A 72089-nucleotide genomic window follows, 5' to 3' on the forward strand; every position below is an offset into this window, starting at 1 on the left:
AGAGTTAATAACTGTTTATGCTTTCTGTTCATTGGATGAACCGATGGACTGATCATACTATTGATTCTGCTACAGTAAATTCTGAAAATAATTAAATTATTAATTATTGATCATAATTCGTTATGAATAATAATTAATTATATTTATACGTGGGCGTATAAACGCTACATTTTATGGTGGAGAATGCGGGCAGTTTAACCTAAATTGTAAGCATATACGAAGTAATTATCTTTTCATAGTATGCGGATGAGAGATCCGAACCTCTGAGAGTCTGTGTGTGTGACGTATGGAGAGCGCGTCGTGCGCGTGCCCTGTTTGAATGTCTGCCTGCTGCTCGAGCTGTTACTCTAGTCTAGTCTGGTTTGCCTGCCTATTTTTTTTTTATTTTAAACTGCAGTAAAATAACCCAAGATATAAAATCTCACACAATGATAAGGTAAGGATTGAGCGTGTCCCTCAATTTCTGAAATACTTGTAGCTTAAGACGTCTGCGTGTTCCAGAGTCTTTCAAATAGCTATAATGTTATGTGTGTTTGTATCAGCCAGAGAGCTTAACGAAATTAAAACTGCAGTAATTAAAATAACCATGTAAAGGACGGATGAGCGTGTTCCTCGTCTAACGTTAACGTTAACTTAGTCCTTATTTATCTGATTGTCACTCAGTGCGTGTTCCACTGCAAGGACGAATATTCTCCTCACAGATTAGTCTTTATTTCTCAGGTTGTCCGTGCGTGTCCCACGGCAATCCCCGTGATAAACTATAAGCTTATCTGTGTCAGTTCAATTAATTCTCGTGTAACGTAAACACTGCGTATGTCCGAGTGTAGTTGAATAGGAATTATTTAAAGTTGTGTTCAAGTAAAGCTTGACGTTGAAACTTAACCAACAGTTAGAAACCCTGTTGTTTTTGTGTGCTCAGATAACATTGCACAGAGACGATCCGCCGAGATCGCTATTGTTCCATCTATTACAGCACAAAGCTGTCCTTTAAAGTTAATCACTCTTAAACAACTGAGTGAAGCCCCACGTCGTAAAAACAGCTACGAGTGGTGTCCTTTAGTTGTATTTTTGAAATACGCCGACATTTCACGTAATATGATCGACGTGTATATTCTTTGAACATTGTTGAAATGTGCCGACATTTCATGTAACATGCATTACTGTTTACAAACTGCAATTCACATGTTTGCCCACTAGCGTTGTTTTGTCGCCATAGTTACAATTGTGACACGGAAGTCTTAACCAACGCTTCCGGGGGAACTCTGACCCTCGCATGATCAGAGCCACAGCAAAGCCCTGACCACAGTGTAAACAAACCCTTTGGTGGCTAAGCTAGCTGCTAACCCTTGGCTAAGCTAACCTAACCTAGGCAGTTGTTTACAGTGAGGCCTATATGCTAAAGCCTTAAGCATTATTTACGTTTGTCATTTGTATTAACATCAGTGGTTAAATACAGTGTCTGTTTGAACAACGTTAAAGTGATTTAACCATTTAAACACCTTGATTTTTACACCTGTTGGTCTTTTCTTCTTTCTTATTTTACCTGTCTAATATTTTAATTACCCATATTTTCCGTGAAAACTAAGGAAATTTCGTTTACCTGCATTTTACTTGAAAAAGAAAATACTGGTTTATGATTATTAATTGTCAAATTCTAATTTGATTTAAAAAGGGAAATATTAAATTAAAATTGAAAATCTATTTTTCTAAACAGGTAATTTCTAATGATTTCTAGATTTATTTTTAATAAATCTAATTTCATAATTTTCATAATTTCTAAATTACTCTTTTAGATTTAATCACTTCAGGTGAATAAGTTTTGAACTTTGAAAGTTAAGTAAACTTATTCAACCCACATTTCCCTATTACAAATATTGTTAGACTCCTACTTGCTCATTTATTGTTATTGCGTTGTAACCTCCTTCTCAAGTTGTGGTTATAAACTTAACCATTCTATTTTACTCATTTACCTCTTTATTTAATTTCCCTTTTTCTTATTTTGTCCATTATCCTTATTACTTTCTTTCATTTTATTCTAGCTTGGGAGTGAAACACCTGAGCCTCAATAGGAGACATTGGTATCTCACTACGAGTTTCAAATAAATCAGAGATAACCCTCTCTTTACAAAGTTTTATTTTTGAATGTTTAGTTGTTTGGCAACTATCAATTCTATACTCGTAGTTCGACACAAAGGCTTCAGAGCCATTTGTGGATCCAATCTCCTTCCCTCCTTTCCTTCTTACATCCTTCCTGTTCTGCCCTGCTTTCCCATCCTTCACATTTGTAGGAAACAAACCTGGAAGAACCATCAATCGAGTCTAAAGAAAGAGAAAGATAATTTTTCCAAAGAAAACAATTATTAGGTATTTGATTTGTAATCAAACCCTCTCTTGTTCTTCATACTCTCTCTGTCTTTGTAAACACAATTTACAATTTAACATCTTATCCAAGATCAATTAACAGAGACAAGTGTTGAGCAACCGTCGCCTTCATAGCATCCCAGCTGTAAGCGGTCCAACTGACGGTGTGTGGTGTCAATCCTGTAAAACTCGGAAAAAGGTATCAGCATTATTATTGTATTATTTTTCCTTGTAAACATAAACAATAATATTGTTTACCTTTCTGGAAACAGATTCTCACCGATAGGAAGCATTTACGAGAAAAATAATATTTCTCCTACTTAAGAATTTTCTTTCTTGTTTTATTGAAATTGGTTTTAACCTCTCTCTCTTTTCCCCTTACTCAGTTGAGTGACACATCACGAGTTTAAACCAGCTTTTCATTGATAGAAAATATTTATAAAAAATATTTCTCCCATTGAAAAAAAAAAAATCCTTTCAATTGAGATTTGTTTAACCTTTTTCTCTCTTTCCCTCACTTAGTTGAGTGACAAAGTTTCCACGTCACTAGCCTACCTATCTACACTGAGACCAACACTTAGACATTACAACACTTCACTATTGTTGTACAGTCACTGGAACGACACTTAGCTGTTCAACCACACATAGGCTTACACCCCACACAGATCTGTGTCAGTCTCTTCACCCCAGCGTGCCAACATGTCGTGGACAACAAACCCCACTGACGTGGACGCCTGGCTCAGAGGCATTAGAGACTGCCTCACACCAAAGACAATTGAACTGTTATTATTTTTAATAATAATCATAATTCTGAGAAGATTCCTGACACATGATTCAAGCCAGAACCACAACCACGTGGAACTAACCAAGATTACCTGTTCCCTAAGCAATGCCTTCACAGCCCAGCTGAAGCTAAGCGACAAGCACATCACCCACCTGCAGGAGGAGCTGATTCGTGCCCAGAGCCGCATGGACAAGCTGGAAGTGAAAGTCCAGGACGACTTCAAGCATCAGACCACTGAGTTCCTGAGAGAGCTGATGCACACTCAACTCTGCACTGACCAGCTCAAAATGAAAGCTCAAGTCGAACTCGAAGTGCCCGACAAAGTGAAGCAAGAAACAAAGAAGCAAGTTGACAAGCTCCAAGAAGCCCTTGCAGTCACTGAACGTGACAAACAAGAATTAAAGACTGTCCAGATGCACCTGGTAAACCAACTCCAGGCTGCTGAACATCAGCTAGAGAAAGCTAAAGCTGACATTAAAGACAAGAACTCTAAAATCACTGCTCTGAAAGACCACCTGGAAAGGTGCAGTGCTGAAATCGACCATCTGACCCAACAGCGAGATGACGTCAACGACGAGCTCTACGCGGTCAAAGATGAACTCCGGCATGTTTTCAAACAGAAACCAGAGCCAAGAAGGGAGAGACCTCCCTCAGCATCACCACTGCTGAGCAGAACAGAGTCCTCCATCCAAGAACTGCCATACAACAGAACAGGTGAATGGCCGCAACCCAAAACATCACCAGCCTTCACCACAGAACTGTTCACTGCCAACAAACAAAGAGAGCTCATCCAGGCAGACTCCAAAGCTGCACAGGGAATGACCTGTAAAGATCTCAACCAGCTGGTTAAGAATATCACTCAGTTCAACCCGAACTCCACGGAGGGCCAAGACATTGAAGCCTACATCCGAGATATCAACTTCCACCTAGAGGTGAGACCTCATGTGACTGACAGAGACAGGTTATACCTCCTCAGATCCAAATCCAGTCCAGAGGTACGAAGCTTCCTAGACCGACAACCTGCTCATGTAAAGTCAAACTACCAGCTACTATGTGAGACACTGATAAAAGAATTCACAGGCCCAGAGTCGGAACACGGTGTGTTAATCGCCTTGGAAACCAAACAAGGTCGACACGAGACTCCTCAAGCCTACTACCACCGTTTTCGACAAGCCTTCTTTGGTGCACATAACTCACCTGAACATGAAGAGGATGTGAACTTCAAAACCCTCTTCCTGAGGAACCTGCACCCTGGATTGAGTCATCATCTTGGTCTCGTGGCCTGCGCAGACACAATGACAATTCAACAGCTGCGTGACCTGACACACAAGGCCCACATCAAACAGAAGATGTCCTCAAAGAAAGGTTTGAAAACATCCACAATTTCAAACTCCTTCAGCCAAGACACAAGCCTTGCACTGGAAGACAACCAGTGGCATGACAACACCACAGTTCTTCGTAAGAAGCACAGAGAACGTGACTCCCATGCTGATGACAGCTACCACACCAACCGCATGGAAAAGACATGGAACCAGCCACGCTTCTCAGGAAACCCACCTCGGCACCACTCAGTTAAGCACAGCACTGAGTATGCCCAAGAACAAGACAGTTTACCCTCAAAAGACATGGAGCAACTAATGAGGCAACTGGAAGTGTTCCTAGAAAACAGGCTGAACACGGATGACCAACAAGATGAGTCAAATTTGCTATGACTAGCGATGGAACGGAAGACCCACGACTCATCTGATACACCTTCATAATGAAGATGACAACCACTTGTTCTACAACAACACAGAACAAAGTGGTCTCTCACAGTCAACCACTGACAAACACCCAGAGGTACCAGAAAACACCATCCTGGTTACCCATCTCTCATAAAGAAACCACCAAACGAGCTCCAACTCAAGAACCACGTGTGTGCTACAGCAACAACAGTAAGCACAGAAGGTCAGAAAGTCTGTCACAACCAGAAGGCATCATCGGAGGAATGCAACAACGGAGACTAAGTTTCGCACTACAACTTCACGCAGCCATGCCAAACTACCTCCCCATGTCTGCCAGAAAACTTCCTGCCTTACTGGTTTGACTCCCAGCAGATCACAGAAGACCCCTTTTCCAAGGCAAAGAGGCAACAAGCTCATCAAAGCCAAGCCATCAAGCAAAGGGGGGAGCAAAACAGACTGAAACAGATCTGACCACACATACAGGCATACATACATATGCATGCATACATACATACATACATGCATACATACTGTACATGCATACACTACACAACACCCCTAACATACTCACTAACATATAGAAGTTAACCACCTCTACCGTGCAAAACACGCAACAAACATGTTTTCTCCCACAGGTAGAAACTAACTTCAGACACTAGCTTAACAACGTAGCTACACTTACCATAGGAAACATGGTAACTACCCATCCAACAAGTACACCTGAGAACACCTCTCATTACATCGTGATACCTGACACCTTAGCTGCGCAACAGTAGTTATAAGTCATACCAGGAACACTCAACTGCTTTGTTTTGTTTTACCTCTTCCTTCCTTTCCTTCTTCTTTTATTAGGTAAAATGCCTGTCCACCCTATAAGGGTCAAGGTCGCAATAATAGGATTGACACACCACGCCTAATATTTGTAAATCACCTTAAAACGAATGTGAGCCAGAGAACTCCCTGCATCATTCGCATCACAAATTGAAAGGTAAATTGGTCTAAACCTAGAACAATTTAGAAGAGAATAAAACAAACAAATCAAATTTAGTCACAAAATTGATTAATCACCATCCCAAAACAAATTAGGACAACGGTCCTAAAATTGAACTAAACTTTATTCAACGTGATTAACTATATTTAGAGAGTGAACCTGTTTATGCCTAGGTAATCTAATGCCCTGCACCAGTTAAGTGACTAGTCATGGAGGTGCTGTCTTGTTGTTTGCTGTGTGCGTTTGCTTCCTCTACCCATTTCTCCAGCGTTCACCGATGTCTTCTACTCAACACATCGTCGAACGAAGGGGGGATATGTAACGAAAATGAGGAGAAACCAACCACAGACTAATTTTCTTCCAGAAAATTAATTCGAACTCTCTACTTCCGGCCGAACCAAAAGAGAAGATTTGTTCAGAACGTCTCATGATCGTCATCATTCAGGCTATTTAAAAGAGCCTCCCCCCAGCACTAACACATAACTGGTCAATGGCTAGCTTTGTGGCCAACTACGGACTGGTTAAGATAAAGACAGTGTCTGCACATTCCAGAGTCAAATCACCAAGGCCAGAGCCATAAGTCACCCATCCTGGTGCCAGAGAGTCTGCAAAAGACCCTTCTAATGACCAAACTGTGTATTTATATAACTTTAATAACCTGCCTAAAACGATAGAAGGGTTAAATTAATGTTTGATGGTTCGTTCAGGTCATGTCTAAGTGCATATGGAATCGTGAGATTTCATCCTTTCACTCTTAAACCCACTCTTTCCTCACTCTCTTCCTTTCTGCAACTCGTATGAATGCGTGTGTGTGTGTGTGTGTGTGTGTGTGTGTGTGTGTGTGTGTGTGTGTGTGTGTGTGTTTGTGTTAGAGATTAGCTTTATGTGTTAGTATGTAATCAATAAAGTATCGTTTGTATTTGAAAAGAGATTACTTGTGTATGTGCTTATAAATTTATTGTCTTGAACTTCGATCAAAGTTACCTATGCTTTTACCCTTGATTATTTCTTAATTTATTGTTAGCTGGGGATTCTTCGTTCTTGGCCAGGAAGATATTATATTTCCTAGAGTTAATAACTGTTTATGCTTTCTGTTCATTGGATGAACCGATGGACTGATCATACTATTGATTCTGCTACAGTAAATTCTGAAAATAATTAAATTATTAATTATTGATCATAATTCGTTATGAATAATAATTAATTATATTTATACGTGGGCGTATAAACGCTACAATGTATTGAGGTCCTAGGCCATTGAATGATTTATATACCAGTAATAATACTTTAAAATCAATACTAAATCTAACTGGGAGCCAGTGTAAAGACCTGAGGACTGGTGTGATGTGTTCATATTTTCTGGTTCTGCTCAGAATCCTGGCGGCAGCGTTCTGTATGAGCTGCAACTGTCTTATGGTCTTTTTGGGAAGGCCAGTGAGGAGTCCATTACAGTAATCCACCCTGCTGGTGATGAAAGCATGCACAAGTTTCTCTAAGTCTTGTCTGGAAACAAAGCATCTAATTCTTGCAATATTTTTCAGATGATAGTATGCTGATTACCTAGTAATCCAGAGTTCTCGCGAGAGCACAAATTGAATTTGCTCAGCGAGTTACTCTGGCTTCGAGCAATGGAGCTTATTAAATATGGCCCTCAATCTGAGCTGCACCAATCACAGCGGGTTATCTGATATAGGCGGGCCAGAGGCGAGCTAAACAGATGACGACAGCGCTGTGACGTCGAAGTCATTAGTAAACATAGCAGTTGTTTGAAACGGCTTTGGCCACCACAATGAACGAGTTAGACTTGGCTTTTTCCCTAAAAGAGAAACAGAAGACGACGCTCGAATCGTTCCTTTGCAAGGAGGACGTTTTTGCTGTTTTGCCCATAGACAGTATGGTTTTGCCGACCGGATACTTAGATTAGCTTAGAATTCTAGTTAGCTCCGTTGCTAGCGTATGGGGTTTATTGTTGTGATTGGTCGTAGTGTTATCCAATTGCGTGCAGTGAGATTTTCAAATGCATGCTTGGTGCCGTCCCTCGAACTGGCCGATTTTCATTGACCGATCCCAGACCATTAATCTTTTAGATTTAGGTCTGGATTTCCAGGTTACATCTTCTTTACTGTGAAAGAATTAATTTTTCATTACCATTTCTTCAAACTTCAAAAAATGGTTGTTTAAGCCATTAATGGCTTTTAGGATGTCAGCATTTGAAACTATTTCCTCTTCTTTGGTACAGACCTTCTTGGGATTTGGGCTTTTTGTGGGAGTATCAGGAAGAGGTGTACATAAACCGGAGAACAAACTTTCAGCCTCTATATCCATTATCAAGCCTTCCTTTCTCACTTTCTTGACATCTCTCTTTGACATCTTAGCACACTTGTCCTGGCTAATTGGCAAAACTTTAGTTTACAGCGAACTGCGCGCGTGTCCCAGTTTACCACAACTTTGGCTAACAACGAACAGTTCGTAAGCTAATCGCTATTTCACAAACTTTGACCAGCTAAAGTCCTTTTATTCGAGCGAAAGAACTTACTGGATGCAAGAGCAACGTTCCACTCCTTCGTCTACCGATGATACAGTCTCAATAAGTCAAGTTAAATCATTGGCACTCGGTCAGAGTCTTGGAGCTCAGAATAAGACGTCTGCACAGGTCGCCATCTTGGACCATCTCATCCTTCAGTCAGAAGATCTGGCTGCGCTCGAGCCTCTGTGACGTAACAGCTAGCAGACTACGGTGCGCCGTTTGTGACCAAGAGCAGAACGCGCGAAGTGAGAGAATACGAGCGACATTTCAGGTAATGACATTCAAACAGAACTTTTATTGACAACGCGAACCCATGTCTGATATTTAGAAGCATGATATATGGATGTTAACTCGGTTCCCGTCGCTTAGTAGCGTGTAATGTGAAGGATTTGTACGTCGCATTTGATGCGCTTTTGGGGCCTCCGTGCCGCCGTCGTTTTCAGTACTCACGCGAAGACCCGCCTTTCCCGTGTTTCCATTGGACGAGCGCAGTAAACTGGCCTTCTGACTGGACGAAACTGACGCCAGTCAGCAACAGTCACGGAAACAGGAAGTAGAAATTAAACAGTTTCATGTCTGAGAGCATAGTTCGAATTACGGGGGGTATGGGGGGGTCCGACCCCCCTAGATGAGACTTGGACCCTCCCAAAAGGGATGAAAATAATAGTTTGGGGGGTACTGGATTTTTTAAAATAAAATATAATGTTAGCCTATCCAAAATTGTATGTATTTAAATGCAGTATTACCATCACATTACAACAATTCAGGAAATAATCGAATGAAATACGATTTTCAAACCCTCACTCCCCATTGGGCTGTACCATTTCTCTGGTACGTTCAGACTGTGTTCTTTGCTATGGTTCTTTGACATCACTTCACTAGCTGTCAAAACGAACGTACCGGGTACGGGCGCAGGCGCTGGTGTGTCAGCGAAAAATTAAGAGTGGCTGAATCAACGTTAATCTCTGCCTATGGTTTTGACTGCCATGTATATCATCATGCGTTGTGCTATGTGATAAATGTTATGAGCAGCTCGTCATCTAAACAGGTTTCAGAACTGTATATGGTGGAAATAAATATTGACGAACTAAAACAAATGCACAGTGTAGGCTGCAAATGCCTGATATACGAATGGGTTTACAAGCGGTGGCCATACATTTGTCTAATATTTCACTGCCTTTGTAACATAGTGATAGCCAACCTTTGAAAGCATTGAGTAGCAAGATCGCTGTGGTTTAACTGGAGGTCTGCATCCACTCAGCGGCCACGACCATCGCTGCTGCTTTAGGCCTACAATCACACATAATTCGAACACTGTCTGAGAGTAACCAAACATAACCAAAAGAACGAATTAAAGTTTAATATTACTGATTAACGCTTTTACACCATTTTCACAAAGCTTAGTTAGCTTTTAGCTAAGAAGAACACGTACATGTTAAACTCTTAATAACGACACTATTGCGCGCGCACGCTAGTCGTATAGCACAGTGAATGATAATGAATGCAGTTTTACAACAAGTTTCTGTTGTATTATCAATATTTCATTATTTGGAGTGCTTATGTATGAAGATGTTTATAGCTTATTATAAGAGAAGCTATATTAAAGAGACTGGATTCGGATAGCTTACTGAACACACAATATGAAAAAAGAGTTTACACTTTAAAGTCGTTCTGCTTTATATGTTTAGAATGTGTATCTAACTGTGTATTTGACCGTGTGCCTGTATGAATCCAGATGATGAAGATTAAAAGCAGTGTTCAAGCAGCTTCAGTTCAGTGATGATTGTGTTTTACAGTCATTTCATTTACAAGATCAACAGAGTTCAACTGGGTAATATGAGCTGCTCATTTATGTGTTGTGTAATTATTTATAGGGGTGTAACAATGTATCGTGTCACAATATATCGTAATACAAAAATGTATCATGGATAGTGACTATGTATTGTGTATAATTTACCTACATTAAACTATGATATATAATGTTGAATATAATGTATAATTCTGTATTTTCAGCTTCAGAATCACGGGCCGTATTCAGATCAGATGGTGGACCTGTGCTAACTACACTATCTAGTTAATTGTTCTTCATGCGCACAGTAACTGACATTTAAAACTGTTAAAAGAAAAGGCTGAACAAACTATTGCATAGATACTGTATAATACACTACGCATCAATATGTCTTTCCTGTGTGCTTTGAACTTTTCATTGTGAAGCGCTGTGACTCCATGTTGCTTCGAGAGCATCATTCACTCGGGATGCGCATAAGCGCTGTGTGCCGCACTGTATTGGAGCCTTTCATATCATAATACGTTTGCACAATGAAAGATTATTAATAGCCTTTCTTGTTCTGTCCTATTTATCATATGTTGCTGCTTCATTAAAAATATGTCTTAATTCAGGGTTCCCACACCTTGGTTAACTTCAAATTCAAGGACCTTTCAAGGACTTTCCAGGTCCAATACCCTCAAATTCAAGGACTTAATGTGAGAACACATCTGTGTTCAACAACAAACGTTGAGGTTCCAATCTTAGTAGTTTGTAGTAGTAGTAGTAGTAGTAGAAGTATATTCATGGTGTATGTGTGTGTTGTGAACAGTAGACCTGCATCAGCTGGACCGGTCTTCCCCAGCTCATCTACTCTAGACCTCAAACTCCAACCAACCCTGTATGAGTTCATGAAGCTTAGAAGAGTTAAAGGAACAGTTCAATTATCCCATAATTTACTTCTCCTCAAGCCATCCTAGATGTATCTGACTGTATTCTTTTAGCCGAGCACAGTCGGAGTCATATTAAAAAATATCCTGACTCTTCCCAGCTTTGTAATGGCACTGAATAGTGTCCGAGTTTTTGAAGCTCCAAAAAGCGCATCGATCCTTCATAAAAGTTATCCATACGACTCTAGTGGGTTAATAAAGGCATTAAAGGCGAAGCGATGAGGTTCTGCAAGTTTTGGGTCTAAATGTTTATTAGGGACCGTTTATTTCTGTATAAAAAATAAAGCTATTAGACAACATATTTAATGCTATTTTTCAAATAAAGAAGTATGTAAATTGGAAATAGAGCAGAAGCATTGAATGGAAGCAGAGTAGTTTTGTTTCCTGGTCCAAGTGTTTGGGTGCTTTCACATCTGTAGTTCGGTTCATTTGGTCCGGACCAAGGGCGAAAAATTATACTTTGTAGCATTTTTCAGCCGTTTTGGTTCCTTTTCACACCACACTGATCGCTCTGGTCCGAATCAGTTTATGAATTGATAAAACGAACCAAAATGCAGTCACGTGACAACATCCACATCGCTCGTTGGCCAGATGTGTCGCATTTCCATAACTGCACTTCGTTTGGTCAGAATTAACGTGCGGGGAAATTCCAACAGAACTCCCGTAGGTAAACAAAGTTGAAAATCCGGCAGACAACATGCCGCTGTTTACTATGGAGAGACGACTGCGTGGGCTGATTGTATCCTTGGTCATATTTTATTATATAGTTTACACCACTTTAGACAAACAATAATATTTGAGAATGAAGAGAGGATGCGGCTCGAAAATAATGTTAATAATTTCCATCAAGCTCCGCATCTCCTCACAACTTCAAGTTTGTCCGCGAGCTGCCATGCTTAAAGTGCAAACTGTCAACAAACATTTCTCCTCATCCCATAATACACAGCGCAGCTGACTACGGCAACTGGTTTAGTGCAAAATGCGCAATTCTTTAGCAGTTGGTTCTGTTCGAGGTTCGGATCACGTTCTCACCACAAACGAATCGCTCCAGAGTTTGTTTGAAAGCGTACCGAGACCACCTCTTCGAGGAGGTCTCGGTACGCTTGTTTGGTCCGCTTTTGGTGCACACCCGAGTGCGATTGCCGCATTCACACCTGCCCAAACGAACCGCACCAATGGGGAAAACAAACTCTAGTCCGATTCAACCGAACTAAATGAGCCAGGTGTGAAAGCACCCTAAGTTGCTATTTTATTTTTATCGGTTATTGCAATTGAATAGTTTTTCTTGTGTTCTTGTTAAACCGCATCTCTACCTCAGTCTCCTGTGAGGAGGATGCTTGGACTACTCAGTGAACCGGCTGAAAACTGCAACTACAGTGATGCCAGGACTACAATGGCCAAGCAGCTTGAAAAGATGCAGCACAACCCAACACAACTGGTCTCTGTATTTTACTGTTTTGGTAAAGGGGTGTCAGCCAACAGCAGTGGCCCGAAGATCACCCGAGACTGGTTCGAGGCGGCGTTTGACAGCGGGACGCCCCAGAAACAGCACTTCTGGTTTAGAGCACGACTACAGTAGACATTCAGGAAAGGGGTTGTCAGGATAAGCCACAAACTGTCAGAATCATTCAGCCTTGTGTGGCCAATCAGCTCTGTGATCATTGGTAATCATTAACTTTATGCAAACAAATAATTTTACATTGAATGCTAGGTAGGAGGACTGCAGGTTATGAATTCATATTGTTTGCAAAACTATAATAAACAATGAAGAATCAAAAAATGTTTTTGTTTTTGACAAACCGCTTTCTTGTGTTTGTAGATTTGTTCCATACAGTAACGCGTGTAGTTTTCTCATTGTTAAGCTCTTTTTTGGTTTGTGTGTGTGTGTGTGTGTGTGTGTGCGCATGCGTTTAAAATCATATTTATTTTGGACACTCGTTAACACTAGCAACTGCACAGGGAAAATTTTTTTACCTCTTTTTATTTACATATGTTTTTTATTCATCTTATGGGCCCTTTTTAATTTTTTTTTTTTTTATAAAAGTTGTATATTCTGTATAACTTTTAATTTTGTATACACACTTGTTTTTACGATGATGTGAGGCCAATCAGCGCTTTGATAGAGTTGACCAATGAAATCGAGCCATACATGCGAGTCATCGCTGCGGGGGTGTGGTTTGCGCATAAGGGGCGTGGTTTGTGCGTAAGGGGTGTGGTTTGCGCTTAACTGGTTTGGGGGAAAATCACGCAGACTGACCCCGTCACGTCCATAGACATAAATAATATAAGTATTTATTATATCTATGGTCACGTCAGTCAAGCCCGAAGCAAGACACACGCAAGTGACGCAACCCATAGCAGCGCGTTATGGCAACGACACCTCAGACTGACAGATACGTAAAAATAGGCTACTTTAGTTTTGTTCACATTGTCATGTTAATTATAATCGAATGCATTTTGTTTTATTGACCACAATATTATCATTGATATTTGTTTGAGAGGGGCACTTTTGATTCATTTTGAAAAAGGGGCTCGAGCACCAAAATCTTTTTGTAGGAGACTTTGAGCTTTGTAAGTTTGTAGATCTTATACATGCATAAACAGCAACATAACACACTAAAGAAAAAGAAAACATGAAAACACATCATATGACCCCTTTAATACATTAAAGGTGCTCTAAGCGATGTCGGGAGACGTAACGTCTTGTTGACGTTCAAACTGTTGTCAAACAAAACGGAGGCTAGCTAGACCCTCCCTCCTCCTCATCCCGTCTCCTCCCTCCTCGTCCTCCCCTCCCTTCCGGCATAAAGGAAAGTAAAAGTAGTCACTACAAACAAAGTTGAGTTTTACTGATACTTCATTCAATGTGTAATGTTGCCAAGTTAGATAAATGCTTTTATATATTGCAGAACAGAATGCAGAAAAAGAGAAACATTATCTTTATATCTTTATATAAACATTATAGCTCCTATACAAGGACCCAATAAAAGCAAGATAATGTTAACTTTGCGTTCCCAGTGAGCATAAACAACGGCGGCGTCGTAAACAAATTTAGTCAAAGTTGTAAATAGCCTATAAATTCAAATTCATAACAAACAGTGGGTGAAAACAATCATTCACACAAATTGTCGCCCTACTGTGAATTTGCTTGATCATTTACAATAGAGATTGATCGCTAGCTGCTAGAAACATACATGTTGTGTTCACCAAAGTTAACGCTGACTGCATAGTTCTAGCTAATTACATCCTTGTGTTGGTTTGGCAAACATGAACGTCCATTTAGAAAGAAAAATGATAACCCTGTCCAGCAAAAACGTTGAATGTCGGATTGGAATCCCTTCTGCCGGCGGAGTTCTCGCCACCTATCGAAGGTTTTTCCGATGTAAATTCAGTACATCGCGCGTTCCTTATCCTTGTCCCTCTTCTTTCCAATTTGTTCATCGGAACGTCGTCTCTTTGGTCGTGTGTTGGCCATAATTCAAACTTCCCTCTTCATGCTTCTCTCTCCTCCACACCCCCTTCATGTGTACGCGCACTAACCCCCCAAACCCCACCCTCAAATACTTCTTGCCAGTGATTGGCTGGAACACTGTGTGTTGTGTTTCGTGGAGCGGGTGAGCCCAGTTTGTTTTTGTTGCCGTTTGTGGAGCCTGTGGTGTCTACAGAGACCGTGCCTTTTTCCAGTGTGTTCAGGGGACAGGCAGCTAGTGGATAGTGAGGAGATGTTTGGTGTATGTGACAAAAAATGTTTTGCCCTAAAAAACGAGTGACATCGCTTAGAGCACCTTTAATACAAATGTAATGCAACCATTATTAAAAACATGATGCATAAACTCAAGCTTCCATTGTTTTCCAACAGTGAGCTTGAACTGTTTTTTCTTCTTCTCATAATTATGAAAAATTGATATTTCATCTGTCTTTGTCTCCCTCTGCTGGTACAACACAAACACAGAGATATCCAGGCTCTTTATTTACTCTGTAACAAAACTCAGAGCTTTTTGAGTTACTGTGCGTTTATACACATAAAATGATTAATCTATGAATGAGAAACTGTAATTTGCTGTCAAATAAAAGGTGTTTCACTGCCGCCTCATCAGGTCTGTCAGAGGATCGCTGAAATCTAAATAAAGTCTTAATTTATCAGTGTTGTGGATTGTGGATTTTCAGCGCCGCTGCAAAATCTTCACATGATCAGTAATATCACGACATTCACTTAGCTACACACCTAAAAACACTGAAACATGGCGACCGGCGGCGCTGCTAATGAGATGGCTCTGAATCCACTTGTTGACAAGAAAGGAGGAAAGAGCCACAAATGGAAATATTTTTGATTAGGCAAATGTCATGTTGCCATAAGGGCCGTTCACATGCAAATATTTCAAATGTGGGCGCGCGGTAAGCTCGCTCATAATAGAAGCGACGTGGCGCGCCTCTGTTCATGGTTGCATAGAAACGAAAGACGCCACGGGAGAGCGAGCAAGCGCTTGTGGAAAGGAGAAAGCGGTACGAACTTTTCTCCGTTGAAGTCTATGGGGTCGCTGTATCAATTTTTTTACTGTCTATCGAAAATATACCGTCCCGCCCCTCCGTGTTCGGCGATCAGGTTTCATTCTCACGCAGCTTGTTTAGTAACTTAACGTGCGGGTCTTTTCCGCTCCATGTTTGCGCTGCGCTCTCCGTTTCGTGTGTGTGTGTGTGTGTGTGTGTGTGTCGGCGCACTGCTCTCTGCTCAATGTTCCGCTCAGTGTTTGCGCTGCGCGTTCTGCTCTGTGGTTAACGGCCCAAATGCTCCAATCATGTACCGATCACGCACTGGAAAAGCAAAGTCCGCTCAAATAACGTGAAATTTCTCAGTAGTAGACTTCTGTTTGCTGAGCTGGTATAGTCATGCTGGGCAACAATGGTAAAATGACCTGCTCTGATCACATGCTCTGGTAATAACAGCTTTGTATGACTATTCTTTATTTGATAATTAGTCAAAAAATAAATCTGTTAAATCTGAGTATGTTGCATAGAACTGAATGAAGAATAATATATTGATGTTTTATATTTTAATATAGGGCTATTTTCTGTCCAATTTGTGAGGACATTTTTGCTTTTTCCCCCTTATGTTGATGATTACAAGTTTGGGGGAAATGCGATTAATCACAGCAAATTGTGCGATTAATTCGTTTTTTTTTTTCGATTCCCAGCCGTAATATATATATTTTTTACATATTGCCCCTTTCTTACATTTGAGCCCCTGCCCCTGATGAACTCTTTGCACGTCCCTGGAGGTTAGTGAAGTAAAATAGGCTATGCCAGCTAGTCACCTTTTAAACTAATGAAAAGTTTCATTTGGATTTTAATGTTCAGAATGTCTACAGGATAAATTAAATGAAAGTACTGGTTACATGATGATGTATCTAAGTGCAAAAGTGTGTTACAGAAAAAAAGATCAGTAGTGCAGGTGAGGGAGGAAAGAGTTTCATTTTTCCACTATCAGTTTCTACCTTACAGCTGAAAATTAACACAAAAGAAAAACATGAATAATCCTGTCCTAATCCTGTTTGTGACCAGTTCAAGGTACGTGCTGCAATAATCATGCCTTCTGTTGATGGTATCAAATTGGTATGTCTCAAAATGTCCATTTCTATCCACAAAACTTGCCAGAAGTCATGGTTTAAGGAGTTATTAAAAAATAAAATTCTTCCGGGGGTGCATGCGAGACCCCCCGCGAGCGGCTTGGTAACAACCTCCGGCACGTAACAGCACCGCTGCTGGAAAAATGTATAGGGGAAACACTGTTTATAACAGTGAAGTCACTGTATCTTCAGTCTCTGTTGATTCTGTTGACTGTGAGTCTCTGTAGTGGATCCTTATTCACCATCAGATGATGTTGAGAAGTCTGATCGATTATCATCCAAAAGCCAATCTTCATCATAATCAGTCCTAAAATAAAACACACACACAGTCACATACAGTATGTAGTATGAGGTATTACATCTGTCACATCTTTTCATAAGAAAACTAACTAGATAATCTATATTAATTCATTCTCAAAAATGATCATATCGCTTCTATCTGATGCTCAAAGTCACTTTACAAAATCAAAAGCACATGAAAGTTCACTTTCACACAACGGACAGCTGATCCAGAACCAGCAGAAATGATCATTACACTCACTACACATTTAATATCAGTGAATAACAACCCAAATCTCAGATTATCACACACATAAGGCGTCTTTACACAGAAACCAAATCTGAAGCGGCATAAAATCACAAAATGTGCATTTACACAGAATGTTTATTGCTTCTCTGACGCCGAGAACATAAATGCATTTACACAGGAAATAAAATCGCTGGAAATAATACTTTGAACATTACTATTATAAAACTACAGTTTTAACAAAGTGTTATAAAATTAATTTAAAAGTAATTAATACAGAATTTTAGATTTCCTCTGTGTGATATAGCGATCTCACGCTCTGATGTTTGTCATAATTCTGTGGTACTGAGAGCTATTTTCTATTTCTAAATAAAATTGGAAGATGGAACAAATGCTACAAATATATTATGAATTATTACACCGCAGGATTTTATTTTTATTTTTTATTTTTTTCAAAGAGCCAGAAAGAACAATTCTGCTATCATTAGCATTTCAGGCAGGTCGTGTGTGGGCGAAATATCATCCTCAAGAAGATGATTTCTGGAATATAATATAACACAGTGACGCTGAATATTTTGCTGGGGATATTTTATTTTATTTTATCAATCAATAAATTCCACTTGAAACAAACCTTGTTGTATTATTTTAATTTAATACTGTGAAGCTGCTTTGATACAATCTGTATTGTGAAAAGCGCTATACAAATATACTTGACTTGACTTGAATATAAAGCTATAAAGCCAAAACAATCTTACGTTAAATTATACATTTATCTCTGTAAAGCTGCTTTGAGACAATCTACATTGTTAAAAGCGCTATATAAATGAAAATGACTTGACTTGACTTGACTTGAATAAGCATTTAGCGCATGGGTGCCCAATCCTGCTCCTGCCGATCGACTGTCCAGCACAGTTCATCTCCAACCCTAATCAAACACACCTGCCTTTAATTTTCAATTAATTTTCTGCTGATCCTGAAGACATTAATTGGTTACTTCAGGTGTGTTTGATTAGAGTTGGAGATGAACTGTGCAGGACAGTCGATCAGCAGAAGCAGGATTGGGCACCCCTGATTTAGCGTATCTGAGAGAAATGTAGCTGTTGATCTGCCAGTCTCTTCAAAGGAAGATTACAAACAGCGAAAGCCAATTGATTACACACGTCGACGACTCTGTTATTTTGGTGGTTTCTTCACGATGTGAGTACAGGACACTTTTACTTTATTGTCCCTTGTTGGCTGACATTAATTTGGCTAAAACAATATGGAGCTAGACCGAGTCTTCCGCTTCTTGATTCTCGCACCGCGCATTTGGTTGTCATGACAATGACGTAGTTTAGAGCGGCACAAGATCGCGTTCATTTACATTGAACCAAAACAATATCAGAGTCATCTTTGATACTAGGGGCTGAGGTGGGTCAGACCCGTCATATTTTAAGTCTGCTTATGTAAAGATGCCTATAGACAGTTAAAGGGGAAAAGCTGAAAATAACATTAATATTATTTTCACAATCAGTCTTAACAACATGAGCAGAATTACACTCATATTAAACACAGTTTAAAGTTCAGAGACCTACAGAAACTGAAGCTGAATTTAAGACTCATCATCTGATGATCTCAGACAAAATATTCACACACACACACACACACACACACACACACACACGTGATGTTACTGAACCTGGTACAATTTACTTATATTTCTAGTGAGTAAATCAGCCATTTGAACTTTAAATGAAAATATGATGATGAAAATTGTTAAAAACAATTCTTACAATAGTCTCTCCAGTTTATAATGTGGATCATCCCTCAGATCCTTCAACAGCTTCACTCCTGAGTCTCCTAGTTTATTCCCATACAGATCCAGTGTTCTCAGGTGTGAGGGGTTTGATCTCAGAGCTGAAGCCAGAGCAGCACAACCTTCATCTGTCACACCACAAGCCTCCAACCTGTAGAGAACAATGACACACATTAAGCCTATATCCAGAAATAAACATGACACTTAAAAAAATATAACATAATGCTGTCAATTTGAAATATATACAAATACTCAGTTCATGTTGTGAAAATACATCAATTAGGATTAGGGGATTGACTATAGAGTTTGTACAGTATAAAAATCTTTATTTCTATGGAAAATCCCCATAAAACATGGAAACCCAAAGTGTGTGTGTGTGTGTGTGTGTAATTAATGTATTTGTAAACATTTTAAGGAACTTGTGTGTGTTATGACTGGGAGAGAAAAAAAAATCAAGAAAAAAAATGAATGTAACATTCTCATTTTCCACTAGATATTTTCTTCTACATCTCATCAGCAATTTCGATGTCGGCACGCTCTGCATCAGCTGACCACTAAGAGCGAATGTACAGTGACGTCACATCACTGCCAGATCCACACTGTGCTTTTGCGCTATGGCTGGCGCTGAGCCAAAGACGGACGCGCTCAGCGCTTGTCATATATCACAACCAGGGGCGTAATTTCATCTAAATGTTGGGGGGGGACAATAAACATAACATTCCTCAAGAGCAATTTTTGAAGGGGACACCAATAATACAGGCAAAATTTTACTTTCTATGGATATGTGTACAGAGCACCCAGACCCTGGGAGGACAAAGGACCTCTCTGGAAATTACCATTTGAACTCACCATTTGAGAGGCAAAGTCTTACCTCAGAACTCATCTCTCCCCCTCTTCCCCACTCCCCCTCTCACATGCTGAGACCATATGTATATATATGTATATCACCCAAGAAAATGTATAGTTTAATGTGAATGATTATCACAGAGTATTTTTCATGTTTGGTATCATTTGAAATGTCTCAGTGCGACTGGTACAAATGTCTCATTTCCAAATAAGTAAAACAAAAGGTAATAAGGTTTTTAAGAGTTTATGGATAACTGGCACACAGGGAGGGGTTGGTCTCTAGACAAATGGTCTCCCTACACCCAAAGGTGTAACCTCTGAATGCAAATTTATTTTTTTAGTACAAGTTTCCAAGTGAAAAAGGTCTTGACTATATAATGAAATGTAGCAGAGGATTCGGGGCCTTTTCTGTATTTCAGATTAGCCTGTATTTCTTATTGTTGGGTTGCATCTTTTCTCTTTATTCCAGAGCATTTGATGTTTTGTATCGATTATCTTTGAACTGATTATGAAATTGGCATGATACATTTACCTGACATAATAAATTGTTACATTTGATTATTCTAACTGACTTTGACATTATTTTCATTAAAGAGTTAAAAGGAATAGTCAAACATTCGCTCACATTTAATGATGCAAAGATATTATTAAAACCTTTTCATTTATGGAGTCAGATGAAATAACGAGAGAATACATATTCAAATGTACTGCATTGTAAGAATTGATAAATTAGGAAATCCAGACAGTCTGTTTTGGGGGTGACCAGGCCCTGAGAGGACAAAAGGACCTCTCTGGAGATTAGCATTTGAACTGGCTCTCATGCACCATCGAGACGAAAGTCTCACCCCCGAGTCATCTAATCTACATCTTTTTCCCTCTCCCCTCACCCCTCTCTCTCATGCTCAGATGATCACCTGAAATCACCCAAGAAAATGTATAGTCTAATGTGAATGGTTATCACAGAGTATTTTCATGTTTGGTATCATTTAAAATGTCACAGTGCGACTGGTACAGATATCTCATATCCAGATAGATAAAATAAAAGGTAATAAGGTTTTTAAGAGTTTATGGATAACTGACTTACAAAGGAAGGTGGTCTCAAGCAAATGGCCCCACACCCCCATGAAGATGCGACCACTGCATGCAAATTTCTATTGTTACATGTTTCCAGGTAAAAGGTTTGTCTATTTAAGGAATTGCAGCAGGGAGATCGGGGCCCTTTTCTGTACTTCAGATCGGCCCGTGAGGCTGAGAGACCGAGATCTCTCAGCCTCATGTATTTCTTAATGTTGGGTTTGCATCTTTTCTTTATTCCGGAGAATTTGATGTTTTGTATCGATTATCTTTGAATTGATTATGAAATTGGCATGATACATTTACCTGACATAATAAATTGTTACGTGATTATTCCAACTGATTTTGACATTGTTCATTTAATGGTTAAAAGGAATAGTCAAACATTCCCTCACTTTTAGTGAGGCACAAATATTATTAAAACCTTTCATTTATGGAGTCAGATGAATTAACGAGTAAATATATGATTAATATATTGCATTTAATCAACCAATACTTCGCATGAGTGAGGACAGAGCACGTGATACCTTCCCCGTATATTGGCGAACCGGCAATTGGGCCAATATAGCGGGCCTTACACATTTAATCAAAAAATTCTTTGCCTCGAGAAAAGGACAGTAACACGGAAAGATCTTCCGCGCTGATCGGATGCCGGTTTTGGGCCGATCGAACGCGAGCTTACACAGACTATTCAAATTGAGTGGTGTAACATTTTTTATATGTGTGTGTAGGAAACTTTCCTTCTTCAAATCAGAGACCAGGAGATGTTGGGATATCGTTCAAGCAGAAGTTATTCTTTATTGAGCGTTGCTGCAGTTCGTCCAAACAATCTAATCTAAAGTAACTTTACATGGTATCTTATAGGCATTTTAGGAGGAGGGACTTTTGGAGGTGGAGACAAATCAAAACAAAGCATACAAAGGTAGTGATGATTTGATTCTATAAAGAATTCGAAAACCGGTTAGGCAGGTCCTCTGGCCCAATCAAGAGAAGCTGACCCAATCACCATAATCCCATCTGACTATTCAATGTCTGGGCCAGGGGCTCCGAAAGCCATTTGGGCTCCGAAAGCCATTTGCAGAACAAAAGGTGAGAGTCTCAGTGATCTGATTCATTTAAACAGGTCTGGCAGGAATCTCTTGCTGGAAACTCAATAATCATCATTTATACCTCAAATGCTAAAATCAGTATTCTTCACCGTGATGTTATGTTATGAAGCATATCTGAAATAGATTCTTAAATTTGTAATCCTTCATGTGTCACGATCACTGTCAATGTCAACGTCATCGTCACCATCACTGTCATCATCACTGTCTTCTGTTAGTCTCCGTCTGCACTACAGTTCCCATCATCCTCTCCGGCTCACACCTGCACTCAATCCTCCATTACCCGCACCAACCAGCAATCATCTTGATCATGCCAGCTGTCTGTAATTGTCTAGTTATCATCTGTGTATTTAAGTTCCTGCTTGTTCAGTTATTCTTTGCCTGGTCTCGTATGTGTTTGGTTGTTTTCTGTATCACCTAATGGTTTAAATAAATGATCTTATCTTGAATTTATCTTCGTAATTCCAAGAGAGTAAACTCTTACTTAGTAATTTATGGTCATGCAGATAAAAGCAAGACATAATTCATAAATTTACAAAAGATATTCAGATTTTGTAAAATAACGGGAAAAAAACAGAATATCTCTGTTTCCTTTATAGATCTTTCCACAATGAACTGAAACTCAGCACGCTTTCTTTCATTTTTTAATCTGAAATATTTAAGTGAAATATATTTCAGCCTTTTTTTAGAAGAATCTGTCTAATATTTATTTTCCCAGCAAAACTTCAAATAAATAGAAATAAAAAGGTTTTAGTTTAATTCAGTTAACACAAAAATACGACAAAATGGTCATGTCAAAGCTTTTATTTTTTTAAAGTGGTCATACATTTACACTACAGGTTTGTGTGTGTGTGTTTTGTGGCATTACACTGCAGTTTTTAGCTTCTACATTCCAGTGTGTCCACCCTGATCCTGAACCACAACTGGAAGAGCTTTAAACAGCCTATTTATGTATTTGTATTTGTATTATGTATTCAGAAGTCTCGGCCTAATAGTTTTCAGTCTCAAGGCAGTTTGTACAGTTTGTACGGTGGTGCATTGCTGCCACATACATATTTTATCCAATCAATTATGTCGAAATAACGAGATGTTATGTCATTTTAACAACATCTTTTCTCGTAATAAGGAGATGTTATGTCGTTAAATCGATATATTTTTCGAGGCCTTTTAAGGACATGTGTAGTCATGTACAAAATGTGCCTTTATCCACATAAAATGTATATAGCCTATTGTCACAGGGTGACGGGCAAAGAGGAAGCACTCTTCCGGGAAATGTTTCCGTGTGGGAGCAGTTTCAGTGGGACACCAGGCCGGTTCCGGGGTTTCCCCCGTGTATTGTGTCCGGCCGCCACTGGTGAATGAGAAGATGAGCGTCAGCTGTGCGATAGGAGGAAAGTTGACAGTGATTGGGACACGTATCCACTATGTGGATTATAAAAAGGGCATTCTGGCGTGAAGAGAGAAAAAAAACACGGAGCGGGAAGGAATAACGCGGCGTGAAGGCGGAACTTTATTCTCAGCATCTCGGGGAACTGGAAAATGGATCTATAAAGTGAAAGCGATAAGGATTGAAGGGTGGCTGAGCATTCACATCATCTATGCAGCAATTAAGTGCCTCTTGATATTCTTCTGTGAAGCCCTTTACCTTCAATATTCATTTTGAGTATATCAGTCAGTGGACAGTGGCTCTAAAATTAGTCCAGATATTGACTGAAATCTCTTTGTAGTATACTTCTCACAGCTCTGGATATTCAGGTCTATCAATGGGAGAGGACACTGGCCGGGACCGCGAGTGGGAGCCTTATTCACTGTGAGTTTGTTGTGGACTGCAGTGCTTAGTGTGAAGTGAACACGTGTGACTCTTTGAAGTGATTTACTGCATGCACAAGTGTGGGTGTAAAATTCTGCTTCCACCCGTTGGCCCCAGTGGGCAGATCCGTGAAGCTCGAGCTGAAGAGAGCTTTCTAACCATTGTTTAACCGGCGTGTATTGTACAGGAACTGTTGTAAAGACTTCTTGACCATCGCATATCCTGCTACTTACCAATATCTGTTCAGTTATCTGCCCCTGACTGCTCTAGAGAGAAGCCGCTGTACGAAGGTCTCTTACCACTGTCTGTTCCATGATCTGCTGTCTGCTCGGAAGGGAAGCCGCTGTGTGAAGGTCTCTTACCGTCTCTGTTCCATTATCTTCTGTTGACTGCTCTAGAGAGAAGCCACTGCGTGAGGGTCTCTTACCATTGTCTGTTCCATTATCTTCTGCTGACCGCTCTGAAGAAAAGCCGCTGTGTGGAGATCCTTTACCACTGTTTGTTCCATCATCTGCTGCTGTCTGCCCTGGAAAGGAGCCGCTGTGTGGATATCTCTTACCACCGTCTGGTCCATTATCTGCTGCTGTCTGCTCTGAAGGAAGTCCGCTGTGTGGAGGTCCCTTGCCATCGTTTGTTCCATTATCCGCTCTGGAGAGAAGCTGCCGTGCAAAGGTCTCTTACCGTTGTCTGTTCCATTATCTTCTGCTGACTGCTCTAGAGAGAAGCCGCTGTGTGAGGGTCTCTTACCATTGTCTGTTCCATTATCTTCTGCTGACTGCTCTAGAGAGAAGCCGCTGTGTGAGGGTCTCTTACCATGGTCCGTTCCCTTATCTTCTGCTGATCGCTCTGAAGAGAAGCCGCTGTGTGAAGGTCTCTTACCATTGTCTGTTCCATTATCTGTCGCTGTCTGCTCTGAAGGAAGTCCGCTGTGTGGAGGTCTCCTACCATCGCTTGTTCCATTATCCGCTCTGGAGAGAAGCCGCCGTGCGAAGGTCTCTTACTGTTGTCTGTTTCATTATCTTCTGCTGACCACTCTGAAGAGAAGCCGCTGTGTGAAGGTCTCTTACCATTGTCTGTTTCATTATCTGTTCTGGAGAGAACCGCTGTGTGGAGATCCTTACCATTGTCTGTTCCATTATCTGTCGCTGTCTGCTCTGAAGTCCGCTGTGTGAGGTCTCCTACCATCGCTTGTTCCATTATCCGCTCTGGAGAGAAGCCGCCATGCGAAGGTCTCTTACTGTTGTCTGTTCCCTTATCTTCTGCTGACCGCTCTGAAGGGAAGCCGCTGTGTGAAGGTCTCTTACCATTGCTTGTTCCGTTATCTGCTCTGGAGAGAAGCCATTGTGTGGAGATCCTTTACCACTGTTGTTCCATTATCTGCTGCTGTCTGCTCTGAAGAGAAGCCACCGTGTGAAGGTCTCTTACCATTGTCTGTTCCATTATCTGCTCTGGAGAGAACCGCTGTGTGGAGATCCTTACCATTGTCTGTCCCATTATCTGTCGCTGTCTGCTCTGAAGAGAAGCCACTGTGTGAAGGTCTTTTACCATTGCTTGTTCCGTTATCTGCTCTGGAGAGAAGCCGTTGTGTGGAGATCCTTACCATTGTCTGTTCCATTATCTGTCGCTGTCTGCTCTGAAGAGAAACCGCCATGAGAAGGTCTCTTACCATTGCTTGTTCCATTATCTGCTCTGGAGAGAACCGTTGTGTTGGAGATCCTTTACTATTGTTGGTTCCATTATCTACTCTGGAGAGAAGCCGCTGTGTGGAGATCCTTTACCACTGTTCATCCCATTATCTGCTGCCGTCTGCTCTGGAGAGGAGCCGCTGTGTGGATATCTCTTGCCACCGTCTGGTCCATTACCTGCCGCTGTCTGCCCTGAAGGGAAGCCGCCGTGTGAAGGTCTCTTACCATTGTCTGTTCCGCTGTTTGCTCTGAAGAGAATTCGCTGGGTGAAGATCCTTTACTACTGTCTGTACGATCACCTGCCGGGCCTGCTCGAAGAGGAACCGTTGTGTTCGATTCCTTACCATCGCCTGTATAGATACTTATCATTTACTGCCCTGGAGAGGAACCGCATTGTGGATATCTTAGTACTGTCAGTCCATCCCCTATCGCCGTCTGCTCTGAAGAGGAATCGCTATATCTACCACTGATTGTTCTGGAGAGGAACCGCTGAGTGGAGATCTTGTAGTATTATCTGTCCGATCCCTTATTGCTGTCTGCTCCGAGGGAGACCTACTGTGGTACAAATTCTGTACACACCTTATAAATAATGCATATGTAGCCTACAGAATAGCAGATGAGCCCAGATTACGAATGCATTGCGTTTAATTACACGTTAAGTGTCTTCGGGAGGGGGGGTACTGTCACGTGTAGTTGTAGATAACGTGTCCGTAAATGTTTGGACTTTCAGTTTGTGTTTTGATTGGTTCCTCTTTTCCTTTTCTTTTTCCCCCACTCCTTTGTTTCTATGGTTACTATCATTGAGTTAATTTGTCCCAGCGGTGTATGATTAATTATCTCGTTTCTGTTTGCTATATAAAGGCCTCATTATACTTCTGCGTCGGACATACGCCGGAGCCTATACGCCGTAGGCAACGTGTTGGTTTTAATTTATACTTCTGTGTCGTTGTCCGCGTTGACGCGCACCTGGGGAGCATGAAACCCCGAGGGAGGGGTTCTGGCAGACCAATCACAGCGCTTGTGTCCGCGTAGAATTGACGCGTTGTTACATTTTTGGAGAGGTGCACGTCAGGGTACGCCGAAGGGTACGCGTGCTACACACAGCCTACGACGTAGCTACAGCGGCAGTTCGACGCAGAAGTATAAAACAGGCTTAAGATGCACCCTTTCCTTCAGTCTTTGTCCGATCTCCGTTGTGTTTATGTGTGTTTTCCCTGTCAGCTTGTTCCAGAGTACTATTATTAAAGTTTGTGCCTATAATCGAGTCTTCAGTCTGTTCCTGAGGAAACCACAGTGTGACAACATTGTTTGTAGTTATTTGGATTTTTGATTTTTTTTTTAAATTAAGTTAATCAAAAAGATTGTGATAATTTGTGATTTAATGATGTAAAAAACATCTTTGGTTCAAAGAGTATTTTTAGTTTCAACTGACCATAGAAACTTGATTTGTTCAAACTCACTTGAGAAAGTAAATAAGTTGAAGTAATCTTTTTACTTTGATCCGACACATTTTTTTCAGTGATTATATAAAAGCTGATATAACAAATTAAAACTAAATATCACATAAAATTATAGAATTATGTTTTAAAAAGTCATGAAAACCTCTTTGAAACTTTAGGATTTTACAGCGGACAGTCAAATCATTGAACACAATCTGTATTTTCTCTTTAACAGTATAAATGTTTATATACAGTACATTCACTATAAATGAATATGATAATCATTTTTTCATACAAATTTCATAAAACCAGTTGTGTAGATCACAAATCTACGTCCCTTCAGGACACTGACAATAAAGATGGATAGTGACAGAGAAGACAGAAATTCTCGTAGCTCTCCTCAGAAAGACGCATGTTACACACACACACACACACACACACACACACACAGTTTGATTATGTCGGTAGTTTCTGGCCAACTAAAAGCCTGCAGCGAGTCTCGGCCTGACAGCATCACGGGGGAAGCCTGCAACACACTCAACTCTTGCACCATGGACACACACACTTGCGACCCATGAACGCCTCTCTAAACTACTGCCTGATTTCACAGTTTGAAGCGTCTGTCATAGAAAAACACAGAGTGCTGTCATGAATAAGAGAAATGTCTTCTCATAGGATAAGAACACGCAGTCTCATTAATAATACACACACTGACGTGTCATCGATGTACTATAGTGTTTCTCCAGGTCATAATCTGTGATATTGACATGATGTAGACTTTAAACCTGGAGAAAAATCTCTACAGTTTCCAGTTCCCCCCTAAAATTAAAATGAATGGACTGTGTTAATCCTGACTGATTGAGTGTGTTTAAAGTAAAGGGTTTTAAATGTATATCACGATGTCAAAGTGTGTTTTTCAGTGTGAGTATCAGCACTGCAGAATCACCTTAATGAGGAGCAGCTCATGTGTTCAATCATTTACAGATCAAACACATGAACTCACAGCGGCAGGAGACACAGAGCAAACAATTGAAAATATTCATTATCTTACATCATATGAACAGACGTAAAAATAATTTTATGAATTTGATCATGATGTTTTAATAGCTTTGCTTGTAATTAATGAAATAGTAGTTATTTTCATGCATTTTATTCCATTTTGATTATACATTATGAATTCAGTGACAGTTTCATGTGAGAGTCACATATGATCTTACCACAGTTTCTCCAGTTTACAGTGAGGATTCTCCAGTCCAGCAGAGAGCAGCTTCACTCCTGAGTCTCCTAGTTTATTATATGACAGATCCATTTCTCTCAGGTGTGATCTCAGAGCTGAAGCCAGAGCAGCACAACCTTCATCTGTGACACCACAATCACTCAACCTGTAGAGAACAATGACACACATTAAGCCTATATCCAGAGATAAACATGACACTTAAAAAATATATAACATAATGCTGTCAATATGAAATATATACAAATACTCATTACTTCATATTGTGAAAATACATTAGTTAGGATTAGGGGATTGACTATAGAGTTTGTACAGTATACAAATCATTATTTATATGGAAAATCCCCATAAAACATGGAAACCCAACCTGTGTGTGTGTGTGTGTGTGTGTGTGTGTGTGTGTATGTGTGTGTGTGTGTAATGTATTTGTAAACATTTTAACCCTCTCGGCGCCGCGGTCGAGTTTACTCGACAAGATGCGGCACTGAATAAAACGGCTGATTTGATCAAATAGGGTGTCAAATTTCGTTCGACCTCCCCTCCCTTAGATGGCAGACATGTCATACTTCATCCCCGACTCAAAAAAACGTCATGCTTCTATACAAAATCTTCGAGCTAGAGCGCATTGAATCAGTGCGAACAAAAGCGGAGCTAGTGTGCGAGTGAGCCATTTTATCAGAGCAATATTGTCAACGTCAGCGAGTATTTGCATTAGATTATTATTATTATTATTATTATTATTATTATCTAATGGCATCAATTAAGCTTACCCGCAATGAAGTGTTGGGTCTTCTATTCGCGGACCCTGATTCTGAAGGGGAATATGATGGTGATTCTGAAAGTGAAAGTATAGCCCTACACCATCGCGTTCATCGCGAAGTTAGCAGGCGTGTTAGTGTTGTGGGGAACGAGGCGGGAGATTTTTACCGCGTGTGCCTCTCCACAATCGCGGCGACTGTATTGTGATGGCGACTTTGTCTAATGCCACTGGGTATGTTAGACGAGGTCGAAGTATTCATAGGACAGTTAGGGGGCAACGTGGAGGCAGGGTGGAAAGTCGCAATGACAATGACAGTAGTCCGAGCTGTGCACACTCGGCGCGCGCGCGAGGCAGATCTGTCCGCTCTGCTCGTAGCAGGAGCAGAGGCGGTGTGACACGGGGCAGAGGGGCTATTATGCATAGTCTATCGCAAGCTGTTGGGAATGCCGGCTTTTGAGTACTTGGCCAATGAGGATGATTTACTGTATGTAGTAAATGGAAAATCTCTACAGCAAAAGGCCAACCGCTACATGTATTCGGTTTGTTTCTACCATTTATTAGTAATGATTTACACAGTTTGTTTACTACTTACTATTTACCTGAGCATTCAGTATTGTGCAATATAGCATACAGAAGGTGAGGGACATTTTGGGGGGAAAGAAGTGCTGCATTTTATAATTTTATAATTTAAACATATGACTTTTCATGAAAAATCTATAATCCAAGATGATCGCCACCATAATGACGTCATAATATGCAAATTAGATGGGAAAATGTACTCCCTACATAAACTTTGGGTCATTCTTAATATTTCTCTAATTTATAGAAAGTCTCTATCTTTTATCACTTTTAAGATATAGCCTTTTGAAATTAAGATGTCAAAATCGAATGTTTTAGGAAAAAACCTCTGGCACCTAAAGGGTTAAGGAACTTGTGTGTGTTAGGACTGGGAGAAAAAAATCGACTAACCAAACTATCGCAATCTTTTGGTTCACGATTTTTATTCCAGAATCAATATTGATTCAAATTAAATTGCTTTAGTTTTGTCCTTGCTTATAGACGAGGTTGACAGAAGTTAGCCACTTTTGCTCCAACAGAGGATGAAATGTGTCGTTATCTATGAGTGTCGTAATATCCATTTGAAGTGGACGTGTGGAAGAGACGTGAGATTGAAAGCACTGAAAGCCCTCGCGCTGCTCATATGCTGAGAGAGAGATAAGACAGTAGAGCTGCACGATTCATCTTTAAAATACTGTGATCTCCATTCAAACACACACACGATCTTCTTCAGATTCATCTGTCTATTAAACCTTTGACAAAATCATATCGCAACATTATAAATCTGTGTTGGCGCTGCCGCTGACCCAGAGAGATAGTTGAAACAGCTTAAATAGAAGTACTGGGATAAAAGTTTAAAGTTCAGATATAAACACTGATGTCTACGGTAGCGACCAAAATAGAGTAAATCAGCTTTTTATAGAAACAATCGCAAATTGCAATTCTTAAAAATCACAATACATGTTGTATCGGCACCCAAGTATCGTGATAATATCGAATCAGGAGATAGGTGCATCGTCCCAGCCCTAGTGTGTGTGTGTGTGTGTGTGTGTGTGTGTGTGTGTGTTAGTGTGTGTCTGCATGTGTCAGCTTACTGTGTTTGTAAACATTTTGAGTGAATTGCTTAAAGTTATTGAAACTTTAGAGTGATTAAGAAGCACGAATAAATTAACAAAATAAGCTTGATGATTTAAAAACACATGAGAACTCAAATCGGCACTCACACAATGGCTTCTTGTGCCGCCTGACAGTGTGTTCCGCTTCGTGGCATTTTAATGGTCAAATACACACACAATTACGTAAAAAACACCCATCTTGCTTCTTGTGCACACGCTCATATTCTGAATGACTTTACACAACAGTTTGAAAATGATGTAATCGAGTCACATGACAATGGTAAGTGCTTACAATCTTGTATATTAAGATATGAAGTATTTCTTATGGCCAGTTAGATTGGTGTCTGCTGTACTTCATGGATTCATGTATTAAGTCTGAGTTGTTTTTATCTGCACCATCATATTACAGACAACTGCTGGTGTAATTATGCAGTTGTGGAGACGAATGATGATTCCAAAGCAATACATGCATATACACTACCAGTCAAACGTTTGGATCGGTAATATCTTTAATATCTTTAATATCTTTAATTTAATCAAAAATAACAGTAATATTGTGAAATATTATTCCAATGTAAAACAGCTCTTTTCTATGTGAATATATATAAAGTATTACTATCTATTCATCAAAGAATCCTGAAAGAAAATTGTACACTGTTTTCAACACTGATAATAATAATAATAATGAATGTTTCTTGAGCATCAGATCATCATATTATACTGATTTCTGAAGGATCATGTGACACTGAAGACTGGAGTAATGATGCTGAAAGTCAGCTCTGATCACAGGAATAAATTACACTTTAAAATATATTAAAATAAAAAGCAGTTGTTTTAAATTGTCATAATATTTAATAACATTACTGTTGTGTTCAATCATTTACAGATCAAACACATGAACTCACAGCGGCAGGAGAAATAGAGCAAACACTTTATGTTTTAATAGCTTTGCTTGTGATTAATGAAATAACAGTTATTTCCCTGCATTTTATTCCATTAAAATAATTTTATTACAGCGGCACAACCTTCATCTGTGACACCACACTTACACAACCTGTAGAGAACAATGACACACTCTTCACTCTCTCAGATCAACACACAAATCTTTGCTTTTCTTAATTTTCTTAATTGTGTTTATAATTTGTGCAATATCTATTTTTTAAACAATTAATTCAATGTATCAGTAACTGTTATTCTAAGAGATTATATATTTATGTGAGGGAGAAAAATTATATAAAACTGATCAAATGGACTACATTACATACAATACATACATACAATATAAATGTTTATATACATACTTTACAAATGCATATATTTGAAAATAAATTTCTCACACAAATATCATAAAAAACTGTTAAGTAGATCACAAATCAGGTCAGATAGGTGGAGGGTTTAAGAGCTGAGGTGTGACTCATATGTTTTGTTAAACCATTCATTTCTAATGTTTAAGTAAGAACTGTTATAATGTTTTAACAGTGATGCTTGTTCTCAGTGTTACTTACACAGCTGATCTAGTTGCTGTAACCACAGGCATCAGCTTCTGGAGAACTTCATCTGCAGTGTTCTGTGTGACACTAATTGAAAATAAAAAATAAGTAAGTTCTTTATTAATGCTAACAATAATAATAATTCATATCACAAGTAAATAATACATTAAACCGAAAAAGTTCTATATAAGAAAAAAAGGAACGGCATCAAGGCCATTAACTGTTTTATCAAGTTTACTTTGGCGTCCGCGTGACGTAATCTTCATCATCAGGAGGATCCGCTTGCAGCCCAATTTTAGTGATGGCGCAGACAGTGCGCACACAACACTCAAATGAGTTTACTTTGAAAGGCTCGCGCACTCAACTGTAAATGAAGTTACACGGGTCCTTCTGAGGCTTGTAGACTCGAGACCTCAGCATTAAACACTAGCATGAAACGCTCAAGTAAGTGTGCATGGCTACATCACACATGTTCCCGCCCCACGGCCACGCCACAAACATACTATTAAAACTTCATTTAGGAAAAATACTTCCTGTTAAATATCTTTATATTAACTGGCTTTTTTATTAATGCAATACAGTGAATGACAGCCGTCTGTGTCTCCCAGTGTCTTACATTATTGTCAGTTTAGTGTTCAGTGATTAATTTACACAGAAACAAAAGATAACATGTATGCCTTCATCTCCGAATACATTATCTGTGTCTTACATTTCATAATGAACTCCGATAAACTCAGTGCCGACTCGTTTTCCATCAGTTCTTTTACATGAATTAGAATGTGTGCAAAGGATTGTGGGAGATTGAAGAACACGAAGGATCTACTTGATGCATCCTTCAAAATGAGCTGAATTAAAGACACAAAATGAAGTCTGTCTTCAAAACATCCTTCAAACTGAGACGGCCTTCAGAGGCGCTTGATGACGTGGCAGTCGAGATATGCAGTCTTACTAGGACACAGCCACGGTTTGAGGAACACCCGCAAATTATGTACAATATCCCAGAAATCAGTCTGTGTCCCGGTGATTTAAACACCTCTGATCTCTGAGTTTCTCTTTGTTCATAATGTTTTAGCCTGTAATGAGTGTTACTTACCGATCATTTCTGCATCCAATTAAGTTGTACAGGTCAAACATCTGCAGTGTCTCCTCTGAGGACAACATCACAAACACTAAAGCTGACCACTGAGACGAGGAGAGTTTCACAGCACGTAATCCTCCAGTCGTATGAGGTTTAGCTTCATTCACTAGAGAAAGATCACCCAGTTCATTCAGACAGTGAAACAGATTGATGTATTTATCTGGAGACGGATTCTCACTGATCTTTTCTTTAATATAGTCAACTGTTCTCTCATTGTTGTGAGAGCTGTTTGCTGTCTGTGTCTTTAGTTCTTGTAAGAAACTCTGATTAGACTTCACTAGTTCTTGTAAGAGACTTTGATTAGACTTCTTTAGTTCTTGTAAGAGACTCTGATTAGACTTCACTGACAGACCCAGATGGAAACTTGTCTTTAGTTCTTGTAAGAGACTCTGATTAGACTTCTTTAGTTCTTGTAAGAGACTCTGATTAGACTTCACTCGCAGATCCAGATGGAAACTTGTCTTTAGTTCTTGTAAGAGACTCTGATTAGACTCCACTGACAGACCCAGAAGGAAACGAAGGAAAAGGTCCAGATGCCCATTTTTACTGTCTAAAGCCTCATCCACAGCTCTCTGATGGAGATCAGATAGGGAAACTGTGTCTCCATTAGTTGGTTTGGTAATCTGGTCAAACACATTGATGTTATTGTTGATAAAGGAGAGATGCACATATAGAGCTGCTAGATGTTCCTGAATGCTCAGATGAACAAAGCAGAAGACTTTCCCCTGACACAATCCCAACTCCTCTCTGAAGATCTGAGTGCACAATCCTGAGTAAACTGATGCTTCTGTCTCATCAATGCCACACTCGCTCAGGTCTTCCTCATAGAAGATCAGGTTGCCTTTCACAAGCTGCCGATAAGCCAGTTTCCCCAGTTTGACAATCATGTCTTCATCTTTCACTTTCTTCTCATAGTCCTTCTCATGTTTGATGTTGGTCTGAATGAGCAGGAAGTGTGTGTACATCTGAGTGAGAGTCTTGGGAATCTCTCCTCTCTCTGCTTCACTCAACATCTCCTCTAGAACAGTGGCTGAGATCCAGCAGAACACTGGGATGTGGCACATAATAAAGAGGCTTCTTGAGGACTTCAGGTGTGAGATGATCCTGTCGGCCAGACTCTGATCACTGATTCTCTTCCTGAAGTATTCCTCCTTCTGTGTGTCACTGAAGCCTCGTACCTCTGTCACTCGATGGACACACTCAGAGGGGACGAGATCCGCTGCTGCTGGTCTGGAGGTGATCCAGATGAGAGACGAGGGAAGCAGATTCCCCTCAATGAGGTTCGTCAGCAGCTCGTCCACTGAGGCTGATTCAGTCACATCACACAACCTCACATCGCTCTGAAAATCCAGAGACAGACGACACTCATCCAGACCATCGAAGATGAACAACACTTTATACTCATCACTGGATATTTCCATTTCTTTCGTTTCAGGGAAAAAGAGATGAAGAAGATCTGAAAGACTGAGTGTTTTGTCCTTCATCAAGTTGAGCTCTCTGAAAGCGAGTGGAAATATGAGCTGGACGTCCTGATTCTCTTTCCCTTCAGCCCAGTCCAGGATGAGCTTCTGCACAGAGACTGTTTTCCCAATGCCAGCGACTCCCTTTGTCACCACAGTTCTGATGAGTTTGTCTTGTCCAGGTAAAGGTCTAAAGATGTCACTGCATTTGATCGATGTGTCCTCTGTTTCTGCTCTCCTGGACTGTGTCTCAATCTGTCTCACCTCATGCTCATTATTGATCTCTCCACTTCCACTCTCTGTGATGTAGAGCTCTGTGTAGATCTCATTCAGGAGTTTTGGGTTTCCTTGCTTTGATATTCGCTCATATAAACACTCAAACTTCTGTCTCAGATTTGATCTCAATGTGTTGAGGACTTCAGCAGGTTTAGAGTCATTGCTGTAAGATTAAAATACCACATTATTACAGAGTCAGAGAAGTAAATAGCCATAAATTACACAACTATTTATGGGACACAGAACATCATTAGGTTTCTGAAATGTGTTAATCATTAATCATGTGTTTGAGTGATGTGTGATGTGAATTGCAGCACCTAAAATTAAACAACAACAACAACAAAAAGTCCTACATTTTACCTGAAACCAGGATACATGCTTTCATTAAAGTCTTGTGGTTGAATCACAGGCTTGAACACAGTTTTGTTTTTAACTGGTCTGGACAGAAGGTTTGACCTTAAATCAGAATGAAGAGGGTAAAGAATCATACACACTGATATTGATGTAATTGTGTCATTAACTGAGTAACAGACCAACAGCTTTTACAGTGTGTGAATGTATTAACAATACAATACATAGAGCTTTACACACAAGAGCACAATGATAATCATTAATAGACTGAAACCAGCAAGATTGTAACTCATTAAACTGCTGTATATTCATAACAATTTCATAAAAATCAAATACAATAAGCACATCTTTTATAGATATGATATACCTGAGATCAGGCCGTTTGTCTCCACTCTTAAACTCTATTGGCTGCACCATAGACCAGTTACTCTTCATAGACACACAGCTGGACTCTGGGTTTGAGCTCTTCTGCTGGACTGAACTGGAACAGAGAACAGATTCAGTTTAATCCTTTAGATTACTGTGATTACATTCATCCTGCATCAAAAAGTACTTGGAGGAAACAATAATTTGTGTGTCATTCGTTCAATCGTTTTTAACATTTTTTAATGCGTTTATTGCAACTACATTTCATCTTTTTTCCATCAACCAGACTAACGAATGGCTCGACACAACCCGTACTGGGGAATAGACTAGACAGGGCTTTCTTCTGTGTAGACCAGCAGTTCTCAAGTGCCAGGGGTTTGCTATTTTCCTGTTTTCTGAACTGTAAAGTCACGTTTTTTTTTTGTTATCATGAACAATGCTGTGTTTTATTCCTAAGTGACTATATAATGCATTTTACTTCAAATAATCTAAATGTTGACTTTGAATAGTAGGCGTGTCTGAAGGCTATTCACTCTATGTTGGTTCATTTTTGGTGTGCGCCAGAAAGATGTTCAAGGAGACTGAGGCAGCGCATCATGTTGTTTTCTTTATTTTTCAAAGGCATGGCATTTTGTAGTCATTTTGAATGTATACAAATAAAAATATAAATGTTACTGTTTTGAATGACACAGTATTAAACTACAGAATATTAAGTTATTTCTCCTGCTGAGCAACAAATCCAAGTGATGGCGCCGGCGCATCGCTCGCTCACACAGCATCTAGGCTATTATCAGTTCACTTCTGGCATTGCTAACATCGCAGCCTGTTCATTATTAAAATAAAACGCAATCAACCAAATATATGAAAAGTTATTCTGCTTAATGTAATTGTTCTGTTGTACAATATAAAGGCTGTGCCGCACTGTCCTACTGGCTGTTCTTCCAAACTCATTTCCCTTGCTGTGAAGATGCTGATTTAGCCTATACGTGTATATTGGGACTCGACTGAAGTTTAAAGCCTTCTTTACATTATTAGTTTACATCCAAATGTTATTGCAAATATGGAAACTTTGGACCGAATGAGAGCTGCGCGAAACCAACGTTGGTACAGTTTAAATTATACTAAATTAGTTTAGGCTTGGCGTTTAAAATAGGCTAAATGTTGTTTGTAATAAAGTGCACAGTAGGCTATTTTTATAGGCTACTATGAATATTTTTATTATACGTAGCTACTTATTTTTCATTCTTGTCATTTTCTGAATACCATTAATTTAAGGATTTGACATAGGCTACAGTAGGGGAAGTAAAATACGCATAGTATAGCCTATATGTTATTAATAGTGTCTTTTCTGCCTTTTAGACATCAATTTTCTGCTTTCTTGACATCAATCCTGAACGTGGATAAAAAACGAAGGACAAGTAACTTCAAAAGAAAACTGGCCAAGTTGTGCAAAAAAAAGAACACCACTGTAAGCCTACAGGTTTCCTCACTTCTGCGAAAACCTGCAGACTTTGAATGGGATTTCGTTTGCACTTTAATGGACTTCAAAACAGAAACAGCCATTCACTGCCATTATAAAGCTTGGAGGAGCCAGGACATTTTTAAATATAACTCCGACTGTATTCGTCTGAAAGAAGAATGTCATCTACACCTATGATGACTTGAGGGAGAGTAAATCATGGGCTAATTTACATTTAGGGTGAACTATCCCTCTAATTAAGTGCTAACTGTTACCTGTTTGTTGTTAAGTGTTAAAATTGCATTTTATGTTTAAAAAAAATTCAGCCAACATGTTCACAGAAGGCAATTGTCTGATCTTTGCTTTTAACCAAAATAAATGTGTTAAACCCAGAAAATGTTGTTTTCTTTTTGCTAGTGTGACTACTCTTATGAAACTTTAAAGTATAATATTTTAATTATGTAATAATAAAAGCAGTATTCCCTGTAAAAATACAATTTATTGCTGTAGACAACAGTTTAATATTGTAAAAGTATGTGGTATATACTGTATTTGGTAATTACAGTGGAGTACTGTAAATGCTGTTTACTGTACTAGTGCTGTAAAAATACAGTATGTGGCTGGCAACCAGCTGGCAGTATTTTACTGTAAATTTACAGTACAACATTTTACAGTGAAACTGCAGTACGGAGGACTCTTATTCTGCAGTGCAGAACTGAGGAAGAACTGATGACGGGACAGTTTGATCTTCGGCTGACAAATCAGAGGAAAGGGCCGTTTCATTCCCGCCCACGTGTAGAAATCGAATATTCCAGCTATTTATTCATTTTTCTACTTTCAATATTAAATAAAAAAAACGACTGAACAAATGATACACGGATTAACAATGATCTTTCTATTTAATATTTCATGCTAGTTTCAAAACAAAAAAAAGCAAACAAATAATATTTTTTCTGTAAACTTTCTTTGATCTGTGACTGTGTCTGTGTGTGTGTGTGTGTGTGTGTGTGTGTGTGTGTGTGTGTGTGTGTTTGTCTGTTTGTTTGTGTGTGTGTGTGTGTGTGTGTGTGTGTGTGTGTGTGTGTGTGTGTGTGTGTGTGTGTGTGTGTGTGTGTGTGTGTGTGTGTGTGTGTGTGTGTGTGTTTGTCTGTTTGTGTGGAGGGGGTAATGTAACATTTTTGCAACGTTTCACACCAAAACAACTTTTTCTGTGATGTAATGTTGAAATGTTGAAAGTACCTGCATCCTGGAGAACAATCTCCATCTCTGGATCCTTGTGAATCAGCCATGATGAAGCTGCAGGAGAATCTGATGAGTTTGATCTCCTCCACTGACTCTGAATGAAGAAACATCCAGACACTAAATTAAATGATTAAAGGCTTAGTTCACCCAAAAATTAAAGTTCTGTCAGTAATTACTCACCCTCATGTTGTTCCAACCGCGTAAGACCTTCGTTCATCTTCGGAACACAAATTAAGATATTTTTGATTAAATCTGAGAGCTGGATCACTCCTCCATAGGCTTCTAGGTGATCGAAACCCAGAAAAGTTATTAAAGAGATCGTTAATGTAGTCCAAGTGACTAAAGTGGCTCAATCTTAAGTTTATAAAGCGACGAGAATACTTTTTGTGCGAAAAAAAATAAATAAAAAATAACGACTTTATTCCACTTTTCATTTCCTTCTCTCTGGGCCTCGAATTAGTTCATAGTGTTATAGCGCAGCGCGTCAGTGTTGCACGTCACCACGTAGGCTCACTATTGGCCAACGCTGGTCGTGTGTGTGATGCGCGTGACGTGCAACACAGACGCGCTGCGCTATTACACTACATAACCTAACTCGAGGCCCAGAGAGAAGGAAATGAATAGTGTAATAAAGTCGTTATTTTTGTTTGTTTTTGCGCACAAAAAGTATTCTCGTCGCTTTATAAACTTAAGATTGAGCCACTGGAGTCACTTGGACTATATTAACGATCTCTTTAATAACTTTTCTGGGCCAGCAAGTTTCGATCACTTAGAAGCCTATGGAGGAGTGATCCAGCTGTCAGATTTAATCAAAAATATCTTAATTTGTTTTCCGAAGATGAGCGAAGGTCTTACGGGGTTGGAACAACATGAGGGTGAGTAATTACTGACAGAACTTTCATTTTTGGGTGAACTAACCCTTTAAATTAAACAACCTTCATAATTTAGCTGAACATATCTGGAGTGTGGATGAACAGGATCATGTGACTGCGTTAACTCAAGCTCATTGGGCCTTTTCACACACACAAGTCGACCGTTGGATTTAGAATTTTCTGAAAAATAACTGACACCGAGAAACACTGACTGAACATGTTCAGGTGAAAAAGAAAACAAACCCCGACACACATCGACACACACTGATCCGATAATAATAAAAAAACGTGTTTGTTGATGTTTGTGTGAAATGGCCTGTGTATGTTTAGATTCATATTAATATGAGAAAGTCACACATGAACACTCACCTTGATCAAACTTTTACAAGATACAGGATCTCAAATCCTCCAGCTTTAACATCATAAAACTACAAGTAAATTCCTTTATAATGGTTGATAAACACTTTGATGCTCTGTTTTTATCGTATCGTATTTCTCCTGCTTAAAATGGCGACAGGAGAACTTACTTTCACTCTCTATGTGTGACGAGAGAGAGAGAGAGAGAGAGAGAGAGAGAGAGAGAGAGAGACGCGTGTTCACGAGAGCACCAGCCTTCCGTTCCTTCCTGATCTTCACACAGAGATCGAGAGGGCGTGGAAGAACCCATACTCTGCCCGTATTCACCAACATCAGCGGGCTAGTTTCACTGATGTTGAGGGGATCGGAGAGCATGGGTATGTGTCGATGCCGCCCATTGACAAGACGTTTGCTTTGATAGTGATTTCAGACACCTGTCAGGCCTGAGGCGTTCTCCAAAGCATCATCCACGCAGTGCGAGTTCCTTTTCCTCTGATTACTGAAGCCTTATAGAATCACACAGTGAAAATAAATGCACTTTGATTAATCCAGCGCTTTCAACACAATAGTCAAGTCAAGTCTCCTTCATTTATATAGTGCTTTTAACCATATAGGTTGATTCAAAGCAGCTTTACAGTGATAATAGATCATTTAAGTAACAGAGATTTAAAAATTCATAATACAGAATTGTTTTTTTTTTATCCTGCCGTCTCTGCTCAGGGATCAGCTATTAGGAGCCGAAGTCGACTGCCATCATCTCTCTCTCTGACAGACCACAGTGTGTGAGGCTTCAGAGCTGTGTGTGTGATGTGTGTGTTTGCAGCACGGGGGTCCCACAGGGCTCAGTGCTCGCTCCTTTTCTTTTCACCCTGTACTAGGGGTGTCCATGGTTAACCGATTAACCGATTAACCGTTAAAAATTGCGTAACCGAGTGAAACATTTTGCTCGGTTAAGTGGCGTCAATGGCGTGCATTGAATTTAGTTGTAATACATTTTTGCACTACCAGAGACCGCTAGACCATTTTTCTAATATGAAGCGGGCAAAGAAAGCGCGCGTCCGAGAGTGAAGGCTGTGCGCGAGCCAGAAACAAACATAGTATCCGCGCCACTGATCGCAGTACAATAATATCTGTCTGCAGAGCCGCAGAGCCACAGCTTTACCCCAGCAGTTTTACCCGCAGAGTCCGTTTACCGTTACATTAACCCATACAATTTGTATTATGCATTTCCTAAACATGTACTTGCTAATCAAACACTTTATATGAACAAACTACTAATCTATAAAACACAATCGGTCTTCCGACCTTTTACTATTGTGTTGATATGCGCGAGAGAGAGAGAGAGCAATAGCCTACAGCGCTCGTGTTGTTTGAAGGCGGTGAGAGTGCGCGCGCGCGGCCGGGGCTCTCTCTCTCCCTGTCCACTGATCTAAATAATTAGTTGTTACGACGACTTATTTGTTCCCTCGTTTTAATAAATCGTGGACACGTTGAACTAATTCCCTCCCTCATTTTGATTTAACGAATTACAACGTTGCCAAAAACAGTTTGACACTATTAATTAGTGAATGCTAAAGACCTATTTTTTTGTGAATTGGTGAATATTCAGGTGAATTATTTCGTGGCCATGAATTAATAATAATTATTAAACTGTTTTTCTTACCTGTGAAGATAGCTCTTCAGTGAAGGCCGACTATTCTCGTACAGCTTTTTATTCCTTTTTTTGGTGTGTGAATTGGTGAATATTCAGGTGAATTGTTTCGTGGCCACGAATTAATAATACCTCAGCACGTTTTACAAGACCCTTCTCGATCGCAGCGGCAACGAGCACTTTGATCACTTGATTTAAAAAACAAAACATTTCAGTGCTAGATCGCCAAAAAAAAAAAAAAACGAACGAAATGAATGCTCTGCTAGTTAACTGGAGATGTTTTGTTTATTTGTATTGGTATTCGTGCCGCGAGATGTTTCAAAAGTGGTGGGGGCAATATCGACCTTAGAAAATAGTGGTGGGGACATGTCCCACCCGCAAATTACGCCTATCTCGGGGTTGCGCGCGCACACTATGGTTAACCGAGTATTAACCGCTAAGGGCCTCGGTTAACGGTTAATGAAAAACTTGAAAACGTGCAGCCCTACCCTGTACACATCAGACTTCAGATACAACACAAACAGCAATCACCTGCAGAAGTTCTCTGATGATACTGCCATCATTGGACGTGTATCGGAAGGGAACGATCAGGAATACCGGGAGGTCATTGCTAACTTTGTCAACTGGTGTGTGTTAAACCACCTTTGCATTAATGCCAGCAAGACAGAGGAGATGGTGATAGACTTTCGCAGGAAGGCGCCCCAGATTACTCCGGTGTAAATCCAGGGTTTGGACATTGAGATGGTGACAACATACAGATTCCTGGGTGTTCACCTCAACAATAAACTGGACTGGTCTAACAATCTGTTCTGTATAAGAAGGGCCAAAGTGTCCTTCACTTGTTGAGGAGATGAGGGTGCTTTGGTGTGTGCAGGTCATTGCTGAAGTCTTTCTATGACACTGTGGTGGCTTCTGCGCTCTTTTATGCGGTAGTGTGTTGGGGAGCTGGAAGCACTGAGAGGGACAGAAAGAGACTTAATAAACTGGTAAAGAGGGCCAGCTCTATCCTGGATTGTCCTCTGGACAACAGCGGGGATGAATTCATCTTGAGCTGTGAGTACTCACAACAGGGCTCGAGACTAACGGCGTCCTATCGTCCTGGGGACGATAGAAAATGTGTTTAGGACGAACAGAAATATTCTCCAGGACGCCTACAGGACGAAAGACATTTTTGTATGTGTGTTCATTTATTACTAACCTATTAGGGTAACTTACTTTGAAAATGCCAAAATTAACCGACCAAGCGCTGACTACAACTGAGCGCGTCTTCTCATGCTGTTACTATAGTTACTATCACTGGCCGGCTACTCACCCGGAGACTTGTTTCGCGGTACATCTATCACATGGCTTATTTTCACAGATGAAAACGAGACGATAACTAAATAAAAACTAGTTTTGAATGACAAAAACTATGACGAAAATCTATTGATATTTTCGTCAACGAATAAAAACTAGACAAAAATGTTAGATAGTGATGATTTGGGAAGCGATCCAGTCAGAACTGATGTCCTGCGTTTGTGGTAGATGCGAACATTTGTCCTGTAATGTGCTGATCTACCCAGCGGCACACGGGTTGACATGCGCTGCATGTCTCATAAAACGTTAAAAAATGTAAACGTCTGGGAGAATGAGTAGAGCAGAATAGGGGCCGATCACACCTAACGCGTTTTTCAGGTTCGAAAACGCGAGGTGCACAGCTTTTACCATCACACAGAACGAGCAGTGCGCTGCGTTTTTTATGTTGCTAGGCAACCACTGAAACAACTATCCTGTCAGTCAAGTAAACGTCAAATCAGCCTTTTATTAAATATATTTACTTTCTGTTAACATTGTGGTAGTTACGGTCGTGAAGTCGTTAAGCTCCTGGTAACCTGCGAGAGCACCACAAGTTTATCCTCCATCATCGCACTCTCCTGGCGTTCAAGCAACTGTAGCTTTTATCACTAAAACGGAAGGCCCGCCTCTCACTTCATTCAATTGGACAGTGAAAAAAAACGCGATGACGTCGGGCGCTTTTTCCGCTCGGAGTTGCTTTTTTTTCAACTTCAAAAACGCGAGGCGCAGCGGGCGGTAAAACGCGAGGCGCAGCAGGCGCATAAACAGCGCGCAGAACGCTCGCTGCCATAGGAAACCAATTGAAAACAGGCGCCTCTCACTGCAAAAAACGCGTTAGGTGTGATCGGCCCCTTAGTATGGAAGCCCGTTTCCGCCACATTGAGTAAAAAAAAAAAGATTCTTTAAGTCATAATAATGAGAAACTTTCTCATAATAATGAGAAACTTTCTCGTAATAATGACTTAACATCTCGTAATAATGAGAAACTTTCTCGAAATAATGAGAAACTTTCTCAAAATAATGACTTAAAATCTCGTAATAATGAGAAACTTTCTCGAAATAATGAGAAACTTTCTCATAATAATGACTTAACATCTCATAATAATGAGAAACTTTCTCGTAATAATGACTTAACATCTCGTAATAATGAGAAACTTTCTCGTAATAATGACTTAACATCTCGTAATAATGAGAAACTTTCTCGAAATAATGAGAAACTTTCTCAAAATAATGACTTAACATCTCGTAATAATGAGAAACTTTCTCGAAATAATGAGAAACTTTCTCGTAATAATGACTTAACATCTCATAATAATGAGAAACTTTCTCGTAATAATGACTTAACATCTCGTAATAATGAGAAACTTTCTCGTAATAATGACTTAACATCTCGTAATAATGAGAAACTTTCTCGAAATAATGAGAAACTTTCTCAAAATAATGACTTAACATCTCATAATTATGGAAGCCCATTCCCGCCACATAAGAAAAAAAAAACGAGCATAAAAACTCGAAATTATGACATTCTTAAGTCATTATTATGACATAAAAGGTCGAATTTATGATTTACTAAATCGAAATTATGACTTTAAAAGTCATAATTATGTGATAAAAAGTCAAACTTTTGACATACCAAGTCGAAATTTTGACATACTAAGTCGAAATTATGACTTTAAAAGTCGTAATTATGAGAAAAAAAGTAAAAATTTTGACATACCAAGTCGAAATTATGACATTAAAAAGTCGAAATTATGACTTTAAAAGTCAAAATTATGACATAACTAAATCGAAATTATGACTTGTCGACTACGCTTATTGATCAGGCTTCAATCGACAGGACACACGACACGACAGGACACGACACAGGATGACATACTTCCATAGAATTGTGAACACATTAATTGGGCTATTTTGCTCGTAGTTGGATGAAATTCTTGCCTTTAGCGAGCGGATCTGAGCAAACTCACTTCTGAAAAGATTTAAGGAAAGAATTGTATCACCCCGCAGGTAAGTCGTAAAGTAGCCTACGCTACACAGAAGGCTAGGCTATTGCATAATTGCACATAAGTAAAGAATCAAAAAATGAAAATTATAATTCGCGTAGCCTATATAGATGTGAATATGAATGATCCCGCGTCATATTTGTAATTAAATCACATTTAGAACATGTTATGGCTTGGGCGCCTAAAACACTCTAAGAATAGGCCTATAGGCTTAGGGAAAATTAGAACTCATGTTAAAGTTTCAGATGTATACACCTAATTAATTATGGCAGTATATAACATTTTATGGGGGAACCAATATAACATTTTATTTTATGTAGGCTACCATCATGTCAGCCCTCCCTAAGTGAACGAAGCAGCTAATTAGTGCCCCGCCGCCACTAGGTGGACCCCAAGACCATAGACCCTGAACTTGACATTTAACTGCAGCCTACAACTGGATGTAGGCTATATTTACATCACATGTTAACGCAGCTGTAGACTTACACTCACGAGACACTGCACTTATTCGCAATACAAAATATCATTATTTGCTTTTTTTAAAGCATAGGCTACACCCGGAGCTCGCGCACACTAGCCTGTCAAACAGCGCCCGATTATTGGACTTTATCGTTTGCATCTGATTGTGCTTGCATCTGACTATATAAATACACACAATGTTTACATAAACACAGTTGGTTATATCTAAAGTGGAAGTAATCCGTTGCATCTGTGTGTTAGAAGCGTGTAAAGTGACAGCAGAGATATATTAAACATGCTGAGTCTGACGCTTGTTCTTAAAGGGATAATTCACCCAAAAAGGAATTTTTTTTGGACATTATTTACTCACAAAACTGTATCAATTTCTTTCTTCTGCTGAACACAAAAGAAGAAATTTTGAAGAATTTGGGTAACCAAACAGTTGTAGGTCCCTATTGACTTCCATAGCAGAAATATAGCTACTATGGAAGTCGCTGGTGACAAGCAACTGTTTGGTTGCCCAAATTCTTCAAAATAACTTTAATGTGCAACAGAAGAAAGAAACTCATTCAGGTTTAAAACAACTTGAGAGTGAGTAAATGAAGACAGAATTTTCATGGGTGAACTATCCCTTTAATGTTAATAAATGTATTATTGTTATCTTTTTACAGGTCAATCTGATCTGTTAATTTTTTGTCTTAAGTATTTAACTTAATATAGTCCGTTTTGTACAATTACATTTATTTTTTATATAAGAGGATACTGTTATCTAAAGTTATTTTAGTAGAAGTTAATTGCACTTTTACACTTTTTTTAACCAAAAGCAATTAAAGCGCTTAACTTGTTTACAACTTCTTTTTCTGCTGGTTTATTTAACTACTTTCAGGACACCACTTTAAAAGACTTTGAATATTAAAGTTAAGTGCAAAAAAAAAACACACACAAAAAAAAAAAAAAACACCTCTTGTGGGTTAGTTACGATTAAAAACATGCCAGGCATTGTGCTACAACTACTAAAATTGATTATGGGTGTGGTAGATTTATAGTCAAGTATTGACATTAGTTAATCATATTGGTGGCCTCCAAATAAAATTCTGCTTAGGGACCCATAAAGGCTTGGGCCGGCCATGTGTACCATAGTGCCCCATAAAGGCATGGGCCGGCCATGTGTACCATAGTGCCACAATATATTGGGTCAATTTTACTGCATAAACATGTAGCTTCGGTCATAAAATTGTAGTTTTATAATATCTGTTAATCATATGTTTAACAGTAATAGGGTTGCCAATTATCCATATTGTGCTGTGATGTGCATAGGCCTATGTAGGTCCAAAGTTAAGTTTTTAAAAAGTCAGAATTTTGACTATATATTTCGGAACTAATAATGAATTCAGTTTTGTGTTGTAAAAGACTTGGATTTAACCAAATCATAAGACTTGGCCTTTTTCAGTGTGATTTCTATCGTTCTATCGTTCAAAAGTGTGTCGTACTGTCCACTAGAGGGCAAAACGAATGGACCGATCTTATTCCAGCTAACTCCAGAGTTTGTTATAATATTTTTTATATATTATTATGTCTGTTCTTCTAGGATGGATGACCTTTAGGAGTTTTTGAAGTCAAGAAATGTGTCTGATGACACCATACAGCGAATGCAACAGGATAAGGTAATCATGAAACTGCTAAATATGCATCACAAGTGCAGTCCAAAAATAAAAATATTAAAAAACGTCTTGAGATTTGTTCATTTATGTTCATGAGAAAGGATGAATATGTGATAAATTAGTTTTCTTCATTTTTCCATTTAAAAGACAAACCGAGAAATCAAATTATCCAATAAGCTATGGCAATAAGCAGGGTTCGAATTACGGGGGAGCTAAGGGGAGCTCGGCTCCCCTGAAAAGGACCTGGGCTCCCCTGAAAGCCTACTTTGAGACATTTAGGGGTAGCTCTAAAACACTGTCCATTTTTTTGTGTCGCATATAGATTTTGATTTTCTGTAAATTTTTTGTACATTCTGTACAAGGGAAAACTCCTTTTCTCGAGAATATTGAAGCCTTTATTTTAAAACGTATTGCAGCAGCACAGGCGAGAGCGCTGATGGGCTGTGCTGAGCAGGGTTCGAATTACAAAGTGGCTTTCGGGGGAGCCCTATTTTCCGATCCTCCCTGACTGATTTTAACGCTTTTGGTGCATGTTCGGGCATTTAAAACAATAGTTTTACAGTAAACAGTACAGAACGTACTTGGTTACTTACGTAACCTCGGTTCCCTTACCTCGGAGATAAGGGAACGAGTACTGCGTTGCCTTGCCGTGCTATTTCTCTCACGTCAGGTGTTTTCGCTTCAGTCGATTAGATCTGTCATATGGCGAGTTTTCTCTGTATTTATACTCTTCTATTTGGCGCGCAGAGTCTGGCAGGTCGCCAAGTGCTCCTATTGGATCGCGTGCTTCTGCTTTCTCGCCATTGGTTTGTGCAGTTGCCTCAGCACCAGGGTTCGAATTACGGGGGAGCTAAGGGGAGCTCGGCTCCCCTGAAAAGGACCTGGGCTCCCCTGAAAGCCTACTTTGAGACATTTAGGGGTAGCTCTAAAACACTGTCCATTTTTTTGTGTCGCATATAGATTTTGATTTTCTGTAAATTTTTTGTACATTCTGTACAAGGGAAAACTCCTTTTCTCGAGAATATTGAAGCCTTTATTTTAAAACGTATTGCAGCAGCACAGGCGAGAGCGCTGATGGGCTGTGCTGAGGCAACTGCACAAACCAATGGCGAGAAAGCAGAAGTGCGCGATCCAATAGGAGCACTTGGCGACCTGCCAGACTCTGCGCGCCAAATAGAAGAGTATAAATACAGAGAAAACTCGCCATATGACAGATCTAATCGACTGAAGCGAAAACACCTGACGTGAGAGAAATAGCACGGCAAGGCAACGCAGTACTCGTTCCCTTATCTCCGAGGTAAGGGAACCGAGGTTACGTAAGTAACCAAGTACGTTCTGTACTGTTTACTGTAAAACTATTGTTTTAAATGCCCGAACATGCACCAAAAGCGTTAAAATCAGTCAGGGAGGATCGGAAAATAGGGCTCCCCCGAAAGCCACTTTGTAATTCGAACCCTGGCAATAAGTCACCTTATTTCTATTGTTCTTAATACAATACAGATTGGCCTGGTTTCACAGCAGGGCTTAGATTAAGCCAGGATTAGGCCTTAGTTCAGTTAGGTAATTTAAGTAGGCTAGCTTTAATATACATGCCTTAGAAAAAAAAACATTAGCCTACTGGTCTGCATCTTGAGACAAACAATGCCACAGACGTATTTTAAGATATATCAGTGCAAGTTGTTTTCAGATAAAACAGCTCAATAACACATTTAGTCTGGGACTACACTGTTAGACCTTACCAGGTTTTTTTTACAGTAAAATACTGGCAACACTGTTGCCGTAATATACTGTTATATACTATAAATATACTAAATTGAAACTCGAGTTAACTAATTTCACATTCGGAGAAACCGACTGCCTTGAATTGACCAACTGTCATTTAAATGTATTATATATTTAATGCATAAATAATGTGAGCAAAGTATTACTGTGAACTTATTTCATTTGAGGCCACTAAAAAACTATTGAACATAAAAAGATTTCCACTGGACCAGCAACATGCAGTAAATCATCAATGTTTAGATCTTCTCCTGGACTGAAGCACAGGCTCTACTCTTCTGCACAATGGTGGCCCAAAAAACTAAATTTTACAGAAAACTACTGGCAACAGTGTTGCCAGTATATACCTGTTTTATAACTTACAGTTTATTACTGTTAAATACATTTTGTGGGTGTGTCTTTTTATATTACACTATACTGTAAAATGTTGTTTTTTGGGCCACCATTGTGCTGAAGAGAGCCTGTGCTTCAGTCCAGGAGAAGATCTACAAACATTGATGATATGCTGCATGTTGCTTTATTTAACAGGCGGAGACTGTGTAGTTGCTGGTCCAGTGGAAGTCTCTTTATTTATAATATTTTTTTAGTTGTCTCAAGTGAAATAAGTTCACATTAATTCTTTGCTCACATTATTAGTGCATTATAAATTTTAGTTAACACATTTAAACGACAGTTGGTTCATTTAAGGCAGTCAGTTTCTCCAAGTGAAATTAATTAACTCGAGTTTCAATTCAGTACATTGCTACAGTAACATACTGTAGATTACAGTAAATAACTGTACAATTAACAGTAAATTACAGGCAACAGTGTTGCCAGTATTTTACTGTAAAAAAAGCCTGGTAAGGTCTAACAGTGTACCTCACAGGGTAACTGTCATCAGAGAATTGTAAACTTATATCTAAAGTGTTTTAAATTGTATTCTTTTTGCAGATTGATTGCAGTGTCATACAGCTTATGACAGATGACCAGCTGAAGGAATATCTGCCTTCCTATGGTGACAGACTGGCTATTCATGGATACTGCAGACGAAAAGAACAAGATCCCAGAGGCCGAAAATCTAAACTTTTTGATCGTCTGAGAACCAGACTAACAAGAAGCAGAGGTGACACTGACAATGTATATGAAAAAAGGTCAAAAAATGCTCAAAAGAGTATGCGAAATATTGAAATGGGATGGATGCATTTTCGAGAAGGGAAGTTTATTCAGGTACGAACAAAAAAAGGTGGGGGTACACGTAAAATTTGCGTGTTAAAGGATTGTACAAAAAAGGATCTACTTAAAAAGGCTGCCGAGTTGTTTTTTCCAGGTGAAAAATGTTCCGTGGGAAGCTTCACAGATTTTGTGGCCGATATAACAGACTTTCAAGAGCAAACAATAGATGACCAGATTACAGTTGGAGAACTTTATGAGCTGACCAAATTACCAATCTTGCGTTTTTACTTGACAACCAAGAAGAAAGCCATCGCTAGTGACACACAGTTAGACACACAATTGAACTTCAACAGCGAAACAATTGCACAGGGAGGGGGAAATACGCAAGATTCCAGATCTCCCATACGTACCAGCCAATCCCCTCTGTTGACTGAGCGAGATTCCAGATCTCCCATACGTACCAGCCAATCCCTTCTGTTGACTGAGCGAGATTCCAGATCTCCCATACGTACCAGCCAATCCCTTCTGTTGACTGAGCGAGATTCCAGATCTCCCATACGTACCAGCCAATCCCTTCTGTTGACTGAGCGAGATTCCAGATCTCCCATACGTACCAGCCAATCCCTTCTGTTGACTGAGCGAGATTCCAGATCTCCCATACGTACCAGCCAATCCCCACTGTTGACTGAGAATGTAGAGTCAGACCTAATTTATGTTGGGAGTAGCACTTTAATTGAAACAGGCAGTGATGATGTTTTATTGTCAGACTCGATAATTAGCATGACTGATCCATCAAGTGTGTTTGAAATTGATGCAGCCAGGCAGCCAGAGGTGGACAATTTGGAGGATAGTGGCACTGTAACAATCTCCACAGGACTTATCTCTGGACTGGAAGATACTGCGCTTGATGACACATTACCTATTTTAGAGGAATCATATTCTGTACCTTCTCCAATTGATAACTCACTGGAGCCCTTTGTTCAGAGTGAAAGGGTGAAGAAAATTCTTGTTATTCATCGCGGTCAGGCTTTTCGACAGCTTATTGAACATTTTTGTGACGAAAGTGTCTTGACGGATGACATATCTATGAAAGTCATTCTTCCCGATGGAAGGCTGGAAAATGCTGTTGATGAAGGGGGGGTTTTGAAGGATGTGCTTTCAGAGTTTTGGCATGACTTTTATGAGCAATGTACTTTGGGAAATAGCTTTAAGGTCCCTTATCTACGACATGACTTTGGTCAACAACAGTGGGAAAGCATAGGCCGAATCATTTCATTTGGTTGGCAAAGAGAGAAGTACCTGCCTGTAAAAATAGCACCTGTAATGCTGGAACAGGCGGCCCATGGATGTGTCACAACCAGTCTTGTGGACTGCTTTCTCAGATATGTTACAGAATCAGACAGAATGATCCTAGAATCATGCCGTTCACATTTTGAAGATGTGGACAAAGAAGAGCTCTGAGGTCATGGATCATCATAATTCTCGAAGAGTCCCAACAGCAGATAATATCGAGCAGCTATTGGAGGAGATGGCACATCAGAAGCTCATTCAAGAACCTGCGTTTGTGATAGAGCAGTGGCATAATGTGCTTGCGCCTATGAGAATTGAGCTCCAGGACATCGCAGCTGCCTATGATGAACTACAACCGTCATCAAGAAAGGTCATGAAATCAATAGCCTACCCTGCTACAATGAATTTACAACAAAAACACACTGGCAGGTATCTAAGTACATTTCTTAGAGAATCAGATAAACAACACCTGTCCCTCTTCCTTCGGTTTTGTACCGGGTCAGATTTGTTCCTGGGAAAGACCATCACCGTTAGCTTCACACAGTTGGAAGGCTTTCAGAGACGACCCATTGCACACACATGTGGCTGTTACCTGGAGCTGCCTGTGAATTATGACAACTACCCAGAGTTTCGCCATGAAATGAACAAAGTGTTAGAGAGCAACATATGGGTCATGGATATAGTCTAGTACACTACAGACTTACTATTAGTAAGATTAAGCTTCAATTGAAGTTAAGCTTCAACAACATAATTGAGGTCACAACAGGCTTTATTTCTTGATGTTTTTTTCAAGATGTGTTTTACATGTTCACATTTCCAAAGTTCCTGTTAGTACTCTCTCTGAGGCACAAGGTTTGAAAGGGTCAGTTACAAAGCACCATAATTTATTTTGCCATGTATTTTGATAAAAATAATGTTTTTATTTGAATGCACTTTATTATACAACACTTTCCTTTTGTTTTTCTAGTATTCATTTCTAGCATGTTCAGTCATGCCCATAACACAAGTACAGTTTCACGAGTTCACACTTACATATAATTTGAAGGGGTAAAGTTTAATGCGTATTTGGCGTGCTGTCCGGAGGGAGGGCTCCGAGCTCGGAGGTCGGCCCGAACCCAGAGTACTCCCCCCGTATGTAAGTGTTTAGGACTAGAAGCGTGGAGAAGGGGTGGTGGGGGGATGCTGCAAAACTGTCAATGGATTGAGGTGAGACTGCTGAGTATATATACACCTCTTACCATTGATTGCTGAGTGCTCTCCACCTGTGTTAATTATCTGAACGTGCTCCTCCCGAACCTTGTTAATGAAACATCATTTATTGTACAGTTTTTTTGTTCTGCAATTTTGGAAAGTGTTATTTTGAGTCAATTAAACCATTCCCTGGTTAAAACACAACCTGTATGTCTTCCCTACTGACTCTTAAGTTATAATACAAATCTAAAATGTTGTCTTTAGCAACACATATTTTTTAGATATGAGGCTCCAACTCACTTTTAATTAGCACTCTAAGAGTTATGTACAAGTCCACTGCTGCAAACACATCATTCGTATGGTTCAAATCATGCTCTGACATAAGATCAACACATACGTTAAAGCTGTGTCCCAAAGTGAAGGCTGCGTCCTTCGAAGGCCGTATTTGAAGGCCGGATGGCCGTATTTGAAGGCCGATTGCGTCACCGCGGCGCGATGAAGGCTGTCCCAATTCAATTCTCCATCCTTCGAAGGCCGTATTCGAAGGCCGGTTGCGTCATCGCGCCGCGACGAAGGCTTCCCTGATTCAAAAGCGACGCCAAATGCACCCTTCGTTTCCCCGTGAAAAGAAGGATACATAAATGGACACTTAGCGGCCTATTCTACCCCATAAGTCATTGCGCGCCGTTGACGACAGCATTTATTTATTTATTTTTAAAGGCGGCCGAGACTAGAGATCGGTGGTGGACAGCAAATTCACATTTAAATGTAAGTATTATGTTTTCATTTACTCAAATAGCTAGCGAAACCAGAGTTACATTTTCTTATAAACTTCTTCTTAACTCCTTCGTCACCATTGCGTGGCTACATTTATCAGGTAGTTTTAGGCAAAACTTGTGGTAATAACGTTATTAGTTTAACGACCTATTTGTAATATTTGCACTTGTGTATTATAAGAAATATCACTCACCCAATAAAGCTCAAAACAATAAGAAAAGCAGTAGATAAGGCAATAGGGTTTCACTTTGTGTTTTTGTAGTGCTGTCATGCAAGCTATGTGGTTTTAACCAAATTTTAGTATACAGAAATATGATTTCTTAAGTATTTTGTATGCATGTCTTGATGTGTCTCATTTTGCAGTGTTAACAATGCACTTAAGATTGCTCCTCTGTGTTAAGTACCCTTTTCTGCTTTTTTAGAACAATTCAGGAAAAAATGGGTCTATATATATATATATATATATATATATATAAAGAAAAGTAATACACACATCTTTGCTGAAATGTATTGTCCTGTTGTTGTTATTAACAAGCCATGGTTCATTTGCTCTGCCTTTAGGATTGCAAGTGTCCTGGGACAGGAGAGGGTGTGAGTGGGAAACCCACTGCTGCAACTTGGCCCTGGTTTGTCCTCATGTACCCCTTTTCCACCAAGGCAGAGCTGGTGCTGGTTCGGAGCCAGAGCCTAGTTTCAAATCGGTTCTTTGTTTTTCCACCGCCAAAGCACCAGCTCCGAACCAGTAAAACTGGTTCTTAAGTAGCACCAAATCATTGCAGGGTCTAGAACGGAGCCAAGAAAGAACCGCTTGCGTCAGGGGCTGGGGGCGGGGTTACCGTGGCCACTGGCCAACAAGACTGAAGAGAAACTTGTGACCGCCATTTTTAAATAGCAGCTAGTCGAGCTAATAGCAGCTCGATTATAATATCCGTCTATGTAAGTTACGGCGAGCTGCACGAACGCGTTGGATTCGCCGTGTTTGGATGCCGATTTATTTTCGCAAACCCATGAGCATCCATAGTAACGCAACGTCTATTATTGTTGATGCCTTGTTCGAGATGCATCGGAGCAGCGTGGACCGATCAGAGATTCGGGAGTGTTTGGAGAGCATACGACTCATTGTGCTTTTTGATCGCTTTCGCAGTGCTTTGATTTCATGTGCTGATCGTTCTGCGAGAAGCCGATGCATCTCGAACAAGTCTGGTGTGTTTGTGTTTGGCGCTGCCGCACTAGCGTTGCTGGGCAACATGATACGTATGCAGTGACGTAAGATATAGCTCTGTTGTGGCTCTCTGGCCGGTGGAAACGCAAACGGGTTCTTAGTAAGCTCGTCAGTCGAACCAACTCCGAACTGGCAATAGCTCTAGCTCTGAACCAGCACCCGGTTCTTGTTGGTGGAAAAGGGGTAATGGATGAGATGTTGGGACAGATGCATTGCACCAACCCCGCTGTCTTCATCGCCTCAATCCCTGAGGACACACCAGGGCCGAGTTCAGTAGTGGGTGCCCACGGTGAGGAGGAGCCAGGGGCAGCACCAGCACAAAGGCGGCGAGACAGGATGAGTTTTTGGACTTGATCAGAGAAGAAATGCAACTACAGAGGGAGGCAGAGGCGAGGAGTGCACAGGAAAGAAGGGAGAGGATGGACAGGCTGTTTTCTCTTCTTGAGAGAATGATTGAAAAAAATATATATTTTCTACATATTCTTGTTTAACTTTTTTCACTTTTATTTTTTAAAAGAAAAATTATGTACATTTATTTTTATGCAACTTTAATTGTGTAAATAAAAGAGAATGAATTGTTCTGGACATTGTTTATTTTTGTAATGACAGTAATACTTTCTGCATGAAACAAATTCTATACCTTTTTATTTTTTCAAATAAAATTGGTAAATGAAAATCATTTGTTCTTTAGGCTACATTAAAGTACTTTTTCCAACTATTTACAAAATACGTTAAACATATCAAAATCAACATAAACATTTAATTTTACAATACATAAAATAAGAAAAAAATTATGTAGACTCTATTGAGCTGAGCTGCTGGACCGGGATGGGCTGCCCCTGGTAAGGCCTCCTGCTGGTGGGACATCATCTGGGATGGTCTCCAGAGTGTTAAAGTGCATATTTCCACTATCCACTAAGTTGTCTACCAACAGGTTTGCAGGGCTGATTCAATCGACGGCTTTCTGAAAAAAGTACTTTTAATAACTACTGCATTTATATTAGGCTACTACTGCATTACTGCGTAGGCTATGTTGCATTTTACTTCTGTATATTTTCAATATACAGTAATATCTGGTTGTTACATTATATACTTTTGTGTAGTGTAATGTAATCATATTATGATGTGAGGGGAAAAAAGTACTTCAGGTTACTTCACATATGTAAGTGAATACTTAACGAAATATGCAGTTCCGAAAATTAAAGTAACAAAATGTAGGCTTATTGTCACAATATTAACAAATTGTTGCTAACTACAGCAGCGTCCCATATCAAAGGGCGCATCTGACGCGCTCGGACCGGTCTAGCCTACGAAGGATTGTTCTTGTCGCCTGGCAACCGTGACAGCTGCAGATGACGAGCGCGAGAAATACTGGACTTTTTATATTAAATTGGGTTTTACCGAAAATACATGATCCGGCAGCGCCGGGGCACACCATGACCTCCAGTAAAATATTAAACATAAAAATGACAATAGCCAATTCTGGCTCCATAGCTGTTTACTCAGTTATCAAAATGAATGATCAGGATAGCAGCTGTCCTCTCGCACCGTTGCTTGGCGCCAGGAGCGGTGATCGGGAACACCTGGTTGCACAATTAGGAAATCCTAGGAAGGCTACATGGTGCGTCCTTCAGAGGACGCATAGGCTGCATCCTTGAAGTCTGCGTCCTTCGAAGGATGCAACCTTCAACTTTGGGACACAGCTTAAAAGTGTCTTCATCGCAAGTAAAGTCCTTGAAACACACTCTTCTAAACAGACTTGAACCTTCTCCAGACACACTGGATGCAGATGGTCTGTGGCTCCATATAGATGAGACACTGCATTCATGATGGATGGTCGGCCATGTGGTGAACGTGAGTTGTGGACTGGCCGTATTCTGTGGTTGTTCCAAGTGAAGACTATCTCATCAAGCTCTTCCTGTAAGGAAACATGTTAGTAGAGTTAGTAGATGTCTGGGAGGCTGTGTGTGTAGCAGGAGAATCACACAGAGCATGAATCATGGAACCAGGTAATCAAATCACAGAAAAGTGTGCAATGAAAAGTATTTTAAGATATTTTAAATTAATGGTATGCGTAATACATTATAAATACGATTTATAACATTAAAGATACACTAAATTAGTGAGGACGTTAATATGTGAGCCAAGTTACCCCACTAAACATCAGACGTCTATTGGACAGGCAGATCATGTCTATATTGCGTCAGTCGGTCCAAGACCAATTTTTGACCTTTATGCAACGTGCAATCTAGGTCTGCTATTTGGACATCTAACCATGACCCCACCTGGACGTCAATATAATGTTCAATATTTGAACGCCGGAATAGGTAATTTTCTGGATGTTATGTGGACGTCTAAGACAGGTGCAGGAAACTGACATGATCTAGGTTTGCAAAGTTACCTCCAAATGAGGTCTTTTCTACGTCATGTTTGGAAGTCAGATTTTGGTTCCCTGAAGGTGCAGACTGTGACGCCATGTGGACGTCTAAGACAGGTGCAGGAAATTGACATGAATATTTTTTATTTTATTTACAAATATCAACATTGTTATTATCAACATGATTAATATATATGAATACAGATTATTTATATTTATTTAAGATCATTTTGCAAAAACTCTATTTGATCGTCTCAGCATCAGGTGATAACTGGAAACGCGTACAGTGATACTGTAGCTCAAACAGTAGAGCGTTGGTGCTTGTAACGCTAAGATCATGAGTTCGAGTCCCAGGGAAAGCAAGAATAAGGTGTGTGTGTGTGTGTGTGTGTGTGTGTGTGTGTGTGTGTGTGTGTGTGTGTGTGTGTGTGTGTGTGTGTGTGTGTGTGTGTGGTCTCATGAGAAAAAGCCGCTGTTTTGTTTGAGCGCGATTATTGTTTGGAAAAGACGCACAGTATCTAATAAAACACACGATCCACAGCAAGCCGACCCCGTCTCCTTCCTTCTTCCCACAAACGAACTTTTGTGGACGGACGTCAACATTAGACATGCGGAAGACGTCGGAAAAAGACGTCATCTGGCGTCACAGTCTGCACCTTCAAGGGGAGCAAAATTGGACGTGCAAAAACGACGTAGAAAATACGTCGTTTCGACGGGTCTATGCGCAGTGGGACAATTCAATGTTCGACTTAAAGTGTTAGTTCACCCCCCAAAAATCATAATTTACTCATCCTCATGTTCCAAACCTGCATGAGCACGCGAAAATTAGTTTTTTTCGTGCATGTAACGCATGGGTAGGTTTGTGGGGTACGTATGTATTATACGTTTGGGTAGGATTAGTGAGTGGGGTGCGTGTGTATTACACGCAATAAATTGCGTATCATATGCACGCGAAACCATGCGTATCATGCACGTAAAAACTAATTTTGTGAAGCCATGGTGTGGACAAAATCACAGAGCCTTACTCCAATCAGATGAAATTAAATAATGGTTTTAGATAAACTCAGCTTTTCTCATGTCAGTCATTTATGGTATTTTTATATTTCATAATTCAAGGCACAAAACTTCTAAATGATCATTTCTAGAAGTGCCAGAATTCCATAACTACTAGAACTGCCGCAAGCGGTCATTTTGACCGCTATATCAAACTCTATATCTTTAATGATAAATACCCAATTAAGAGATTAATGCATTTATTGTATTGGGATATCTTTTAAAAAACAAAACAACACCAAACTGTACATTTAAACAAGTTTAATTATACATCTATAAATAATAATATCCGTAGATGTCCTGAACAAAATGACGGAGTGTGCCTTCATGTTTACACTGTTCGATCGCGCCTGCGCCTTACACACACACACACCATATTCCAGCATTGCAATCTTGACATCGCAGCCTGTTCATTATAGCCATAATAAAATATAATAATAAAATAGTCAACCTAACATATAAAAATTCCACTGTTATATAGTAGCCTAAGTATAGTACAATTCGTACCATTTTGCGCATGTGAAGAGGATGATTTTTTCCGTCGATATTGGAACGTGAGTGAAGTACAAAGCCTATAATGAAGATAGTTTACCAACCAAATACATCGCAAATGTTGAAACATTTTGATTCTAATTAGAGAGTTACGTGAGCCCAACGCCGCTTTCACTTTCGCTTGAAAGTAGCCTATTTCATTTTGGCTTGTTAGTTATTCATTCATTCTTGTTCTGTTCTGAATATCATTGCATTTAAATGATTTGTTTTGGAATATATTTTGTGTATTTTTTACCACATTTTATTGTTGTGTATATTGGTATATGTATAATAATACCGCGAAATTCAGTGGTTAAATTTTTTTTTTTTTTGCCTTATTTGTAATTTATATGAAAAACATTTTAAATGAAAATACAGACACTTTTAGGAAAAGTCAGGTATCAGCAGGATTTTATTTGTTTTTTCAACAAAGTTATTGCAGATATAAAATTCAAAACGGTCAAAATGACTGCCATGGCAGTTCTAGTGTTAAACCACACATTATTCCCTTTTTGATTCTATTAAGAATACTTTTGTAACGTTTAATGTCTAAGCCAAATCATTTTGAAAACAGTACGACATACATGTAGATATTATTAAGTCTACAGAACACAGATAATTTAATATTTGAGACTACAATCTTCTCTTTATGAATTAAAAGATGTTAGGCATGCAAGGCAATTGAGATAAGCGAAATAAACTCACCTGAATTTTGTTAAGGAAACAGAACTGCACCAAAGATTTGTCCAAAAAAGTGTCTGCGAAGTGCCCGTCCTCTCTCAGCTTGTCAAAGAGGTCTATCCAAAATTGAACACATTCACTTCGCAAAGTGAGCCACCATCTTTCGATGCGCTGGTTTCCAGTGCTTGGGCCAAAAGTAACATGGTCTGTTGCAGGTCGATCCTCAGAAAAAGTCAAAAATCTTTGCATCTCAGCCACATGAACATTTTCTGTTCCTAAATCTAGCCTCACTCTAGCAGGACAACCCCCAGCTTTAATGACTGCATCCATGAAGTATCCAGCAATAAGTCTTGGATCATTGTTGGTCTTGTATGCCTCAAGCCATATCATGCTCCTGGAAAATCCATCGATACATCCGCTTATTCCAATTCCAAATGGCTTCAGCTTATCATAGCCATCTATGCCACAAAAAGTTAGGACCACGGCTATGATACACACGCCGCCTCAGTCGATTTCGTGACCTCAGATCAACCCCTTCACCATCTAAAAGCCGCAGCAGAACTCTCACTGTTTCCCTGTCAGTTACAAGCCCATTCATCCAACATTTTTGGTGCATCCATCTATAGCCATGACATTGCCCAGATGTTTGAAGTTGTTGTTCTATGTGTGACTTTGTGTGTTTGTGTGTGGATGGAATCACACGGAGAGCAGGTGGATGGTTACTCAAGATCTTTACTGGGCCTGGAACAGACAGACTGGGACAAACAGGACCAAAAGCTGGTTAAAGGACAGTGCATCACGCATCAATGTTGCTCATAGATCAGCAGCGAGAGATGTGAAACTCTGCTGAATACATTTTTACAAAGTGATCGTATAGTGGAATTAAACTCAAAATAAAACATACATTAAAGAAATAAAATATACATCACTTTCTCTGTTGTCATTTCTCATCAATTCACATAAATGCAGAGAACTAAATTTAAGCAACCATCATTTTGTATATTTTTGTATAAAATGGAATACAGAAAGAAAAGAACGGCCACCTAAAATGGCGCAGTTACACAGTTCAGCACGTGCGAGCACGTGAGAGCACATAGCACATGTGATAATGCTAACACTCAGTTCGACTAATATATTCTTACACAGAACATGACAAATCCGAATATAAAACATACCTGGGACAAACAGGACCAAAAGCTGGTTAAAGGACAGTGCATCACGCATCAATGTTGCTCATAGATCTTAAATGAAATCAGAGATTCGGAGTTCACAAGCAGGTTAACACACACACTCTCATCACATTTCATCATCGCAAATAACACATTTGACTCGACTGATAGAACTAGGGGCTGACAGGCACATGAAGTAAACTTGTGTGTAGTTTAAAAGTCCAACCTTACACTCGAAAACAATCTAAACTCAGTTTTTATGACGCAGCGCTTATTGATGCGACTTACCAGCAGCGAGAGATGTGAAACTCTGCTGGTGGTAACGTAGCTCCGCCCTTAATATCACGCAAGCAAATGCAAGGGACGCAACAGCCAATGTCGAGTTTTCCCAATTAATGCATGAATTTAACAGCATTATTTAAACTCCGTTACATACACCCCCCTTAAATTCTGCTAAATTGGGCTAGAACCGGAATATGTAACAAACTAAATATACAGTAAAGATTGCAGAGAAAAAAAAAAGTAATGAAAATAGAAGTAGGTGTGAGTAAAAGAGCTTTACAATACAGTATGTCAGAATTGATCTCTTCCCCAGGAAGTATGAAAGAATGGAATGGTACCAGGTTCCACACTTAACACAGACTATAGGAGGTGCAGTCTACACACTCCTAGTGGTTACAAATGTATCTCTGCTCTTCAAATATCTTTTGATACAAACAACAAACTTCTGATTCTTTCTCAGAGAAGAAACTCACTTCAAAGTCATTCTCTTAACATCACAGTCGACTCTTAGATATTACTCATCATTTAAACTCAGTCATTTTAAACAAAAATGTTCCGTAACAACTCCACTACAAAGTTAGTTCCTTGAAAAATAACTTGTGCATCACTGTGCGAATCACTTTCCACAATTTTCTGACTATCAATTTCACAAATAAGTCTGTTAGGGGGCTTAACTGATCTCCCTAATCGTGTAGTGATGTGGCCTGTATATGTACTTGTGGGCTGTTTGTAAACGACAGGGGCAAGTCTGTTATCAGGTTCTTGCAAACAACTGGGGTACTCATTTGGCTTGGTTGCAGGTAAACTCTTTATACTCTCAGCAGGTTCAGGAACATTTTCAGGTTCTGCACTGTACTGATCATTGCCAGAGCACTCAGGAGTCATCTCATCAGGAATGTCTGAAACTTCACCACAGGTGGCATCTTGCATTTCATCACCGTCATGTGTTCCATCCGTCTGCATTAACCATTCTGATGTTTTTGAAACAGGATCAGGATCATCCATCAGAGCAGAATCGAGAGCACTGCCATGGGTAGCACCAGTGGAATCTGATCGAACTGATTCTTCCTCACCATCATCCCAGAATAAAAAATTAACTGGAAGCAACAGATTTCTGTGCACCACTTTTTCTTTGCCAGTCTGAACATCCGTAATCCTGTACACATTAATCTCTGGTCTCACTGATTGAACCTCATACAAAACAGAGTCCCACTTGTCCGCAACTTTCCTCTTGCCTTTCTCTCCACGGTTAGCCAGCAAAACTCTATCTCCCACGGCTAAGGGTGAACCTCTGACCTTCCGATTGTAAAGAATGGCATGGCGGTTCTGCTCTTTGAGACTGTGTTTCCGGGCAATTTCTGCAGCTGCGCTCAGATCTCTTCTCAGTGCAGTGACAAACTCATGGTGGCTGACCACCCTCTCGTCGCAAAGGACATGCTGAAACATGATGTCGATCGGCAGCCTCGGGATACGCCCAAACATAAGATAAAAAGGAGCGAACCCGGTTGTTTCATGCACAGTACAATTGTAACTGAAGGTTAACGTTCTTAGAAGCTGTGGCCACCTCGCCTTGGATTTCACTGGGAGAGCTCTTATCATATTACCCAAGGTCCTATTGAAACGTTCTGCCAAACCGTTACCCATAGGGTGGTATGGTGTGGTGTGTGATTTTTGAACACCAGCCATCTCAAGCAAGTTCTTAATGATTTTGCTTTCAAAATTTGCACCCTGGTCCGAATGTATTCTCTTTGGAAATCCATAAATGCAGAAGAGGTCATTCCAAAGGCGATGGGCAACTTGCTTAGCCGACTGGTTGTGACAGGGAAAGGCATGTGCCATCTTAGAAAAGTGATCCGTCACTACTAGGACATCGACGACCTTCCCTGAAGTCTGTTCAGCACTCCAAAAGTCTATGCATACTAGTTCCATAGGCTCAGAGGTACGGATATGCTCAAGGGGTGCACGAGCATTTGGCTCTGGTGTTTTTCCGACAACACACCTCTGGCAGTTTTTCACATAAAGCTTGAGGTCTTTACTCATTCCTGGCCAAAAGAACCTTTCAGTTGCAAGAGAGAGAGTTCTTGCACCACCTTGATGTCCAGCTGAGTCATGAACACCACGGAGAACATCATGCTTTAGGGAATCCGGTACAACGTATTGAAAGAGTTTCTTATTCATCAGTCGATCTTTCTTCACTCTGTACAGCACACGATTACGAATCTTTAGCTTTTTCCAGTGCTTCAAAAGGTTTGTCACAGAGCTAGGCTCCTTTGCTTTCTCACTCTTTGAAGGACGTTTATGTCTCAGAACATAGTTGATGACTCTACCGACTATGTTGTCCTGCTCTTGGAGATTTGCAAGTCTGGAAAACGGGATTGCAACAGACGGATCTTCATCAGGGAGCTGGAGTGACGTTGGACTTGTCACGGGCAATGGACTAACTCCACCATCGCAGTGAGCACCCAGAAAAGCAGAAACTTCAGCAGCATCAATAGATCCAGGACATGAGTCATTCACGTCATCCTGCAACTCGTTCTTGGTTTCGTCGTCACTGGTAGCCTGCACATTCTGACAGTTGTTAGTGACACGGAAGGCATCTTGCACGGTTCCAGTAACAACACCATTTACCTCATCCAAGAGAGAAATGTATGGTTCTTTCAACAGACGATGGCTGACACAAGACTTGACAAAGGGCTCTCTGCTCAAGGCATCTGCAACAACGTTCTTCGTGCCTGGCACATACTTCAGGTCAAAGTCGTAAGCAGCGAGCTTCGCCACCCATCGCTGTTCACACGCATCCAGTCTGGGTTTGGTTAGAATATAGGTCAAGGGGTTATTATCAGACCATGCAGTGAAATGTCTCCCTTTTAGCCAGTGACTAAACTTGTCAGAAACGGCCCACTTTAAAGCCAGAAATTCGAGTCTATGTGCTGGGTAGTTCATCTGAGACTTGGAGAGCGTTTTGCTGGCAAAAGCGACTGGACGTGCAATTTTCTCCCCCGGAGGCACCTGAGATAACACAGCTCCTATGCCATCAAATGAAGCATCAACAGAGAGAATAAAGGGATGACTGAAATCTGGGTGTGCTAGAGTAACACTGTGCAGTAAGTCTTGCTTTAAAGTTTCGAAAGCAGTACGACATTCACTAGTCCAATCCTCGGGTGAAAGCTTCACGACACTGAGTGGCTTCCTCATCCGACCACACTTCCTCTGAGCTCTTTTCTGTGACTGACCTGATAAGAGACTAAAAAGAGGTTTCGCCTTAGCAGAACAGTCTATAATGAAATGCTGATAATATAAAATCATACCCAGGAAAGATCTGATCTTCTTTTGAGAAGGGGTTATGCCATCCGCTTCCATGAGGTCAGTAGTCTGGATGTCACTGATCACCTTCACCTTTTCTGGGTCGGTCTGGACACCATTCCCAGTGACAATGTGTCCCAAGAACCTGACAGATCTCCTGAGGAACATACACTTCTTTGGCGCTAGCTTTAAGTTGTGCTTAGACAGGCGTGAGAAAACAAGTTCCAGTCGGTCAAGAGCTATTTGCTCACTTGGAGCAAAGACCATCAGATCGTCCAAATAGCAGAGAAGGCTTGTGAAATTTTCATCCCCGAAAATGGACATCATCATCCTCATAAAGGTTGCTGGACTGTTGGTCAAACCCTGAGGTAGACGATTGTACTCGTGGAGGCCGAAAGGAGAGGAAAAGGCAGTGTACTTCTTATGCTCTTCAAACAAGGGGACATTATAAAAGCCAGAAGTCAAGTCCATGGTTGAAAAGAAAACGTTACCTCCCAAAGCTGCGAGTGCATCTGCTTGATGTGGGAGTGGGTGAGCGTCCTTCACTGTCTTCGCATTCAGCCATCTAAAATCTGTACAAATACGAAGGTCACCATTCTTTTTCCACACTAAAACTAGCGGCGATGCATATTCACTCTGAGACTTCCTTATGATGCCTTTTACTTCCATCTCATTCAAGGCAGTGCGCAGCTTATCATAGTGGCTGGGGGCTACACGTCGGTAAGGGAGTCGAAATGGCTTCTCGTCCACCAAGTGGATTTTGTGGACAAAGTCGGTGGCTTCTCCACAATCCATTTTTCCACGTGAAAAGGTTGACTCGTACTTTTCAATGAGGTTCAGAAGTCTATCCTTCCACTCCTCTGACACTTCACAATGATCCAGATCCAGATCCCGCAGTTCTAATTTATCCAGCACGTTTCTCCTTTCATCACTGGTCCGTACATGATTTACAGGACTTGCAGCACACTGAACGTTACTCTTCAGGGACTCAGGTGTAGACAACTCTTCCACAGCAATACAAGTAAAAACATCCACAATCTTTGTGTTTTTCTTAAGAATGATTACTTTGTCTGTAGGGTTCATTATTTTGAACGGCACCCATCTACTGCCCCACATAGGTGTGATGACTCTCCCTATGATCACGTTCCTTGGACGGCACTTACAGAGGGTTGGCTCAACAATGACTGTGCTCCCCGCAGAAACAGCTGTTGACTCAGGAAGCTGAGCCCAAGCGAGATGTTCATGGTGCGGTTCTAGAGTTATTTTCTCCTTCAACTTAGCAGTGCCCACTCTATCAGGTATGTCTTCACCCTTCCATCGTTCCACATTTGAAAGCAGAGACAGGAATTGGTGACATTCAACATCTTCAGAGTTAACTGGGCTGGACACGAGTCTCCAGTATCCGTCGGTCTCTTTCATTTTTTGAATCAGCCACTTGATAGCATTGCTGCCCAGGATCAAATCGTCGGTTTGCCCTGGAACCACTAAAACTGGAACAACCATCTTGCAGGCATAAACTGAGAGCTCAAGCTCATACATCACTTTCGGTGTAACACGCTGTCCACCACAACCAATTATGACAACATCACTGGCAGGGAAATTTCGTAAATCAGGCTTGTACTGTAACAAGAGACGTTCAGCAGCTTCACTCATTGTGCATGCCATGGAGCCACTGTCAACCATAGCTTTCAGCTGAAGGTCGCCCCATACTGTTGCCGGTGTGTAAAACAGACTATCAATTCGCTGTACTCTGTGCGTGTTCTGAAAAATTAAAGTTTTCCCTGCAGGCTCAACAGAACTAGAAAGTCTATAAACTGAGGTTGGGTCATTCATACAACACTGGTTTGGAGGAATGAAATCACGATCCACACCGTCCTCCCTTGAGTGCAGATCTTCTAGTTTCCCAGCCCTTGAGAAGACGGAGATTTCACTCTCTCAGGACAGACAAAGCGGGAATGGTCAGGAGAGTGACACTGGAAGCACAACTTTTTCTCAAGACAATGCGTGAGGCCAGAATGATCAGGGCTCGAACAGACATTGAGGCCTTTTACTCGAGGTTGACTCACTTTGGGCTTCACGCGTGAACTTGGCTCTTTGCTGGCAGATTCTTTTAACAGGACTTTTTCCAATAAGCTCATGACTCGCTCTAAAGCAGATGCTTCCAGAGACCTGGACTGCTGGACATCAGAAGGAGCTGGAAGTACTGCAGATGACAGTTCCACTTCAGTTCTGTTCACAGGAATTTTAGTGGGTGCTGCATTTCTTACTGCTGGTGCAAGACTGGAATCAGAGTGATATTCGTTCAAAATATCTTGGACCTCTCGCACAGACCATGCGGCAATTGTTTTAGAACGAAAGGTGATGGCAAGCTCTTTACACGGGCAGTGTCTGATGAACATGCGTGTTACCTCTGTTCCTGGACAATCCAGTACTTTACCCTGTTCTTTCAAGCGCTCAGCAGCGACGTCAACTGCACGGTTTAGCCTGATCCAGTACTCATAGGCATCCTCATCTGGTCTGGGTAAGGTGGTATAAAAGTCAGCCAGTGGGAGAGGAGAACAAGGAGCAGCTTCGAAGTGTTTCCTGAGAATACTAAAGATTGCATCAGGGTTATGCACAATGTCAATGTCACAGTTTCTTATGCCAAACTTGACCACATCCCTTGCTTTGCCTCTCAGATGGGCCATAATCTCCTCCGCTTGATTCTCTTTCCTCAAATTATTGCGTTTTATATAGTCTCTCATGATATCTATCCACTCATTTAAGTCAACAGCATCAGAAACTTCTCCCCTGAAGCTAGGAGGTTCTCTAACATTTCTGGAAAAGGACAACTGGCTTTGTATCAGGTCCAGCATTTGTGAAGCTGATCCATCTGCAGTCACATTTTTGGAAGAATTGTCAACTGAATGTGCGTCAACTTTACGTGTTGGGCTTAGTCTGGTGACAATGCTATCAGCAATTTGCTGACCAACTTGGCTGATTATGTCAGTCACTGCAGTGATTACATTTGGTGGCTGTGAATTAGGGTATGGAGTAGACGAAAACACACCCTGCTGTCCTCTTGAAGCATCTGATTCATAACTTGTGGATAGGCCCTCACAAACTAATGGATCTGAACTTGAAGTGTTACTGTCTATGGCTACATGAGCTTCATTCTGTACACCAGGCCCACTGAACTGTAATGTCTTTGGCACTTTCAATGAACCCCATCCTCTACCTTTACTACCACAGACTGGAGTGTGATAATTATCAAAACCACTCATAATGAATATCAGTACTTGTAAAAAAAAAAAATACAATAAATCAAAAACCTAAAATGTGCTGTTGTCTCTATAGCAAATTGTCCTTAGCAAATGTTGCAAATTGCTTGAGTGCAGTCTCTATATAAAAAAAATAGTCTCTTTTCTTTCAAAAAAAAAAAAAACACCGTTCCTGAACAAAATTGTGTCCACCTGACTCCAGCGGAAACTTTAAGATGAACCCTCGGCCGCTTCAGGAAACATCTTGATTGAAGAAACAACGGGTCACGGCACCAATGTGACTTTGTGTGTTTGTGTGTGGATGGAATCACACGGAGAGCAGGTGGATGGTTACTCAAGATCTTTACTGGGCCTGGAACAGACAGACTGGGACAAACAGGACCAAAAGCTGGTTAAAGGACAGTGCATCACATCAATGTTGCTCATAGATCAGCAGCGAGAGATGTGAAACTCTGCTGAATACATTTTTACAAAGTGATCGTATAGTGGAATTAAACTCAAAATAAAACATACATTAAAGAAATAAAATATACATCACTTTCTCTGTTGTCATTTCTCATCAATTCACATAAATGCAGAGAACTAAATTTAAGCAACCATCATTTTGTATATTTTTGTATAAAATGGAATACAGAAAGAAAAGAACGGCCACCTAAAATGGCGCAGTTACACAGTTCAGCACGTGCGAGCACGTGAGAGCACATAGCACATGTGATAATGCTAACACTCAGTTCGACTAATATATTCTTACACAGAACATGACAAATCCGAATATAAAACATACCTGGGACAAACAGGACCAAAAGCTGGTTAAAGGACAGTGCATCACGCATCAATGTTGCTCATAGATCTTAAATGAAATCAGAGATTCGGAGTTCACAAGCAGGTTAACACACACACTCTCATCACATTTCATCATCGCAAATAACACATTTGACTCGACTGATAGAACTAGGGGCTGACAGGCACATGAAGTAAACTTGTGTGTAGTTTAAAAGTCCAACCTTACACTCGAAAACAATCTAAACTCAGTTTTTATGACGCAGCGCTTATTGATGCGACTTACCAGCAGCGAGAGATGTGAAACTCTGCTGGTGGTAACGTAGCTCCGCCCTTAATATCACGCAAGCAAATGCAAGGGACGCAACAGCCAATGTCGAGTTTTCCCAATTAATGCATGAATTTAACAGCATTATTTAAACTCCGTTACATATGAAAGCTGCCACCTCCGCCACATCCGTTTTGTTCTTTCTGCGCCAAAGTTTGTTCTTGCTTAAAATCCTCTCAAGAGTGCGTTTGCTCAGAGCTATTCCATGCCGTTCCGCTAGTACGGCAAGAATTTCATCATTTGTAAAACCACGATCGAAATACTCCTTAATCTGTTCATAATTCATGATGTGTCGGGTCGCGTGCGTCAGATCAACGAGCGTACCAGTCGGCAAGTCATAATTTCGATTTTGTTATGTCATAATTTTGACTTTTAAAGTCATAATTTCGACTTGGTATGTCAAAATTTAGACTTTTTTCTCATAATTACGTCTTTTAAAGTCATAATTTCGACTTAGTATGTCAAAATTTCGACTTGGTATGTCAAAAGTTTGACTTTTTATCACATAATTATGACTTTTAAAGTCATAATTTCGATTTAGTAAATCATAAATTCGACATTTTATGTCATAATAATGACTTAAGAATGTCATAATTTCGAGTTTTTATGCTCGTTTTTTTTTCTTATGTGGCGGGAATGGGCTTCCATAGCTTCCATAGGAATGGGCTTCCATAATTACGAGAAAGTTTCTCATTATTATGAGATGTTAAGTCATTATTATGAGAAAGTTTCTCATTATTACGAGATGTTAAGTCATTATTATGAGAAAGTTTCTCATTATTACGAGATGTTAAGTCATTATTATGAGAAAGTTTCTCATTATTACGAGATGTTAAGTCATTATTATGAGAAAGTTTCTCATTATTACGAGAAAGTTTCTCATTATTATGAGAAAGTTTCTCATTATTATGACTTAAAGAATCTTTTTTTTTTTTTACTCAATGTGGCGGAAACGGGCTTCCATACCTAAGAGTGACGACGCAAAAAAAAGATCTCTATTCGGTACGGTTTTCTGTGCGCACACACCCGACCCGAAGCGTGCAGCCATGCACATAGACATTGAGCTCTCTTTCGTGTCTGAATGGACAAATACACACAACATTATGTTGAAATGTCCGTTTTGGAGAGTATCGGATTGTATCAGTGCATGTCATTCATTGGACATGATCCGACGTCTTAAAGTGACAGTGGGTAATAAACCTAATGCGGTCTGTGTATTGATCAAGCAACAAAAGAAAAAGAGAAAAGCATTCACTGCTCGTTAATAGCTTTAATAATGATTCATTATATTTAATTCATACAAATAAATATGTCTGCTGCTTGAAAGAATAAAGAATGATGATATTTTTGAGATATATGTTGTCACCAGTATTTATTTGTTATTTTTTAATCCAACCAACTCAAAAAGTTTTGAGCTGTTTGTATTTTTCTCTTAATTTTCGTATATGGAAAAAAAAGATTTGTTCTGCATGAATACAAAAAAGCATTTAACTCCTGTTATTTTTTATTAAATCTGTTTTTTACCTGTTTACAGATAACTACTTTGAATGGAGCTAAATAAATATAATAATATATATCATAAACATTTGAATGGTGTTTTTATTATGTAACTAAAAACTATAGATGATAATAACAAAGTACAGAAACAACATGTTTATTTTGGGACGGTTGACGTTCACTTTAGGACGGTTCAAATTGTTTTTCACGACGGTTCCAGGACGGAGGTGAAAAAAGTTAGTCTGGAGCCCTGACTCACAAGAGCTCGAACTGTTTCATTAAGGGGACGACAATCATGATCAATGACTCTTTAATCGCAGTAACAACACTATGAAGCACTTATTATATCTATTACTTCCATCTAGTATTTTTATTCAATGTGTTTTTCCATACTTGTTTTTTGTTTTTGTGCAGCTGTAATAAGTTCATTTCCCCGGTGTGGGATTAATAAAGTCTACCTAACCTAACCTGAAACTGCACGATCCTATGGAGATGAAACCTGCCGAAATGGGGTAGCCACCCGTCTATATAAGAGTGCACATCACCGCAGGATCTCAGATTAATTCTCCTTCAGTGACGAAGATAATCTTCATGGACAGAAGAAATGCTTCTCACGACTGGTTTCGTCGTTTATGTTTTATGCATAAACATAGCCATTATGTTAAGTCTGTGTCTTAAGAACTAGTATGATCAACTAGAAGTTAGTTAGGAGTAATCAGTCTTACTGTTCGGTGTCAAATTAGACCAATCTACATTTTTATGTTATTGACTTTAAAAAGTTATTAACAGTCTTAAAGAATTAAATTGAATGACTAACTTGTAAGACTAGTCTTAACAGTTTATGCAACTGGCCTGGTTTCGTTGAAGAGCCTTGAGCGGATGAAGACTGACTGATCTTTCCGGCGGTCTCTAAAAGAGCACATTTCTGAGCAAATTTAATATTTCAAAAATACTTTGTGTGCATTTTGTACCTGATTTCATTATTTTATGTGTGTATGGGATATTGGAAACATTTACATACTTATCTATATACTTACAGTTTCGCCAGACAGTGGGCCTGCGGAGACCTGTTGTCTCACAAGCGACGAAGATAATCTTCATGGACTCTGAGACAGAAGAAATGCTTCTGACGACTGGTTTCATTGAAGAGCCTCGCAGCGGATCAAGACTGACTCATCTTTCCGGCGATCTCTAAAAGAGCAAATTTCCACACGAGTGAGCTCAGCCTGGGATGATGGCGAGTTAATCCGCATTAGGGTTTGAGTGGTCTATCCCTGAGGAGCCCACATGCAGCCGCCTGGACGACTAGTTCCCTCGTCAGAGAGCAGCGCCGTTCTTCCCGGAACATCACGACTATGGGTTCTTCTCAATATCCTCCTCGTTTCCTCGGTCCTCCGTCCTTCATCCTATGACCCGAAGTCCGATCGAGCTCAGCCATCTTGAAGGACATCTCAGTTCTCTAACTGCACCGTGAGGAGGCGAGGATCGAGGATCGAGGAGCGAGGAGTGAGGAGCTTCATGAGGAGTGAGGAGCTTCATGAGGAGTGAGGAGCTTCATGAGGAGTGAGGAGCTTCATGAGGAGTGAGGATCGAGGAGTGAGGAGCTTCATGAGGAGTGAGGATCGAGGAGTGAGGAGCTTCATGAGGAGTGAGGAGTCAGTCAAGTCAAGTCAAGTCAAGTATATTTGTATAGCGCTTTTCACAATACAGATTGTATCAAAGCAGCTTCACAGTATTAAATTAAAATAATACAACAAGGTTTGTTTCTAGTGGAATTTATTGATAAAATCAAATTAGATATCCAGAATATCCCCAACTGAGCAAGCCAGAGGCAACAGTGGCAAGGAACCGAAAAACTCCATCAAGTGACCTAATAGTGTCCTAAAACTCCATCAGGTGACCCAATGGAGAAAAAAAAAAACCTTGGGAGAACCCAGGCTCAGTCGGGGGCCAGTTCTCCTCTGGCGTTTATTAACTAGAGGCCGGATTGTAATTTGAACTGTAAGATTAAAAATATTATATGAATGCCTGGCTGAAGAGATGCGACTTTAATCTAGTTTTAAACTGGGAGAGCGAGTCTGAGCAACGAACAGTATCAGGAAGGCTATTCCAGAGTTTTGGAGCTAAATGTGAAAATGCTCTCCCTCCTTTGGTGGTTCTGGATATCCTAGGTATGACCAAAAGCCTTGAATTTAGTGATCTTAAAGAGCGCGATGGATTATAGGGCGATAGAAGATCCGTTAAATAGACTGGAGCTTCATGAGGAGTGAGGAGCTTCATGAGGAGTGAGGATCGAGGAGTGAGGAGCTTCATGAGGAGTGAGGAGCTTCATGAGGAGTGAGGATCGAGGAGTGAGGATCGAGGAGTGAGGAGCTTCATGAGGAGTGAGGATCGAGGAGTGAGGATCGAGGAGTGAGGAGCTTCATGAGGAGTGAGGAGCTTCATGAGGAGTGAGGATCGAGGAGTGAGGATCGAGGAGTGAGGAGCTTCATGAGGAGTGAGGATCGAGGAGTGAGGAGCTTCATGAGGAGTGAGGATCGAGGATCGAGGAGCGAGGAGTGAGGAGCTTCATGAGGAGTGAGGAGCTTCATGAGGAGTGAGGAGCTTCATGAGGAGTGAGGAG

At 40.2% G+C, this 72089-nt stretch overlaps 1 protein-coding gene across 2 annotated transcripts; it reads right to left on the minus strand.

The window, feature by feature from the left end:
- Nucleotides 1-16411: 16411 nt before the first annotated feature.
- LOC311306982 (NACHT, LRR and PYD domains-containing protein 3-like) lies at nt 16412-39875 on the minus strand. 2 transcript variants are annotated; one of them, XM_084435661.1, is made up of 9 exons: nt 39698-39875; nt 38454-38550; nt 35757-35870; nt 35399-35494; nt 33258-35201; nt 32180-32251; nt 28225-28389; nt 19025-19198; nt 16412-17033 (listed from the first exon to the last, which is right to left on the minus strand). In XM_084435661.1, exons 2-9 carry the CDS (start codon nt 38501-38503, stop codon nt 16961-16963), a joined length of 2688 nt encoding a protein of 895 aa, XP_084291787.1. In that variant the 5' UTR covers nt 38504-38550; nt 39698-39875; the 3' UTR covers nt 16412-16960. The 2 variants fall into 2 exon arrangements, with proteins under 2 accessions (XP_084291787.1, XP_084291786.1); XM_084435660.1 differs by lacking the exon at nt 39698-39875 and having other exon boundaries at nt 38454-38593.
- Between the last annotated feature and the right edge of the window lie 32214 nt (nt 39876-72089).

This window comes from Rutilus rutilus (genome assembly GCF_951802725.1).
Source record: "Rutilus rutilus genome assembly, chromosome: 17".
Taxonomy (NCBI): Eukaryota; Metazoa; Chordata; class Actinopteri; order Cypriniformes; family Leuciscidae; genus Rutilus; species Rutilus rutilus.

Bases quoted from the DNA above. Each gene is read 5' to 3' on its own strand.
- LOC311306982 (XM_084435660.1), bottom strand. From the start codon at position 38,566: ATGTTTCTTCATTCAGAGTCAGTGGAGGAGATCAAACTCATCAGATTC. The intron at 28,390-32,179 runs GTAAGTAACACT...TGTTCTCTACAG, and splicing joins ACAGCAACTAGATCAGCTGT to GTTGAGTGATTGTGGTGTCA. The intron at 19,199-28,224 runs GTAAGATCATAT...TGTTCTCTACAG, and splicing joins TGTAAACTGGAGAAACTGTG to GTTGGAGGCTTGTGGTGTGA.